This window comes from Cannabis sativa, chromosome 6, assembly GCF_029168945.1.
Source record: "Cannabis sativa cultivar Pink pepper isolate KNU-18-1 chromosome 6, ASM2916894v1, whole genome shotgun sequence".
NCBI classification, from domain to species: Eukaryota; Viridiplantae; Streptophyta; class Magnoliopsida; order Rosales; family Cannabaceae; genus Cannabis; species Cannabis sativa.
Genome location: NC_083606.1, coordinates 61467387 through 61539475, shown reverse-complemented (window position 1 = coordinate 61539475; position 72089 = coordinate 61467387). Strand labels below are relative to the sequence as shown.

General features: G+C 30.6%; 3 protein-coding genes and 7 non-coding genes across 11 annotated transcripts; 9 read left to right on the top strand and 1 right to left on the bottom strand.

Moving 5' to 3' along the window:
* Window positions 1-9965: 9965 nt before the first annotated feature.
* Window positions 9966-14118, top strand: LOC115725471 (uncharacterized). Its single transcript, XM_030655004.2, has 16 exons — window positions 9966-10209; window positions 10308-10531; window positions 10656-10735; window positions 10831-10929; window positions 11023-11146; window positions 11435-11493; window positions 11594-11665; window positions 11811-11881; window positions 11977-12073; window positions 12320-12394; window positions 12544-12642; window positions 12813-12956; window positions 13048-13077; window positions 13183-13245; window positions 13321-13398; window positions 13485-14118. Exons 1-16 carry the CDS (start codon window positions 10091-10093, stop codon window positions 13563-13565), a joined length of 1515 nt encoding a protein of 504 aa, XP_030510864.1. The 5' UTR covers window positions 9966-10090; the 3' UTR covers window positions 13566-14118.
* Window positions 14119-18091: 3973 nt separating this feature from the next.
* Window positions 18092-19426, bottom strand: LOC115695364 (uncharacterized). Its single transcript, XM_030622434.2, has one exon. It carries the CDS (start codon window positions 19424-19426, stop codon window positions 18092-18094), a length of 1335 nt encoding a protein of 444 aa, XP_030478294.1.
* Window positions 19427-37451: 18025 nt separating this feature from the next.
* Window positions 37452-46855, top strand: LOC115695847 (sterol 3-beta-glucosyltransferase UGT80B1). 2 transcript variants are annotated; one of them, XM_030622936.2, is made up of 15 exons: window positions 37452-37737; window positions 38513-38584; window positions 39635-39728; window positions 39831-39964; window positions 40312-40382; window positions 42034-42115; window positions 42327-42425; window positions 42601-42656; window positions 43052-43086; window positions 43331-43547; window positions 44200-44415; window positions 44885-44944; window positions 45034-45073; window positions 45548-45769; window positions 46625-46855. In XM_030622936.2, the coding sequence occupies exons 1-15, from the start codon at window positions 37660-37662 to the stop codon at window positions 46676-46678; spliced, it is 1530 nt and encodes a 509-aa protein (XP_030478796.1). In that variant the 5' UTR covers window positions 37452-37659; the 3' UTR covers window positions 46679-46855. The 2 variants fall into 2 exon arrangements, with proteins under 2 accessions (XP_030478796.1, XP_060973328.1); XM_061117345.1 differs by lacking the exons at window positions 45034-45073; window positions 46625-46855 and having other exon boundaries at window positions 45548-45761.
* On the top strand, window positions 41160-41277 carry LOC115696102 (U5 spliceosomal RNA). Its single transcript, XR_004007700.1, has one exon. It is a non-coding gene; the product is annotated as a U5 spliceosomal RNA (small nuclear RNA).
* A 519-nt stretch (window positions 46856-47374) lies between the features above and the next one.
* LOC115696058 (U5 spliceosomal RNA) lies at window positions 47375-47490 on the top strand. Its single transcript, XR_004007656.1, has one exon. It is a non-coding gene; the product is annotated as a U5 spliceosomal RNA (small nuclear RNA).
* Window positions 47491-59645: 12155 nt separating this feature from the next.
* On the top strand, window positions 59646-59762 carry LOC115696046 (U5 spliceosomal RNA). Its single transcript, XR_004007647.1, has one exon. It is a non-coding gene; the product is annotated as a U5 spliceosomal RNA (small nuclear RNA).
* Window positions 59763-60637: 875 nt separating this feature from the next.
* LOC115696091 (U5 spliceosomal RNA) lies at window positions 60638-60754 on the top strand. Its single transcript, XR_004007689.1, has one exon. It is a non-coding gene; the product is annotated as a U5 spliceosomal RNA (small nuclear RNA).
* Window positions 60755-61772: 1018 nt separating this feature from the next.
* On the top strand, window positions 61773-61889 carry LOC115696035 (U5 spliceosomal RNA). The gene has a single exon (XR_004007636.1). It is a non-coding gene; the product is annotated as a U5 spliceosomal RNA (small nuclear RNA).
* A 640-nt stretch (window positions 61890-62529) lies between these two features.
* LOC115696069 (U5 spliceosomal RNA) lies at window positions 62530-62645 on the top strand. The gene has a single exon (XR_004007667.1). It is a non-coding gene; the product is annotated as a U5 spliceosomal RNA (small nuclear RNA).
* Window positions 62646-63708: 1063 nt separating this feature from the next.
* LOC115696080 (U5 spliceosomal RNA) lies at window positions 63709-63826 on the top strand. The gene has a single exon (XR_004007678.1). It is a non-coding gene; the product is annotated as a U5 spliceosomal RNA (small nuclear RNA).
* Window positions 63827-72089: the final 8263 nt, after the last annotated feature.

Here is a 72089-nt window from a genome sequence, read left to right as displayed (position 1 = left end):
CTACCCACTGAACTAAAGTCACTCAAGGCTGCATTAGCCAATCCCCACTGGAACGGTGCAAGGAACACAGAGTTGGGAGCTCTGCATAAAGCAAGAACATGGACACATGTTCCTTATGATTTAAACATGAATGTCATTGGGTATAAGTGGGTCATCTAGTCAAACTAAACAAAGATGGCTCTATAGGCCAATCCCCAATATGTAGGACCCCTATAGGCCCAAGTCATTAAATAACTTGTTAAGGTATACATACAAAAGAAAGAAAGAAAAACAATATATAACACATTTATTAATCTTTTTATATGAAACTATAGCTAGACTATATACAAAAATGATATACCCAATCTTTATATCGAAGCTTTATCACATTTTAAAGTAATTCATCGTTGTTTCATGATCGAAAGTTAACTTTTCTTTCTTTTATTTTTCTCTCTTTCTCTACATGTACTGTTAAGCCATCGATGAGCTGTCATCGCTCTACACTACATGTTAGTAAAAGTTGCACAACTGTAAATTTTGATTGCATTTCGAGCTCTACCCACCCCAAGGTTGAAGACAAGTTTCATGCAACGAGCATCCCAAGAGAAATAAAACTCAACTACACACATTTTGTCAAAACTTATTGTCATTGGCATGTGAGTTTGTGAGTAGTTTAGTTAATTTAGAAGTCAAGTTCCACCAAAGTGACCTATTATAAGAATCTCAAGAGAAAAATAAATAAATAAGACGACTTACGTACATTAAATTAAATCATGTGAGAGCTATTGTGCGGGTTTTGTGCCCAATGTAGAACCTATTTCCAATGAAAAAAATACTAAGGCTATGTTTGGTGGGAAGGAGGGAGAATAGGATGGATGGAGAGGTTAGAGATGATGGAGAGTAAGAGGGATGAAGAGGATTGTTAATATACTTTGTATTGTTTGGTATTAGGTGTGAGGTGGAAAGGATGGAGAAAAAATTGATTAGTAAAATTACAAAATTGTTCTTTTAAAAATAAAATTTTATTATTTTTTTAAGGGTAGTTATTGTATTTTGTAAAATGTATTTTATCTTTTTCTACAATTCTTCCAAACTTGGAGAGATTAAATTTTGAATGTTTGGAGGGAGAATGTCTCCCTCTATCTCTCCTCTCCCTCCTTCCCTCTTGCCAAACAAGTAATTTAAACTCTCCTTCCATCACTCTCCCTCCACCCCTCTCCATCCACCCATCTCCCCCTCCTAACAAACATAGTGTAAGTGGCACCTTGTAAATACTGTTAGTAAAGTTAGTTTAGCTTCTCTAACTGTTTTACCGAACTCTTTCTTTACCTTTCTGTATTAATTGTTAGTTTAGTTTATTCATCTTATCTTATTGTATAAATATTTTTTTTTAATAATAAAAGTGGGCTTTGTTGATTCAATACTCTCTCTCTCTCTCTCTCTCTCTCTCTCTCTCTCTCTCTCTCTCTCTCTCTCTCTCTCTCTCTCTCTCTCTCTCTCTCTCTCTCTCTCTCTCTCTCTCTCTCTCTCTCTCTCTCTCTCTCTCTCTCTCTCTCTCTCTCTCTCTCTCTCTCTCTCTCTTCTTCCTTACTCTTTTTTCATACTCTGAAACATTGACATGGTATTAGTCACCTTTGACTAGTGTCTTCAATGGAGTCTACTTCCATCGGTCCGATCCCTAATCCCAAAGCTCCAACAACTCAATCGGTCCTTCTTAAGGCTACCGCTACTCCCTCGAATTCGATGAACTCCACTTGGAATCCGTTTGCTAGTTCTTTAACCTCTACTCTAACAATCAAATTAGATCGTACTAACTTCTTATCTTGAAAATCTCAGATCATCCCCAATGATTGGACACGATCTTGATGAAACCTTGTTAACTGGTATTCCTCCACCAACTCAATTGATCACCGGCGATCTAAATCCTGCTCACAGTCAATGGAAACAAAAAGATGATCAATTGCTCCTCTCTTGGTTGCGATTGTCTATGACTGAAGGGGTTCTTGCATCTGTGGCTAGTTTCACCACCTCTCACTCTGTTTGGTGTGCCTTAGAATAGAAATTTTCCATTCAATCCAAGGCTCAATTACTACTTTAGCTCAAAAGTCAGTTCTCAACAATTCGAAAAGAAGGCCATTCTGTCTCTGAATATGTCAAAAAATTTCAGTTGATTAGTGACTCATTGACTGTATCAGGCTCTCTTATACCTAATCAAGATGTCATTCTCCAGTTGCTCAACGGTCTTGGGCCTGAGTTCGACTCAGTTGTCTCAGGAATCATTGCATGCAGTGACCTTCTTACGTTTGAAGAGGTTCAAGCTCTCTTACTCTCTCACTCTCTCACGAGAGTTGACTTAAACACCACAATACCATGAAAGATTAGAGCATGAATCTTTAAGCTAATGTGGCTTTCTCTGGATCAAGAACAATCCTTACATACCACCACAAGGTCCCAAGAACGGTGGTCGTGGAGGCTTTCGTGGATCAAACCAGAACAATCAATTTGGTGACACTTTTGAAAACTAAGGTGGCGTTTGGTAACAATCAATTTTCCTATTTAACAAAAGGGTTGAGATACAAATTGACCTTAATTTTGAAAAATAAGGTGGCGTTTAGTAACACTTTTTTAATCAGTTTTCCTGTTTTTAAAATTGGAAAAGTAAAAATATTTTTTAAGAACATGTTCTATAAAACTATTTTTACTTTTTAATTTTTTAATTGAGAATCAAAATTTTAAAAACAAAAAAATCACTTTCAATATTTTTTTAAACAATTTTTTTTCTTTATTATTATTTTAGACTCCGAACAAACCCGGATCTAAATCCCCCCACGGCCCTCGCGTTGAACCCGACCTCTGACCCGAACCCGAATTCGACTCCGGACCTAGACTTTACTTAAATAAAATCAAAAAATAAAAATGAAAATGAACTTTACAGAACACACTTTTGTTTTTTGTTTTTAAAATTGAAAAACAAAAGTGGTTATAGAACGCATTTTTAATTTTCAAAAATAAAATTTTTAAAAACAAAAATTTTACTTTCATTTTGTGATTAAAAAATTAGAAAAGAAAAGTGTTACCGAACGGTACCTAAATTAGTAAATGTCCTCTTTTAAAAAAATTAAGAAAATGACCAAATATAATAAATTAGCTAATAAAAATTATAAAAATACATTTATAACATATTTATTTTTTAAAAAAAATATAATAATTAAACAAAGATATAATTTATTTGGTATTGCATACTATTATATTGTAACAAAAACGAATAAATATATTAGATCATTAAATATATATAACAGTATTTGATATGTCGTAACTAGGGATCGATGCACATTTTTCCCATGGGGATGGGGCCCTGCGGGGACCCACTCCTAATGAGGCGGGGATTTCCCGTCTAAATGGGAAACGGGGCGGGGATGTGAATCAAATTTTATCCCTGAATGTTAAACGGGGCGGGGACGGGGATGACACTCCCCACCTCGAAGGGGACCCGTTTAATTTATTAATTATTTTTTATTAATATTTTATATTTTATATATGTATTTGTATTTTTTTTTAGCATATTGATATTATTTTTACAATTTTTGAAGTTGTATTTTTGTATAATAATTAATATATTGAATAGTAAATAATATATAAAATTTTATTTTTTATGTAATTTAAGAATTTTATACATTTAAATTTTTAAAATAAACTTTATTTTTACAATAGAGGATTCCCCGTCCCATCCTCGCCCCATTTGGGAATTCCCTGTCCCGTCCCCGATGGGGATTAAAATCCTTAACGGGGATAGAGACGCGGGGAGAGCACTCCCGTCCCCGCTAATTCCCCGCCCCGTGTGCATCCCTAGTCGTAACACTGAAAATTAATATACCGTAGGTTTAAAATTATATACCACCAAAAAATTATAACAATACTAAATCAATACTCAAAAAATAAATATATCATGCTAACAAAATTATATATACCACTATTAAAATATGTATACATACCAAAAAATTTATATATAATAAAATAAAAACTAAATATCATCTTAAATAAATGATGTAATATAAACAACAAAAATTATATACCATACAACATAATATATATATCTATTAACAAATAAAATAAAATAATATAGTATTATTAAAATAATTATATATACCATATTAACAAAATTATATACAACCATAAAATAATTATACCATACTTACAAAATTATAAAATAAAAATTAAACATGCATGATCTAAAATAAAATGATATATTATACAATAAAACTTATATACCATATAACAAAATATATACCTTATAATCAACAAATATATATAATAGCAACAAATAAAAATAAAAATATATACCGTATAATAAAAAAAATACATATAATATTCACCAAAATATATATACTAATAATATAAAAAAATATGTATATCTTTATATATTAAAAGTGCCTATCTAACGGCATTTCTTGGTTTAACATAATATACTTAAAAATAAAAGAATATTCTGTTAAATTTAACGATTAGGTTTGATCTCCCGTTAACAAATAAACCCAATAATTAGACCCAAAAAATTAAACAATCTTTTAAATATTAATAATCTTTTTTTAAATTAAAAAAATCATCTTAGCCACATATTTCTCTAACAAACCTATCTTGGGAGAATATTAATAATTTTTTTTTTTTTTAAAAAAAGAAAAATATAGATATTTACCTTATATGTTTGTGATTATTTTTAATTTTACCACCAAGAGGAGAATATTATTGGTGCTTATTAGTAATTTGCAAAGAATGTGAAAGTCTATAAATATATAGTTGTGTAGCTATTATTAGATATGAAATGAGATAATAGAACTTTTTTCAATTAGAAGATTAATGTACATTTTACTATTAATAACATACATTATTATAACATAATTATGTTTTACTTACTAAATATACTGACACATATTTTATTTTTTTAAAACAAATCGTTCAAATAATTATACTATTTTAATTATTAATTAAAATAAAAAACTAAAATATTAAATAAAACTAATATTTACGTGGCATGCCACGTAACGATCACCTAGTATTACTAATATCTATTCTATATAAAGTGTGTCTATATAACTAAAATTCTTGGTTTATGAGAAATTTATGGGTGACTTTTTATTTTTATTTAATAAAATAATAAAATATTATTTATATATAATAAAATAATAATAAAATAAATCCTATTAATATTTGAATTGATATTTAGCATATTTCAACTCTATATATAATCACAACTATAACTCTAGAAATTAAAAATATATATATAAAATAATCGTCCATTTTATTTATATTATTTAGAATAATTCATTGTGGTTCAAGATCACAATGAACAAAAAAAGTGGCAAAAACACAAATGTAGTTCAAAATCATAGTAAACTAAGAAAGAATGAGAAGAGATTATTAAGCATTAAATATTCTCAGTAAACACACTCAAAGAATCGCATTGAGATAGGAAAAAAAAAAGAATACCAATTGTGATATATATAAATAAATAAAAGCGAAGAATATTATATAATTATTTATATTCTATATAAAGTATGCCTATATAACAGAATTCTTAGTTTATGAGAAATTGACTTTTTATTTATATTAAAATTAAAATGATTTATTAATAAAAATAAAATAGTTTATTAATTTTGAAAATACAATTTTAAAAATTAAAAAGTAAAAACAAAACCAAACCAAACAGATTTTTTAAAACTACCAACCAATCAAAAAATTTCATGTGGACTCATCTTTTAAATTTTCAGAAACATAAAACTTTTTTGAATTTTAAACTAATCAAGCCTTTGTATATATGTACAGTTTGATAATAGATATATATGGGGTGGATTTTCAAATAAATTTAATTTTGTAGGTGAAAAAAATGACAAAATTGGCTGTAAATCACAAAGAGATAATTGAGGTTGAAAGGATGTGTAGGGAACCGAATATAAAATAAAATGATTTATTAATAAAAATAAAATGGTTTATGAGAAATTCATGGTTTAAAATATTTAATTTGATATCTTAATTATTAATAAACAATACCATAAATATACATCTACGATCATATAAGAATTTTATTCTAAAATTATACGATCATAGATTAAGTGGTCAAGGTCCAAAGAAAAATAATAATTTCTTATAATCTGAAATCAAGACACGAAAAACAGAAACTAATTGAATAAGACTCTATTCAATTGAGGTGTCGACCATGCATGGTAAGTAAAAAGCTATATATTAAATTTTATGCTATGATACAATTAAAAATTAAATAAGAATTTACTACTATTTATATATTATATATATATTGCTAAAGATGCAAAAGTATTGCATTTATATATCCCACGATGTTTCAAAAATACTTTGAAAAGTTCATCTTGAATTAATTATTAATATGTAATAAAAAATATTAGTTATTATACTATTACTTCAAACAAAGGAAAGTTCTAGCGGTGCTTCTACTTTCTAATCATAAACCTCAATTTTGGCTTCTTTAACCAGCTGTCACACACAACTTACTTACTCTGAATTTATAACCATTTACAATTTTTTAACACTCAAAAAGTTACTGAGTTTGTTTTCTATAGCTCTACTTATTAAGGTAGAAAAATATTTTTAGATTGACTCCATTATGTTTATTAAATTAATTATTTTCAAGTTGACACATTAACTTAAAAATGACACAATAATGACCTACTACAAAGTATACACTTATATTCATTCTATTTATTGAGAATCAAAACTTCAATCTTCTTCACTAGATTAGCCAGAGACACATAATATTTGGACATAAACACAGGACACAATATTATAACTCAAACTCAGAAACACTTAGTCGAAACTTGAATGAATAATGTCACTCTTTTAAGTTTTAAGACTGTATATGATTAGGCAATTTTAGTTATTGTATTATTATTCCTGCTACATAGTTGATCATTTTTAGATTTTTGATGTGAAATTTCGTACTGTGAGCTTTTTAGAGTTTCTTATAGACTTCAATGAGTAATAGATTTATATAATTATACCTGGAATAAATTTTCATAATGTTGTTTGGTGGATTCTTATTTTGTTATTAGGTAACATAATATTATTATTCGTTAGGTCTGTCACAATTATTATTAAGTGAGAATGAATCAATTTAAAAATCTTTTACTATATTGAAAGGTGAGATTGATTTTAATATGAGCTTAGTTATATTTAATTTTATTTTGTATATCTATTGTTTTATTTGAAAACAGGTGAATAAATGACTACACTATATACAACAATTAAGGACATAACTCCAACTACAGAAAGTTGGAAGAATAAAATGAGAGTGTTAGAAAAATTTGAAAAGCGGACAAATAAGAGTTCACCACTCAAATATCAAAAGCTTAATGTTAGCAGACAAAAAAGTATACAATCAATTAATTTACTGTTGAAATTGTCAATACTCTACTAATAAATGCTATATTTTTTGAATTTTGCCTGTACTCGCGTTGCAACAAATTATTATTTCATAAATATTTTTTTTCTTTAAAAATGAACACAGGGTAATGATGTCGAACCTAATAACTAATAATATTTTTTTTAATTTTTAATTGTATCACTTTTTAATAACGTAGAAAAAAACTAGCATAAAATTTAGTATACGTGCCTCGCACGTAACTTTTTACTAGTATATATATATATGTATACACTAACTAAATTATATACCACAATTAAAATATAAATATCATGATAATAAAATTATAGACAACCATTGTATATAAGAAAATAGAAACTAATTAAATATTATTTAAAATAAATATATATCATAATATTAAAATATATAAAAATAATAATTAAATATATGTAGCCTACCAATAAAATTATATACATATATTAAAATATTTATATTATGCTAACAAAATTATATACCACTATTATACATAGCAAAATAAAAAATAAATATCATCTAAGAATAATATATACTATACAACAAAATAAAAATATACTCTATAACAATATTTATATACCAACAACCCAGAACAACTCATAAAAAATTAAAAAAAATCAACATAATTTTCAAATAAAAAAGATTTTAACAAAACTAATATAGATACACCATAATATTTAAGTAATTTGCTTCTAATCTAATTAAAAATATGAAGAAAAAAAATTATTAACTTTTTTTATGTGACAAAAGACAATATAAATAATAAATAATCTAAAAAAAATAGACATTTAGCTACAATTGAAAGGGATAATTATACCACATACTGAAATTTAATTTTTTTTACTTTTATACTGTGGGGTGGAATTTTTTTCAAAAATATTGTATTTTTTTTAAAAAGTACTGTGTAAGTTTTATACTGTGTACTGTGTTAAGTTTTCACTGTTGTTCTACGATTATTTTTAAGTTGTTCCATTGTTATTTTTAGTTGTTTTGCTTTGTGTTCCACTGTTATTTTATAAAAACACAGTATTTTTGTTGACCGAGGTTTTCGGCAACCAATTAGATAATGTATAAGAAGAGCTGTAGAAAGTTTAATGCAAAAGATTTTTACGTGGTTGGGGCATTAATGAGCCTTAGTCCACGAGTCTTTTGTATAAATGAGAGTATTAGAATGTTCTTGGTGGATTTCTCTCCTATTTTCTCTCTTTTATTCCTTAAAACCAGATTGTTCGACCCCTTTTCAGTCTGTTTGTGGGGTATTTATAATGTTTATCTGGGGTGATCCCTAGGAATAGATCACTTGTCTTTCTGTGTTAGCTTCATAGGGGCACATATTCCTAGCAGATACAAAATAGGAAATACATGACCTATACCGTAGGTATCTTAGGAGTTAGGTGTATATAATCTTTTATCCCCTCTTGACTGATAGTAGCCGTCACTAGACTCATCGATTATGGTGTAATAGTCGTAAAAGGGGGGTTTCGCCATCTGTCATGTCATTTATGGAGGTTTCAATACGTTTTCTCCCATGCGGCATTAAATGCGAAGTGACTGTTCAAGAGATCTCTATACCTCCCGGAACTGCCTTAGCACGCATTTGGCCTCCCGGAGGGTAAAGATACTTCTCATGCTTTCCTCCGGGAGGCACCTTCTCTAAGATGTTCCCTTTTTCGTCTAAGACTTAGTTGATTTTCATAAGTGATGGTTCTTACATATCCACGTGTCGTCCTTATCCGCGTCCACGTATTTTGAGAAAAATCAAAGGCAACAATTTTTTTAAAAGAATATATGTGTGACAGTATTTTTGTAAAAATTAACCCAAATTCCAGTATTTTTGTAAGTTTTCCTTTTGAAATGGGAGCATTTACTAGCATAATTTTATGATTTGAGACCATTCAATATAATAATTACATAAGACAATTATTTTTTGTAAAAAAAAATTACATTTTTACGTTTAATGAATATTTTTAAAATTTTTACGGTTTCCCGTAAAAATAACTATATAAAAGTAACATGAAAATAACATCAAAACAACAACAAAAAATAACATGCAGGTAACAAAAAATCAACAACAAATTAACATGAATATAACGTAAAAAGACCATATTTGCTGTAAATAAAATTAAAAAATTTGTAAAAATATTTAAAATTCTATGAAACTGTATTTTTATAATTTTTTTTTTGTTTTTGTGTATTTGTGAAATTATCTCTTTCCCTTAACAAAACACACTACAACTCACTCGAAGAAATTACACTCTAAATTCTTTTTATATTGTTCTCTTTTATTTTTACCATCTTTTTTAAAGTCTATCATTTTTATCTCTTTTTTTAAACATTGTACCAATTTTACCCATGTCACTTCAAGATACTCTTTATGTATTTTGAGTATAATACATATAAAAAGGGGTATATTTCAATTAAATATAAAATTAGTGGTAAATTTGATTAATTGATTAAAAAAAAATGCTATTTTTCAACCTACCCCACAAAACTCCCTTGGTCCTCTTTCGCTCCGGCCCATCAGAAAGGCCCAATTTCCTTACTCGTCCAATAGAAGTCTAAAACCCTACTGTCATCTCCTTCTTCATTGTCTTCGACCTTCTGGTTTAAGGGGTTTGGTGGTGCCTTGCTACAATTCTAGACTCGTTTGTTTTGAACCCGCTGCCACGGACTTCTTCGCTCTCCATTCTAATTATGATAACGGCTATTTCATGGGTTCCCAAAGGAGCACCCAAGCCAATCCCTTCTGTAGCTGACTTGCCTTCCAAAGAAGAAATTGAAGAAATTGTCAAGAGTGGTGCCTTGGAAAGAAGGTAATTTGGTGTTTGTGTTTGTTCTAATTTAACTATTATTCCGAGATGTTTAAACTGAATTTCGTACGTTTTTTGTGATTTTTGCTAATCATGTATAGTGGAGATAGTGATGAGGATATGGATGGTGATCGTAATGATAGTAATCATGGCGGTGATGATGATGATGATGATAATAATAATATTGAGGAAGATGATGAAAGTGAGAAGCTTGATAATAAGTCTATCAAAGCCTCAAAAGACTCTGACACTGAGGCCAAGTTTAATGACATAACCGATGGATTGAAGGAGCTTGACATGGATAATTATGATGATGAAGATGATGGTATTTTGTATATTCACTACTCTTGTTTCTCCATTTTTTTAGCCATATGTAAATTTATCTGAAAAACGAAACATGAAGATTGAAGAGAGCTAAGGATTTTTGTTTTTATGGTTGGTGGACTCAGGGATTGAACTATTTACCAAAGGCCTTGGAGACCTTTACTATCCAAGTAATGAAGTTGATCCATATTTCAAGGATAAAGATGTAAGCTTGACTTTTTCAAAATGTGTCTGCTTACTTATATAGCTTTCTCTAATGGAGGGCTCTTGTTTATTCTTATATTTATATTTTCTCTGAAGGATGATGAGGATTCTGAAGATCTTGAGGATTTGACTATCAAACCAATGGATTCCGTTATAGTTTGTGCACGAAATGGTGATGATGGCAATCAACTAGAGGCATGTAGCTACTAGTTCAGCTCTATATATATTTGTTTTTTGTCCTGATCTTTCTATTGCATTCGCATTGAATTACTTTTTCTGTTTAAATAGGTTTGGGTATGTGAGGAACCTGGTGATGGTGAATTCAACACTTATGTTCACCATGAAATCATGATCTTTGAATTTCCTCTGTGCACAGCATGGATGGATTGTCCGCTTAAAGGTGGAGATAGAGGTGTGTATTATATGCATTTGCTTTGATGTTGTACATGTAGTTTGTCAGAACCAAGGAAAGATTATTTGCTTTCTTATTATAGTTAGGTGGTCATAATATCTTTCTTAAGTTATAATTCTTCTTATTATTAAGAGAAAGCTTATATTATCAATCAGTTTTTAGTTGATTATTGCACCCCCATCTTGTCCTGTGGGAAGTTGATAGTTTATTGTTTTCGTTATTTTTTTAATTAGACTATGGCTTGTCTAGTTGTTTGTTTACCTTTAAATGTTTTCTTTGTGCTGGCAGGGAATTTTCTAGCTGTCGGATCAATGGAACCTTCCATTGAAATATGGGACCTAGACATTGTATGTTCAATATTTTTCTTCGTAGAGCTAAGAGTGCTGGTTGTTAGTACTTGTGGAAATGTTATTTTATTTCCTTAGTAATGTTTGCTATTTTCTTCAGATCGATGAGGTACAACCATGTATGGTATTGGGTGGCATTGCCGAGAAGAAGAAGAAAAAAAAAGGAAAGAAGGTTTGTTATGATATACCTTCAAGCTATTCTCATTGCAGAACATTAGACTTCTCAAAGTGGCCTGCTATGCATGCAATGCTTTAGGGCTGAACAACTTTGGGGTCACTGTATTTTCTTACTTATTATGATTTTTGCTTGGTAACAGATATCAGTAAAATATAAAGAAGGTAGTCACACTGATTCCGTTCTTGGTCTTGCTTGGAACAAGCACTACAGGTTTGCCATTTCTGCTTTTCTGGAGTGATCGGAAATTCTGAATTTAACTGCCCTAAAACCTTTCTCTAATATGTGCTTATGCTCTGTTAATACAGAAATGTACTTGCCAGTGCTAGTGCCGATAAAAAAGTAAAGATTTGGGATGTGGCTGCTGGAAAATGTGATATTACTATGGAGCATCATACAGACAAGGTAACTGCGGAGATGAATTAGAATTTGATGTACTCAAGGATGGCTTTTCATATTTTTGAATTGTATCGTGTGTTGGTGATAATAATGTAATACTTTAGTTTGAGTCTCTCTGAAGTAGCAACTAACAAGCTTCTAGCATTTTTGCGACATGCATAAATAAATGCTGTAGATTAGAGTTTACCAGCTATATCACTTTTTCCGTTTTGAGTTTTAATCTAACATTTTGTCTTTAATAATTTTCAACAGGTTCAAGTTGTTGCATGGAATTATCATGCACCACAAGTTCTCCTCAGTGGATCTTTTGATCATTCTGTGGTTATGGTAAATTCTTTCTTGGGCGCTAAATTACTAGTTAAAACTTATATTGTGCACTTTGTGCTGTAGGTATATATGTAGTGTTTTGTGATGTAAAGATTATAATTTATGAGTTCTTATGGGTCTTCTTTATTTTCAATGGTTACGAATTGCAGAAGGATGGGAGGATACCATCACATTCTGGTTACAAGTGGTTAGTCGATTCTGATGTTGAAAGCTTAGCATGGGATCCGCACACTGAGCACACATTTGTGGTTCGTGCTTCTGCTTCTTTTATTGGTTTATTTTAATAGAACTTTGAATAGATAACACGTGAGCCATGATACTTTTAAGATCTGATTTTACATTCATATTTATATTAAAAAAATGTTTGATAAGAGACTGCAGTCACTAATTATTCTCTGTTATTTGTTGATTTAATTAGGTTAGTCTTGAAGATGGTACTGTGAAGGGTTTTGATATTCGGACTGCGACGTCCACCACATCTCCCGAGTCAAAACCAAGTTTTACTCTTCATGCTCATGACAAAGCTGTTTGCTCAGTCTCATATAATTCAGCGGCTCCTAATGTACATTCTTTTTCTCCTTGCTCGTTGTGTGGGTTGATTTTATTTATTTATAACCTTCAAATTGTAATTTGTTCTTTACGGGGTTTTGCAGCTACTTGCCACAGGATCCACAGATAAAATGGTAAATGAAAGTTTTCCTCTCTCTGTCGCGTTAGCTTATTATTAGAGGCAGATTCTGATTGTTCTTTTTCTTTTCCCCCTTGACTCTGTCTATTATTTCATTCAGGTAAAGCTCTGGGATTTATCCAACAACCAACCCTCTTGCATTGCATCTAAGAATCCTAAAGCAGTAAGTGGTTTGGTAACTGGTCTTTCTGTTTGATTAATACTAGGTTGATGCTTACTCTATTTTAAATGTTACTAGGGAGCTGTGTTTTCTATTGCGTTCTCAGAAGACAGTCCTTTTTTGCTGGCTATAGGAGGCTCTAAGGGTAGAATGGAAGTGAGTTTTCATGTTACCAAATTTTATAAAATTAAAATTGACATTTTTGCTTGCATAATTATTGATATAAAATGGGATATTTGCAGATATGGGACACATTATCAGATGCTGCAGTCTCTAAAAAATTCGGGAATCACAGCAAGGTGAATAGTCAGCCTGTGGCCTAATGCGATCGACCGATAAACGAATAAGGTTTTCAACTACGATGACTAGACCTTGTGTTTTTCTTGGAATGAGCGAGCATTTCTTTGCGTGTAGCTTTTTGAATCGTCGCATGATCTTGGATTGTCTTCCTATAGGAATCCTTGATGCCTTGTATGCTTGTGTAATAAGTACAAGAATTTTCAGGTACAAGGAAATGTCTTTGAGAAGACAGTGGATGGTTTTTAAAGATCACTTATTTCATAGCTTCGGTTCCAAGATCCATCATGCTAGAAGTTTTAAAGATTTGAGCTCTTTTTTTTCTTTTTCTCAAGGGATAAGTAGGACTGTTGGGAAGTATATAAATTTTTCACTGTTATCTATCTTCTTTTGGCTGTAAAATGTTTATCACTACATGTTACAGACTTGGATGTGCTGAAGTAAAGCACTAACAATTTTGTCCTGTTAGATTTTTTTTTTTCTGGGAAAGGCTGTTAGGTCCTGCATGGTATGTTATATTGTATTGTATTGGATTGATTTTATTATTTTTATTCAATATTATGTTTGATTTCAACTGTATTAGGATGTATTAATTATACTATTTTTTGATGAATAACAGAGTTACTATACTGTTTTACTATAAGTGATGTTAGGATCAGGATTGGTGCAAGATAAAGGCTCGGGTGATGATCAAAAGGTTGAGAAAGAGACTGGTAGTGGTGGCTAGGTCAGAATTGGGTTTGAACTTGGATGGGGTTTGGCTTTCTAATATGCTAGGGCAGCTAAGCTAGGTCAAGAATAAGGTTGAGAGTAATTATAAGTGCACCTTCAAATATATGGGTCACTATTCAATGGTTACATTTTTATTGTAACCATAATAGCAGTTTACTAATAGGTAAATATTCTTTTTTTATAATTAATTAATTATAATTAACTATTTTTTTTTAAATAATTAATTAAATATTTAACAAGACCTCTTTTAGCAAGTAATATTTATAAATATTTTTTTCATTTATATTTAGACTAGGGAACTAAGCTGCGCTTCGCGCAGTATTATCCAATTTTTGTAATCTTTTTTTTTTTTTTGAAAAAGGGGAAACTTTATTCAAAAAGACAAACAATACACACAAAGGCAAAAAGCCAACAAAACAAACCAGCTGCTGCCGAAACCAGAAAGAGGCAGCAGCCACCCAACTACCAACTGTTAATTACATTTAAGAAATACATATTTTTCCTGCAATCCTCAAACGGACCCTTGCCTAATAATCTCAGCTGAACAATTTTACGCACATCCAAACTAACTCTTCTAGGGGCAGCACAACAAAGATCAAAAACACAGCAGTTCCTATTTTTCCAGACTGAGTACAAAGTCGCTGCAATGACTGTATTCAGCACCCTCATTTGAGGCTGCTGGTTCAGATTTTTGCACCAGTTCAGCAGCTCCCCGTGAGTTCTAGGCCAAGAGAAGCAGCCCACCCACTCCATGACAGCACCTATGACCTGTTTAGTGAAGATACAATTGAAAAAAAGGTGTTCATGCGTCTCAACTTCTGCTTCACAAACAGGACAATGGACATTTTGAATAGAAAGAATTCGGCCAATGTAATCTCGGGTCAGCAATTGGGAGTTCAGTATTTGCCAAAAAATAAATCTATGTTTCGGCACTATGAGTTTATCCCAGCTAGCTTTTGCATAGTCTGCCTTAGCCACTTCAATAGACAAGTTATAGTACCTTTTGGCGCTGAACTTACCACCTTTGACAGCTTGACTAAGTCTTGCTTCATCCAAGTTGTCTCGTAGGTTCAAAATCTTCTTGAAGTACCAACAATCATCAACCTTCATTGTGTAACTCCATATGTCTTGGTTCCTCAGGTAAATCGAGTTAATCCATTTGACCCAAAGACAATCTTGTTTACTAGCAAGAGCCCACAAATTTTTAGCCAACAAGGCTTTATTCCACTTCTTCCCCTCTCGGAAACCAACTCCACCAAGGTTTTTGGGAAGACACACCTTCTCCCAAGAAGCTCGGTGGAATTTACTTCTAGTTCCCGAAGAACCCCACAAAAAGTCTCGACAACTCTTGTCAATAGCTGCTGTTATCTTAGAGGGAATGATAAAAATTCCCATCCAGTAATTTCTTATCCCAAGCAAGACCGAGTGAATTAATTGAGCACGACCCGCGAAAGAGAGATTTCTACTTGCCCAACAATTAAGGTTCTTGTTGAGCTTATCTATGATAACACCACAGTCTTCAGCCTTCCATTTAGTAGGCCTGAGGTTGACCCCAAGGTACTTGAGGGGAAATCCCCCTTCTTCTATCTTCACACACTCCAAAATCTTGGATTTAGTCTCTGTTTTAACACCTCCAAAGTAAATGTGAGATTTTGAAGTGTTGGCTGACAAACCCGTGGCATTACAAAACTTCTCAAAAGCTTCATAAGTGAGCCTTATCGAATTAAGATTTCCCTTGCAAAAGATAACCAGATCATCTGCAAAGCACAGATTAATCAAGCGAAGAGTCTTACACATAGGGTGAAAGCCAAAACCTTTTTCATGCGAGTAGTGCCGAAGCAGCCTTGTGAGATAGTCCATGATCATTACAAATAATAACGGGGACATCGGATCTCCTTGGCGAAGCCCTTTCTTTCCTTTGAAGCTACCCTGGATTCTGCCGTTTAAAAGGATATGGTAGTTGGTGCCCTTCAGACAAGTCATAATCCAACTGATGAAGCGAGAAGGGAAGCAGAGCATTCTCAGCAATTCATTCACAAAATTCCAATCAACCGTATCATAGGCCTTGCTTAGATCTATTTTCATGATGCACCTAGCAGAGACATTTTTCCTTGAGTACCCTTTCAATAAATCCTGAAAGATCATAATGTTCTGAGCCAACGATCTATCTTTAATAAACGCTCCTTGATTACTGTCCACTAATTTAGGAAGCACTTCTGACAATCTGGAACAAATCATCTTCGAGATGCATTTATACACCGTATTACAACAAGCAATTGGTCTGTAATCCTTAGCAGAGGAAGGATTGATTACCTTAGGGATTAGGGAGATTACAGTCTCATTCAGATCCTTTGGGAGTCTACCACTAGCAAAGAAATCCAGCACCGCCACTGAAACATCGTCACCAATATTACTCCAGAGACTCTTGTAAAAACCCGAACCGAAGCCATCAAGTCCAGGACTTTTAGTTGTGTGAATGCTGAAGAGAGCCTTTTTTACATCATCCTTAGTGAAGGGCCTTATCAACTTAACTTGTTGTTCCACGTTCAGACAATTCCCATGTTGTATACAACTCTCATCTAGCATAATGCTGGCCGAGCTCTTGCTTCCCATAAAAGTTTCAAAATGTTTGACAAAGTGAGTAACCACCTCATCAAAGTCATCCACAACCCTGTTTCCTTTAGTGAAAGTAGTAATTCTGTTCTCCAGTCTTCTTTTCCTCATAACTGCATGGAAGTAGCTCGAGTTCTCGTCATTAAACTTGATCCAGTTGATCTTGCTTTGCTGACTTCGAACTTGAGCTAATCTCTCCTTGGCTGTCATGTAAGCTTGATGTTTCTCTTTGACCGAAAGCTGTAACATAGAATTAGAAGGATTCGAGGCTGCTGATTCCTGAGCAGTGCAATACAACTCTTTGGCCAACTTGTAATCAAGAGCTACATCCCCCACTTCTTGCCTACTAAACACCTTTAAGACATGTTTGACTCGATGCAACTTCTGCATTAAACTAACAAGCCCCTTCCCAGTAACTTTTTTATGCCAACTTTCCATCACTCTCTGTTCAAAACCATTGTAGGTTGGCCAATGATTGCCAAACCTGAAGGGTTTTATCCCTACATTGTTGCACACCTGACACCTGAGTAAGCAATAGCAATGATCAGAAGTAACTTCCCATTTAAAGCAAGCTTCAGAGTTCGGAAAGTCATTCAGCCAGATGTTATTCACAAAAACTCTATCAAGCTTTGAAAATATAGTATCCCCAATTTCATGCTTGTTCGTCCAAGTATAAAAGGAACCAGAACAATTAAACTCCTCAACTTGGCCCAAAGCAAGCCAATCTTGAGCATCCGCAATGTCTCTACTTTGAATAGGCCTACCTCCCCATCTATCTTGATAGCCAAACATAGCATTGAAATCCCCAACAATCATCCAAGGCTCATTCGGACTACCAAGACTCGCAAGGGAATCCCACAGGTTCTTGCGATCCTCAATCTTATTAAAGCCATACACTGCCGTGACAAGAAAAATCTTCTTTTGCCCACAAACTTTAACTTTGCAATGAACCAATTGAGAAGATTCATAGAGAATTTCCACATTCACAAACTTATCCTGCCAAACTAATAATATCCTACCCGAAATCACATTACTAGAGTAAGCATTCCAATTCGGAAAATTATTCAGCATCATCTCTTGAACTTTATCATGTTTCACTTTAGTCTCGAAGAGCGCTCCAAGACAGATTTTATTCAACCTACAAACATCAAGAATAGCATTTTGCTTATCTTTTTTATTCATGCCCCTCACATTCCACCCTAAAATGTTATTTGCTTCCATCAGGAGTTGTCTTAGAAGTGGGAACCATAATCTCTTCACTTTCCTTTGCTAGTAAAACAGCATAACCATTGCTTGAACTGACCTCTTTTGGACCCTCTTTTGACTTCCCTATCTCAACATTCCTCATAGCTTTTTTCTTAGGAGTTAACCATTCATTGCTTCCTTCACCATTATCCTTTTTCCCCTCATTGTTCCCCTTTTGATCTTCTTTTTCCTGCTGGGCAGTTTCTAACTGTTTTCCCATTGTATTTCCTGTGTCCCTATGAGCATTTCCTTGCTCTTTAGAACCAACTGTCTCAGCCACTGATTTCTTCTTCCAAACAACCTTCTTTTCCTTGTTACAATGGGCAACCGTATGCCCCAAACCAGCACAAGCTGCACAAGTAGTTGGAAGCCATTCATACTCTATTGTTTGTTCCACTAGTTGCTGTTTCTCATTGATAAAAGAGATAAATTTCGGAGGTTCATCCGATATCTCAATATCCACAAGAACACGAGCAAACTTCACCATAGACCTTTCTTGAGTCACTTTGTCTATCATGATTGGCTTGCCTATTGTGCTAACTAAAGCACTTAGATTCTTCTTCCCCCAATACTGCAGCCCCAATCCATTCAATCTTATCCACACTGGAACCGAATTCACCATTTTCATTGAATCAATTTCAGTAGACCAAGGCCTAAGCACCACCGGTTTTCTATCAAAGTGAATAACCCCAGCTTCTAAAATGAGGTCACGAGTTGCTTCATCTCGAAAATTGACTAAAGTGCATCCAGAGTGCATCCGAACCACCTTATCAATCCCTAGGTTACCCCAAATCCTCTTTACAAATCCTTCAAACACTCTAAATGGAGGATTGGCCCCTAAGACAAAGCAAACAATAGCATTCTTCCAAAATGATGCCTCAATTTCAATCTCCTCTAGGTCAAGCTTAGCTATAACTTGGTCACCCACTCTCATTGGTTCAGTATACGAAAGTTTAGAAGAAGGAGTTGGTACCTGATTTGAGTTAAATCTGCTCCACAAGTCTCTCGCATCAGATTGGAAGTCTGCTGGTCTCGCATCAGTATGTTCCATTTCATCAGCCCAAGAAGCTGGTCTCGAATCCATCTGAGCAGTCTGCTGCATTTCCCGTGCCATTTGCTCCAACTCGCCTCTCTCTGTTCCATTCTCTGGAACCAATTCTTCGATTGAATCATGAAATTCCTCACTAATCTCCGGCTCGACTCCCTCGATTTGGCTTAAAGGGAGATCCTCGCCTATGATTTTCACCTCCGTAGCTGAGATGGCTGGCTTTCGGCCAACCCTTTTCTTCTTCACCATGGGAGAAAACAGGGCAAGCACGCACGCCTTATATTCTCTTCTTTTTTTTTTTTGTAATCTTTATATATATTAATTTTTTCACTATTAATTAAGCGATGTAATATAAAATATAATATTTTAATATATGTATTATAAATGAAATAACATTTTTGAAATTATAAACAAAATTTATTATTGTCAAAATATGTAGAAAGATTGTAATTTTATGATAAGTATTAAAAATGATAGAATTAACAGAGAAATGACATATGTTTTTATAATAAAATAAATAAAAGATAATAATTTTTAAGTTTAATAAACTCTCTTGTGACTGATGATGCATAGAACTATTTAGACTTTTTTTTCCTTCAACAACAAAGAATGATATTGAACTATCTAAGTATCTTTTATTATGTTGCAATACTATTTTTGTGTAATCAGCTTGATATGTTTAACTCACTAAATAAATGAATCAGAAAAAACAAATATTTAAAAAAAATATTACAGATAAATTATTACTATATAAATATTTAGAATTTTAGATTATAGAATTAATTTTAACAAATTATATAAATATGAAATTTGTATATCAAAGTGTAATACTAAAAAGAGAACTTGTAATCAACCAAACTATTAGGACTATATAGATAAGAAAATTACACAATTTTGTATATAAAATTTGTAAAAGAAAAAAATATTGTATAATTATTTTATATCTGCCTCCCAAAATAAAATAGATATATAGTGAATTGTTATTACAAAATTAATATAAGTATGCATGCTGAGTTTAATTTTTTTGAGACCAAATATATGTGTCACTCTCAAAAATTTAAACTTTTAACTAAATGAATAAAAGATATCAGTTAAACTTATTTGTGATTTAGAAAATATAACCGTCTTTTACTCATTTGTGTAGTATTAGAAAATTATGCATAAAAAATATATATTATTTAATTGATTAATCTTTTAAAAAATAAAATCCATAGAAATTTATATCATTTTCTTCAATATATGAACTACATGTAAAAAAAAAATTGAAAATACATTTATTTTTTCAATATATATTAATAAATTTCATGTATATATATATTAATTATAAGAATAAGAATATCAAGATAGTTTTATATAACAATAAATAAAAAGAGTTAAACATGAGTTATGTGCATATAATTTAATTGTAATAATATGCACGTTTTTTTTTTATCAATTTACTATTATTATATTATTATATTATTATTAATAATAATAATAATAGATGTAGAGTTATATTATATTATTATATTATTATATTATCAATTTACTAGGGAATATAACCGCGCGTTGCGCGGTCTCATAATAATAATAATTGAACTTATATATTAATTTATTTTATGAATATATATTTAATATTATTTATAATGTTAACTTCTAATTAATTAATATTATTATAGTAACTACCAAATAAAAAATAATAGCACAAAATCATATGTTCATTGGATCACATCCAATATTTTTATGCCTACCCAGATCCGATTTAATCATATATTGGATGTTAGATTTTACTATCCGATCCGATCCAATTAATTTCGATCATCCAATAGATCCAACATTCATTGAATGTTGGATTGGATCGGTTTTATCCATTAGATGTATATCATATATATTTATTGGTTTAATTTGAGTTTATCCAATATTTTAGACCTAGTATTTTTTGGATTAGATCGGATCCATCTAATATTTTAGGTCCAGTATGTATTGGATTGGATTGGATTCATCCAATCCAAGAAAAAAAGAGTAAAATTTTAATGTTAATTTTCATATATACATATAGATTTTAGTTCAATTGGATGTTGGATGTATTGGATTTTTAGAAACCTCACCATCTGATCTGATCCAATTGGATATTTAAAAATAACATCCAATTCGATCCGATCACAATTGGATATCCAATGTTTGGTGGTCAATTGTAATTGGATCGGTCGATTCTCATAATATTGGATCTATTTATGCACACCTATAATATATAGAGATTTATAAGTGTATATTTAAACACACATTATGGTAAAATATATGATTCCTTAATATTGCTCAAATAATGTCATTAAGATAACTGATATATTTATAGAGAAAATAGTAAGATAATGCTATCATAATAATATATACGTTACTTATTTTATTTTTTAATTTTATTATAGTAAACATTACATATTTATTAAATATGAAAATATTAAAAGAAATATTGAAATATATAATAAGAATGTACATATAATATTATATATATATAGATATTATTAATAAAAACAACATAATCATTTCATGGTTTATTTTTATTATATATAGATATTATATATAGATATATAATAAGAATGTAAATAACAATTCTATAATAATATTTTTATTCTAACTCTATCTTCATGGTTTATTATAGTTACTAATCATTTCAATATTATTTACAAAATTTACAATAGAAGTCTCCATTAAGTATAATCAAGGGCAATAAAATTATATTTTCTTTTGTAGGGTATCTTTTTATGTGCCTTATTAATTAAAGAACAAAATATTATATATTAAAATATAAAAGTAGTAAAAAAAAATTACTTATCTTCTAACTAATTCTTATATATCTCAAGTATATATAAATATATATATATAAATTAGTGCAAATGAAATAGGACAAGATATTGCTACAGTCAAATCTATTATAGTATAGGTTATAATAATATAATATACACTACACGCATTTAAAGAAAATAACAATTGAGTTTTATATATCATAAATAAAAGAATCTATAATTACACATTTCATCAAAATTGAACTTACTATAATTTTAAATGCTAATATAATAATTAGAATGTGAGTTAAGAGAATGAAAGGACACTTGTCATTTAAATAAAAATATTATTATTAACTCATGATAAATAATAAAAGATTATTAAATTATTAATAATAGATAATGAATAATGAATATATAAAAATTTGAATAATGTATGCATGTTTTTATTACAATTATTATTACTATTTTTGCTATTTTTATTTAATTAATGAGTATAAATTTGGTATTAGACTATTAGTTAGTATATAAAAATTAATATAAAAATACTACAAAATAAAAAAAAAAACACTTCTTTTATATAATGCATATATCTATTCTATATAAAGTGTGTCTATATAACTGAATTCTTGCGTTTATGAGAAATTCATGGATAATTTTTTTAAAAAATAATTTTCTATTCAAAAATAATCTATTTTTTTTATTAAGATGTATTTTAATATTAATTTTTAAATAAATTAATATTACTTTTAAATTTTAATTGGATTTATGAGAAATTTGTGCGTAACTTTTTTTTAAATAATTTTCTATTCAAAAATAATAATTTTTTTTTATGAAGATGTATTTTAATATTAACTTTTTTTAAAAATAATTTTCTATTCAAAAATAATATATTTTTTTTATTAAGATGTATTTTAATATTAATTTTTAAATAAATTAATATTACTTTTAAATTTTAATTGGATTTATGAGAAATTTATGCGTAACTTTTTTTTTAAATAATTTTCTATTCAAAAATAATATATTTTTTTTATTAAGATGTATTTTAATATTAATTTTTAAATAAATTAATATTACTTTTAAATTTTAATTGGATTTATGAGAAATTTATGCGTAATTTTTTTTTTAAATAATTTTCTATTCAAAAATAATAATTTTTTTTATGAAGATGTATTTTAATATTAATTTTTAAATACATTAATATTGCTTTTAAATTTTAATCGTATAAACCTAACCGGAAACACAATCTCTGAAAATTCTCAATAAAATAACTAGCCCCAAAATGATGAGCAACCAATCGTGATTATTTAGGATAATCATTTATAATTTCTTTTTCTAAATCTCAAACCCTCAAACCCTATATTGCTATTGAATTATTGCCTCATCTTCTATGCCGTGATTCATGGCCTCTCTGCTGCGATTCCTCACTTTTTGTTTATTTGGGTGTAATATTCAGTGTTCTATTAGCGAGTTATCCTTTGTTGCTCAAGTAATTATTTATTTGAGTAAGTCTTCTATTCCCTTGCTATATTGCTTTACTTTTAAACAGCTTTGGGATATGCGAAATATAATGTCATCCGTTAGAGAGTTTGTTGGGCACACCAAAAGTAACAAGATATCCTTTTCAATTTATAATCCTTGAATTTTTTATGATGCTCATTTTGAAAGGCTAGGTGTAATTGTAATGTCGGAGTAGCTAGATTTTTCCCAGAAGATAAAACTCACATCAGCACCGCCATTGCTGGCACCCATTCTAACGAATACTATTCTTCTAAGCTCATATCTAACACACAATCCTATGGGAACAACATAAAATTGGGTTGAACCAAGATGAGATAAACATTTTTAAGTGTATTACCTTTTAATATAATAAAAAATACCTAGCATAAAATTTAGTATACGTGCCTCGCACGTAACTTTTTACTAGTATAATATAATGTTGTAATACTTAGAATTAGAAATGTATTTTTTTAGGAAGAAATTTATACTAAAATTGCAATTTGAATCCAATAATACTCTTTTTCTTTTTCTGTTTTTTGACAGTAGTTAAATATCAAATAATAGTAGGAACGGTTATCGGTACCAAAGAAAAAAAACATTTTATAGTTATAAATAAAGATTATCTCTTTCTTGATAAAAAAAAAAAGAGTATGTTTTACAGGTTCTCTTAAAAAAAATATATATTACAGATTCAATATTAATTAGGGAAGATGAAAAAAAGAAAAAAATAATTGAAAAAACTAAAATACATATAGAAAATAATAATAAAAAATATTGAAAAAAACTATTTTTTCCTACCATGTTCTGCTTCGTCCCTCTACTGTCCCACTCCGAATGAGGCCTTCCACACTCCACCCTAACTCCGCGCCAAGCTTTTTGAATTGGGGTTGGTGAGTCATCGACCCAAAAACTCTTCTTCTTCCTCTTCTTTCTTGCTTTTTGGTTTTGTTTTGTTACAAAAATGATCATTTATCTCATTAATGCATTACAAACTAATGTGTGAATCATTTCAAAAAAAAAAAAAAAACTACATGTGAGAATATTATTGAACTTCTTCACGATGCTCAATGCCAACAATAACATGTACATATACACAAATTAAAATATTACTACACACTCCAACAAATACATGTACATATATATAGATGTATGAAAGTGGAGTGATAAGTAAAATATCATAGAAAAACCAAAAGTTGTAACCGATTTTGTATTGTATTAAATAAAACAATATGCACTCATTAGTTTTATAACTTAAAACTGAATAATAATAATAAATTATAATTAATATACAACTTTTTTTTTTTTGGTTAGAAACTCTAAATAAATAAGAAAAATAGAGAAAATAGAAAAAATGAAACAAAGCTCATAGAAGATGCCATGTCACATACCTTAACAACACAATTATATAAATATATAGATAATAATAATAGATGTAGATGTGAGTTATTCCATTAATAACAATAAATTTTTAGCAAAAAAAGGTAATTTTAAAAAATAATTAAATGACAAAAATTAATAAAAAAAAAAATTAAGAGAGAAAACTCATATAGAGATTTCCACCTCAACTCTCTCAATATTTTTCTTTATATATATATATTGATGTATATTAATAATAATAGATTTTTAGCTAAAAAACTAATTTTAAAAAATAAATGAATGAAAAAATTGATAAAATAAAAAATAAGAGAGAAAATTTATAGAGGTTGCCACCTCAACTCCCCTCATATTTTTATTTATACATATTGATGTATATAATTTTGAATGACTTTTAATTTTTGACTACCTTTATTATGAGTACTTTATTAATATAAAAATTTAAATAATTAATAATTACATATATTGCACCAAGATTTTTGCAAATAATTAATAATTAATAAAAAAAATTAATACAAACATTAATGATTAAATAGGGAATGCTATTATTATTTTGAAATTTAGAAAAAAAATATATAAATTAAAGAAAGTAGAAAATTAAAGAAAAAATGCTAACAAAATATATATATTTGAATAATAAGAAAATAAAATAAATAATTAATAAAAATAAAATGAAAAAGAACAAACAATATTAGATTATGAATTATAAAAAATGAAAAGTGGAAGAGAAAGAGTTAAGAATTAATTAATGTATATAGGAATTAACAGAGAAAAAATAATTGAAAGTACATAAATTACCATTAACACAATAGAAAAAATGAAAAATAAGTATTAGAGATAATAAGAAGCTTAAGTATGCCACATTATCTCCTTAAAACATTCTTTTTATATATATATATATATATATATATATATTGATATTGAAAGATAGATAATGATTAAAAAATTAAACTCAAAATTGTATTTATCAAACCTTTCAATAAAAAAATAAATATATCTATTGGTCATTGTAATATTTTGCTAGTTAGAGTATTTTTAACCACAAAATTATCATTGTCAATTTCTACTAACATTCTAAAATATGCTCACATACCATATTTAAGTCAAAACTAAACAATCTTTAAACTCTAATTTTAAAAAACACGATACACTTGTGATTATATTTCACCAGATCTAAATCTTACCTATGTTGATTCATATATTAGAAAATTAAAATAATTTTTCACATTGAATCTAGATCTTACCTATATTGACTCATATATTAGAAAAGTAAAATAATTTTTCATATTGAAATATCAAGAGAAATAAACTCAATTATCATATGAGGAAAGGGATTCATACCATTATTTTTAGAGTTGATTTTTGTTGCGGAACAAATATGCCAACAACATACTTTTGTATGTACAAAACTTATGCTAGAACTCCTTTTTCCTGAAGTGAGCTACCATACCATTTACTTAACCAAACCATCATTCTTGCTTTTTTGTACATGTATATGGATCAACCATTTTGAATGCTATCCTTGCGAGCATAAAATAAATACTTCGGTGTAAAAAATAAAGGGTTAAAATATAAATTCTGCTACAAAACAAAAATGATGTTCATATAATATTGTTGTTATTATAATAAAATCTAAAAAAAAATCTACTACAAAAAAATGCTAGTTGAACAAAGTCAATTACTAATGGCATATATATAGTTTGAATGTAAAATTAAAAGCCTCTCTGGTTATAAATTGTATACACATGCAAAAAAATCATTCATAAATATTGTGACCTTTCATTTTTTTATGGTAAATTTTATTTTTTGTGATATATGTAAGGGTGGTGGTTAGGTAAGGTTATAATTGAAATAAATTTATTATATATCTTTTAACTTTTAATTATTATTACTATAGCATAAATAAAAATAAGAGGAATTTATTAAAGAAAGAAAAATACTTAAAACTGGAACATTAAAGGTGAATAATTAACTATAGGAAGATGGAGAGGTAAAATAAGTTATGAAGTTAATCTTTGAATAAAAAATAATGTAATAAGTGAAAACAAATAATTTTAAAATTTATAAGAGTTTTTACTATATTATTAAATTTAAAAAATAATAATGAATAAAAAATTAGAATATGTGTTGACACTTAGTGTAAATTAATTGAAAAGAAGAAAAAATGTTTGAAGTCTTGGTGAGTATGTGCTTAAGTATTTGTTAGCACTAAATCAAAAATTAATTCCCCCTCTCCAAAAAAAAAAATTAATTTAATTAATTAAAGGTAATGAAAGAAATTAAAAAATAATAATAATTAAATGAAATTTTAAGAAGCAAAAAATTGATAAAAGAACTCATATGAGTTGCCACATAATCTTGTTTATGCTTTCCTTTATATATTGATATATTGATATTGATATATTGATTAAGTTGAGTTGAATATAATAATAAAAAATCAGAAAAATTACAAAAGAGCAAAAAAATATAATGTTGAAAAAATAGTAATTTAGAATTGCTAGAGTTGAGTTAGATGATTTTTTTTTATTCTTCCTTTCTTTTCCTTATTATTTTTTTATTTTATCTTTTTTATGTAGTATACTACATACCCGAAAATCAATTGTTTAATAGAGAGATAATGTAAATAATTCTTTCAATTTATAATAATTACTTTCATATATATCATAAAGTAATAAATTATTTTTATATTAATATGTCATAAATTAGTGATTAAATGTAGTTATAAGTTACATCATTATTAATTAATAATAATAGATGTGAATTTAAGTTATTCTATTGATAATAGTAATAATAATAATTATAATAATAGATTTTTAGTTAAAATTATTATTGAAAAAAATGAATAAATGACAAAAATTAAGAAAACAAAGAATAGGATAGAAAACACATATAGATTGCCACCTCAACTCCCTAATGCTTTCCTTTATATATATATATATATATATATATATATTGATCCTTACTCTAATTATTTTAACAATTAAGCCATCTAATTATAATATTTGCAATAAAATTTATTTTCTTACAAAAATTAAACTTCTTTTTACACAAATTAAAATTCTCTTCTTATAATAAATTTTTAAATAATTAATTATTTTTAAATGATATTTAGTTATTTTGTTACAATTAGATGAACTAAGTATGAGGCCTCAAGCTAGTCAATCGATAACAAGTGTAGCTATTTTTTTCTAAAAAATTCTTCAACTTATTTCATTTTTTACTTTTTAAATATTTAAATAAAAAAAATTAAATAATTAAGTGTAATAATTTAAAATTAAGATTACAAGTATAATAAAAATTAAATTATGAAATTATATGTGTATAATTTTAAATTTTAAATAGTTTTGCTATAAAATTTTAAATAATTTAAGTGTAAAAAAAAAAAAAATTGCTAAAAGATTCTTATATAATAATAAATTGCAAAAAATTAATTAATAATTATAATTAATTTAATTTTAAAAGATAATTAATCTTAATTAAAGTTTTATAAGGAAATAAATTATTAGGTTACTTTCAGGTTACAAGTTATTTATTATTTATTTTTATTTAATTTCTAAATTAATCACAACCATTTAATAGTAATCCAATGACTTAAAAAAATGTAACCATGATGGTTACAATAAAAATATAACCATTGAAACCTCTTCGACATGGGTGATTATTCAATATATAAATATATATTTATATATATGGGTGCTTGTATAATAGTGATCAAAATTAATTATTATTTGTAGTGATTTGTTTATAACTTTTAGATCTTAATCTAATGGTTTTACTGTGAACAAAAACCTTAAATACAATAAATTATTAAATCTTTTCAAAAAATACAAAATAAATGGACAATTTATTGGTAACTTATTGTATAGATACTCATTTTTATTAAAAAAAAAATATATTTGATTTCGATAATTGATTCCTTGCATTCTTTTTAACCTATGAAGTATGAATGATTCTAAAATATAATTATAGAATAGTTTAGTGTATTTTTTTTATAATTTTTGAAAAATTACTATTCGGTTTATTTATTCTAAAAATTATCTATGTGAACATCACATCTTATTTTATACATATGCATAATAATAATAATAATAATAATAATAATAATAATAATAATAATAATAATAATAATCTTCATCATGAATCGCAAACTATTTGCATTATATCCGTTAATTAAAATAAATCGATACTTTTGTCCAAAAAAATTAAATATTAATATAGTTGATTTTAAGTCCACAAATAATATTCTTGACAAAAAAAAAATCCACAAATAATATAAAAAAAAATCCCCAAAAATAATTTATATTAAAAAATATCACAAATAATTCGATATCAATCATACTCTTGGAGAGTCCAAGAAATTAATATAATTGATATAATAGAATCAAATTAAATGGTTTGTGATATCTTTTTATTATAATTGATATAATTAAAATTTTTCGTCATTCTTATTTTAGAAAAGATACAAAATATAGTTATAAAATGATGTAAGATTTTATTTTTTTTTTATATAAAAAATTTGATATTACATGATTTTTTTTAATTTTTTTTAAAAAATATTAGATACATACATGAGTTTTTGTTATCCGTATTTCTGGCAAGAGACACGTGGACACAATACAGATAATTAAAGCCTATTATTTGGCCTTAAATGACAAGGATTGGGCCAAACCCAATATCAGCAGGCCTTCTGGGAGGGCAATCGCATTACTCGCCTAGGTGAGCTTCCACCAAGCATAATCCGTATCCGGAGGACTTCTAGCTCCGCATAGTCGGAAGGGTATACTAGCATGTTCCTGGAAGTCAGCGATAGTTTCCCTTTTACCAATCGGTGCAGAATTAAGAAATTACTTTCCACAAATCTCGGACAGGGAATAATATCAAGCTACAATGAGAAACTACATAATTGAAGATCAAATAATTAATGCATAGTTAATTATACATAATCAAATGGCATGGCATGAATAGCTATCACCGTGATCAACCTGCCAAGTCAGCATTCAGTCACTGCCTCATGGGCTGGGCTTTATACGACCGTGATCAACCTGCCAAGTCAGCATTCAGTAACTGCCTCATGGGATGGGCTTTATACGATAAGCCTGAAGTAGTGTATTATTTGTAAACACCCCATTAGAAGGAAAATGGTAACTAAGTATAAACTTTATTACTCTATAAATACACACTGAATCCTTCATGAAAAAGGTTGAAAATTCTTAATTCACAAAGCTTGAGAAGAGAATAGAGCAATTATACTCATTGTGATTCTTTTAGCTTCTTTTAGCGTAATAGATAATAAAATTTACTCGTGGATTAAGACTCTTTTGATTTGATTCTTTTGATTATTTTTCTTTAGTTCTTATATTAAATAATTTATTTTCTGAAAAATCTCGGTAAACAGTTTTAGATACGTAAGTTTATTTGACAATATTGTTTGTTTCAATGGACGCCAAATTTGACTATATGGTTGAGAGATTAGACTCATTTATAAAAAATCTAGAAAGTCTTTATTTGGGACAACTATTAGATCACTATTTGGAGAGCTTAAAATATTTTAAAAGAATGAACACAAAACAAATATACGTATAAAGATGGAGGATATGAGAAAAGAAAAATAATCAATTGGGATTGTTAGACAAAAAAATAACCAACTTGATTTGAAAGAAATGTTAAAACAGTGGAAAACAAACAATAGAAAAAAAAAATTGGGATGTTGATATAAGAGAATGAGTAAATTGCTAAGTCGGTGATAACTATAAAGAATAATAAAAGATAGTGAATAAAGAAAGAAAGAATAAAAAAAAATCATAAAATCATGTAATTTTTTTTTTTTCATAAAATAGAATTGTAGAAAAATTACTGTGTTCCATAGACTTTAAGTGTCATCTATTAAAGTATTCACTATTGTAACTCTTCAAAGAAGTTTGTCACATTAATTTTCTATTTTTTTAATAGTTAATATGGATAATAGTGAGCTATGAGTGAGTATATGTAAGGACATAAATTTTTTTTTTAAAAAAAATTATTTGACATGTGAACTAACACATTATAAGATAGTATATTGTATATTAGTAATATTTTACAAAATTTAAGTCATTATGAAAATTTTAAACAATTATTTTAATAAACTAATTTTGATTTTTATTCTTATTATTAATTAGTAAAAAAATAACAATTACCTATAATTACAGGCTATCTTAATTTTTAGTTTTATTTTCTAAAAAATAAAATAATAATTCTTTTCTTATATATATATTTTACTTATGGATGAAAATCACTATGGAACAATTTTTTTATATGTATATGAACTCAAACAAATGTGTTATGTTATTTATTTTTTTTGGTAAATAAGTAATTATATTGAATTGAATCTCAGAAACAATACATCAACTGCATAAGTAGGATACTTCAAATTTCTGTAGAGATTCGTACACCATATTCTATCTCTTGCTCCTATTTATCTATTTACAATTAGCTTTTTTTGATCTTCCAACAATAGTTATAGGAGTTTTTACTTCATGCAATCACAATGACCTATTCGTTTCAGTTCAAATCAAATAATTACAAGCATTAAAAACATAATATAGGTATCTCTTCTCATTTTGCTCACTTTGCATCTTCGAATGTAGTTAAAAATACCTTAAAGTTTGAACCAATCCCCACCCAATTCCGCAGCTCCTTGATCACTCTTTGGCAGAACTCGCAGTAAAAAAAAAAGGTGATAATAATTTTTCAGGCTAAATCTCACAATCAAGCAACGAAATTCAACTACAGCCCCATGCATTATCAACTTATCTCTCGTGTTGAGCCTCTTCCAAGCCACTAACCAAGCTATAAAACAATATTAGGAAAAGCTATCCAAACATTAGCAGTGTACCAGATAGCAGGAGAAGGGGGAGAAAATAGAGTTTTACATACCTGGTTTATTAAGTAGTTTAGGTTCTCAAACTGGGATCTCTGACTTGAATCATTATCTTCCAATATCAACTACAATTTGAGGTAGTATTGTACTCCCACCAATCCTCAGTCATTAAATAAATAGGATGGATTCACTTTACCCAAAGATTTTCCGTTTTTCTTGCCAAGATTGACACATGCTTACCAATTATTCCTTTGTTCCATTCTTCAATGTTCTTGAAACCCAAACCTCCTTCCTTTTCTGGTTTGCATGCATCAATGCATTTGATATACCCCGACCCTCTAGCATCAACAACTCCACTCCAAATATCCGCCCTACAAATTTGATCAATTTTCTTCAGCATTATCTTCTAAGAATACTTAAGACCAATATGAATAAATAACTACAAGTACCACATGACCTATATATGAGAGGTGTCTAGAGCTTCAAGTTTCAATAGGGTGCACCATCTTTTCCACAAGAACTTCACAATCAGTATTAGATACTATTTTTGAGTAAATTGGGACTCCTAGATATCGAAAGGGGAGCTAACTTTGTTTGAAACTTGAATCATTTAACACTTGATTAACATCCTGATCACTCTATCCTGAATAGAACATTTTAGCCTTAGAGACATTCGCTTGGAGACCTGAAGTTTTTGAAAATCTCTTGAAGCTTTTAAGAAGAAGCATTATAGAAGGCAGATATCCTTTAAAGAACAAAAGAATCATCTACAAAGCTTAAATAGGTCAATTTAAAGCACGACAGCGATGAAGAAACTTTAAACTGTTTTTTTGAGAGACTTTATTGAGAATTAAAGCTAGATATTCCATATCAAGGACAAAAAGGAGAGGGTGAATTGGATCACTTTGCCTTAACACTCGCTTAGATGAGAAAAACCATATAGCGAACTATTGAACATTATAGAGAATTTTGGAGTAAAATACAAGTCATCACCAACTTAAAAAGCCTCTAAGAAGTTCAAAGCACTCATCATTTCTTTCAAAAATCTCACTCCAAAGTATCATAAGCTTTCTTCATGTCCATCTTGGTCATACAAGATGGAGGTGTTTGTGAATTTTCTGCAAAACAAAAAGCACATCAACAAAGGGTTAGAAGCATGTACCAGTAATTGAATAAAGATAATTTTAAAATATGCAAAGCTAAAAGAAAAACTCAAGTCTAGAGGCAACTCTTGACTTTGTTATATTTTGAGTTTTCCTGTGCAGATAATGTTATGTCCTCTTTGTCTAGAAAACTACCGTGTTCCTCGAAACTTGGACGGTACATAAGAAGAAAAGGATCTACTGTATTGAACAAAATGTTCTAGACTCCTCATAATCTCATCTACCCTATCTAGGTACTCGTACACTGGATACCTATGCAGGTATAATCTTAAGAAGTATTTGTCGAAGCCTCCTTGTTCGAGGTGAGCCATGGAGCATAAAAGAGATGGGAGGGTTTTTTACATCTTTAGACGTGCTGACACCCTGAGTGCCCTTGTTCTTGGCCACAACCGTGAAAAACTCCATGATTTTAGCCTCTTCGCTAAGTGTTTCTGGATGGGATTGTTCCCAACCTGACATCCAGGTCTTGTCTAGTTTGACTGCCTCCTTCATCACTGAGGCAACCAAAGCAAAAATTTCCTTGTAGATGATTAGAGGGTCATGGTCATCGTCTCGATTATTGTAAGTTTCAATACTTTGGCTCCTAGCAATGAGCCTGACATTACGAAGGTTCTCCGTCGTAACCAAATTTTCCACCTTTCAGGCGTCTTTAGGGATCTTCCTATATAGCATTTCCATTAATGCGAAGACTGGGGATAATTTTTGTTCGATGTTGACTGCAAAACCAAGGTCATCTTCGTTAGAAAAACAGAGTCGACAAAGGAGAAATTGAATGAAAAAGACAAAGTTTGGAAATCTTGCTAGAAGTGGAGAAGTCTAGAGACAACGTTGGAACCCTCTTCAGCGGGAATCCAGAGGTAAAAAACTAGTAGTCTCATAAGTCAGGGACATACATGGTGAAACTAGTTGAACATGATGACTGGGAAAAACATTTTTCCAATTTGTAAAACCCAATTTTGGTTTTGTTCTTCCTCATGTGTTGCGATCTGACTGCGTAGAAATAAAGAATTTCTTCTCGCCTTCGAATATCTAGCTTCCGGAACTTGCACAGGATGTACCATTCGGTCAAACGTTTGTATGATTGAGGGATGAGTCGAAAAGGCGCGATCCCTATATGTGCGTAAAAATTGGCAAAGTAACTTCGCAGGGGTAGGTGGGCTTTGCAAATAATATGCACCTAGCTCCACACTCTGAAGCCATCCACAACTTGGTTGCAGACTCACCCACTAGGGAAAGCCTGTTCCAACATAGCCTTGGGACGTTTGTTACACCCTAGAACTTGTCATAATTTTGGAGCATCTTTAAGTTTTGAAACTTGTTCTTGATTTGGTCCATTTCCCAAATAGACAAATTGTAAACCACAGAAGCCATTTTCTTCTTGTTTTTCCTCCTTTAGGGAACTCTCAGAGTTGTTGACTCTCTCCCCGGAGGAGCCTCCAGAGATTCCACCTCTTCTTCAAGAGAAGCTTCCAAAGCTTCAGTTTCTTCTCTTGAAACTATTTCCTACAGTCCACCCTCAGCTTCTCCTTCAATAAGATCTATGGCCTCAGGTCAAAGTCACTGCCTAACATGTTTGCAGATGAAAGAAAGGTGAAGTCCAAGTAGTTAATACCCTAGACTCAAAATTAATAACATTGGTATTGGGAAGGCCTCTCCTATGAACTGCTTGGAGAGGTCCCCACCAGACTGGTTGCCCAAAGGCACAACCTGGTCCTCACGGAAGCTGCATCTCCATATAACCAGTTGGGAACACAGAGAATTGGCAATGTAAACTCAAATACATTGCCTAGGGTCCTGATGACTCTACCAAAGAAAAGACATGCATTTCAAACAGAAAGCATCTGTACCCATTTGGTTCAGAGAAAACACAAATGTCCAAAATCCTACTTATTCATACAATAAAACACCCTATTATCTATGTGTTTACCTTGATTGAACCATTTTGTCCCTACCTGTTGGAAATATATTACCAAGATCTAGATTTACTACCATGTATGTTTCATTAACATCCTAATATGAATTCTAAAACAATAAAATAAACACATATAAAGTTTAGGAAACCTTGGGTGCAGCAGAATATAAAGACTCATTCCTTTGATGCTGATTCTCCTTCTTGTTGGTTGGATTCTTCACAATCTTCCACATTATGATTGAGATACCACTTGATGTGTGTGAGCACTCACTCATTCACTCAAGGTTCAAAAATTTAGAGAAGAAAAGAGAAGGGAAGTGGTTCGGCCTATAGAGAAAATAATAGGAGGCTCAAATTTCATCTGACAAAGTTAAGTGTGAATGTGAGCCATCACTATCTATTTATAGGTAACCACCTAGGTTTAGGTTAGAATTATTTGGCATTAAAATAATGAAAAAATAAATGATAAAAACCATTAAGTGTAGCCGGCCATGGGCTTTGGATATTGGGCCTCACTTATGCAATTTTGCTGTTTTATCATTTCTGCATCTCATTTTCTCAAAAACGCCAATTTTCAAATTCAACCACTTAAATGCCGATTCTAATTATTTAATAACTAAAAATTAACTATTAAATAATATTGTCATTTTATATATTTATTAATTAGACATATAAAGTCTCTTAATTAACAAATAAAACTTAGAATCTCTTTTCTTCACAATTTTGCCCTTGCTTAGTGAAAATTCATAAAGTAGACATAGTCTAACTTTAGAATTATAATTGATTAATTAAAATCAATTAACTGAGTCTTACAAGCAGTATGGTCTCAATTAGTATGGGGACCATGGGCCTATATAACCGAGCTTCCAATAAGCCGAACCGAATTTACCAAGTAAATTCCCTAACTTATTAATTTCTTATTGAATCCACACTTAGAACTTGGAATTGCACTCTCAGTCATACAGAACGCTCTATATGTTCCACGATATAGATACACTATTAATTATCCATCGTTATAATCCTAATTTGATCAATAACCCTCTAATAGATGATCTACATTGAATAAGAACTACATTACCGTTACACCTTCAATGTATTTTATCCTTAAAACACTTAGCTCCGTATAAATGATATTTCAGCGAAGTGAAATGAGATCTCAACCATTTATCTCTGTTTATCCAAACTCGAAGGATATCATCGTTTCGCTTCTAAATTCCTATAGAAGTTATAGACTCCATATTTATGTTAGCGCTCCCACTCAATTATACTATCATGTTCCCAAAATGTACGTATCACCCTGACCCAAAAGTAAGTTTAACTAACAAATCAAAGAACATGTATAATACTCTTGAGATCGAACCTAACCATGTCAGGATTAAGATCATTTGATCTATGATCAACATGTGATATTGAATTGAATAGATATTACGGTAAATTTTAATATATCTTATCAAAATTTAATATCGGTCCCTTTCGATGTATACTCCATACATCCGATACTGGTAAACTTTGCCAATGCCCTGGAAAGGACATACCACTTATCCAAGGTGTAAGAATACCTATCGCTGATTATCATGCCAGTCTAAATCCAGTGAACTGACAAATCATGGAATAAACTTTCGAACATATAATCAAGATTATATTCCACTGTGCTGACAACACTATAATCATTAACAAATAATATGTTCTGGACTTAAATAGAATTTATACATTATATATATAATCATGAAATAAATCATGTGAACCATGCAACATAAAATGTTATTTCTGATCTTTATTAGTAAATCTGATTATATTGAAATGAGTTTTATTTAGGACACAAAAACCCAACACTACCTTCCTATGCAAACAAGTTATCCCCCGAATTCAAAGACAAGACTATACAAAAACATGCAAGCAGAATACATAAAATAAAGGAAACTTGTAATAGGAAGCGGGGTAGATGAATGTTGCGATGACCAGCACGATAGGCGAATAACCAGTCAAGGATTGTGTCAATGTTTTCCTGAATGTCTAAGGGTTTCGGTGACTGGGGGTCAATTAGAATCAGGTTTAATGGAGGTGTGTTAGGGTACTCTCGTGCTCTAATGTGAAGAAGGTGTTGGATTGCAATGTCAAAAAGATCGAACATCCATTGAGAGCAACAATGGAGTTTTCTGGTTTTCTCTTTGGTTTCTCTCGGAAAGCCTGAATTTGAAATGGCGTGAAAATAAAAGTGATGAAAGGGTTTTCCCTTCTTATATTTATATTATGGGCTGGCTGTTTACGTGCTTTTAAATCAAGGGCCCAAATCTTATTTAAAGAAACACAATGGCAATCCGACAGATGGAGAAGTAGAAAGGTTGCATTAAATGTACTCTAAAATATTCGGGGCATTTTCTCATCATTAATATTCCCCTTGATACCTGCACTTTCATCAAATAGTCATCGTAGTGACATCCCACGAATTACATGCTTTCCAAAGTCGCATGAAGTTCTCAAGTCAACTGAATGGCGACTTGTGTGCAATGCAAGATGTAATCTGCAAAATGTTTTCACCTTTTTGTATCCCACTATATGGAAGATGAACATATCATTTTTCCAAATATATCCAGTACTCAGATTGATCCAGATGGAAGACTGCAAGCTTCTGCTAATCTTGAGTCTGAAAGCTTAAAGGGTAAATATTATTCGTGTTTTTGAAAGAAAGACACGTGGCGTAAAGAGGTAATCACCATACTAATTTGTATATATGGAGCATAAAATGCTATATTTCAAAAAGCTTCCTCTTTTAAGTGTATATACGAAAATGAATTTGGGTCCTAATTTGAAGCCCAACTACCCCAACCCAGCCCATCAATTCAAACCAAAACCCATAAGATGTCGTCTCCCAGAACCACGGCCAACTCTCAGTGTCTACAATTTTGGAGTAAACTGTAATGGAGGTAGAGGAGAGGACGAAACCAATCGCCATTTTTATGGCGTTCGGTACCAAAGGAGATGTTTATCCTATTGCTGTAAGTTCCTTTGCTTCCTCCTCATCTAGAATGTGAAAACTCTGTATAAAAGAGAAAAAATGGTTGTCTTGTATATAATTGCTGGGTTCCTCTAACAGAATTTGGAATTTTATTTCATTATATATAATGAAATTGTACATATATATGTATGTGTGTCAGTGTGTGTGTTATATATTAAACAAGTCGAATTATCTTTGACTTAATCTGCAGTGTTCATACACTTATTATTATCAATGTCAAGATATTGGAAATCATTATTAGGAGCTGAATTTTAGACAATGGCCAAAAAGAAAGTAGAAATTTTCTTGAGTTTATCTCAATGAAAATGATCTCCCAAAATATCTTCTTAAACTTTTGTTGATATATTAAGAAGGCCATGTCTAAATATTAGCAGTGGATTGTTGTGGGAATGGAAATCATGTAACTTTTTTCTTTTCTATTTCGTTATGTGTTTACTTATCCATTTTTGATACAAATTTTGAAGAATGTTGTACATAACCAATTATATGGAGAAGAAATGAGTTTTGGTTTCTTCCACCCTCCTCCTCCTCTTAAATCTCTTTCCCTTCAAGATTGTTCCATTTCGGTTTAGTAAACATGCCCAAGAAGCTAAAGTTACTGAGTAGAAAAAGATCAACAGAAAAAAAAGGTTTTTGAAAATAGTCATTGTGAAATTTAGACCTCACTACATATTATTTTCTAGTTGGACTTTGAAAGGATTGATATCTAATTCTTGTTTCCTAATATTATTTTATTTTTAAAATTCTGTTTGCAGGCCATTGCGGCAGGTTTTGCTTTTGATCAAAGACAGTACCATGTGATTCTTATAACACATTCAGCCCATGAGGTTTGCCCTTTTGAATAGATGCCTTTGGAGTAGTGTTGATTGACCCTGTTATTCACAATTTGCATGTAGAGGATAATTATGACAAAAGGGAAGAACTGTTTGTAGAAATAATATAGATAAAACAAGAAGAAAAATACACCACCTCTATAAGCATTTTGTCTTATTGGTTAAAAAAGGGTATTCTTGTTTTTCAATCATCAGTCAAGCATCCCACTGACTAGTGTTTGTAAGATCGAATTTTTGCGTAGCTAGGGGGTTCAACAAAGTAATTTTATATCTGATTTTTTATTCCTAGGTATTGCTACTTACTTATTGTTGTGTTCCGCATAGCTAGTGAAAAGTAATATTTGGAATTTATAAGGAGTTTTTTTTCTCCTCATTTTTAGAAACGTTCAGGAAAACCATGAAGTTGATGTAGGTGCACACAGCCAATCTCAAAGTTATGCGAGCAACGATGTTAGGTCCTGAAATAAGATGAAAGTAGATTCCTCTTTGTTTGGAGAGGGTGTTTGGCACTTATAGATGGGGATGTCATGTCGCATACTTGAATTTAATGCAGTTTTGGGGTAAATTGTGAGGCCAATGGCCAACACATGTAAAATAAACAGTTAGCAACACTAGAAGCAGGTCTTGTCAATTTATATTAAATTTCCTAGGTATTTTAACATTCTATCTATATGAAAAGAATCATTTATTTGCAACACAAGGATCGGTATACATATAGCAAGATAGATGTTGATGCTTAGAAACTAGTTCCTGTTGAACACTTAATTAAAGCTATACTACTATGTTGTAGGCTTGTACAGATTTAACTTGGGTGACCCAATTTACTTTTGTTTTATAAGTTGATCATGTATGGTGAACAAAAATTAACCTCTTATGATATTCTGCTTTCCATGAGTTTCTTATAAAAAAAAGTTGAGCTTTTATCTTAAATGCTTTTGAAACCCATTCATTATCATTATATTTTATTTTATTTATTTTATTTAGAACCTTTTGGGTTGTTGAAAATTTATTTTTAAATATTGCAATGTGTTGCCTGCGATGCAGTCTTTACGATCCCACTTGGCTGAAAGAAATGTTGCTTATTATCCAATTTCCTCACCCCCTTTTATTTCTACCGATCACATTCAAAACACTACAGGTTTGGACAGCTTTGTTTCTTTATACCATATGCTAGCTTTGAAATCTCTTAGTAGTTCTTGCTGTTGCTATTGTGATAGGATCTCTTTGTTTTATAATGCAGAATCGTCAATTTCACAGCAAAAAGAGATGCTTATTAGAGACCATAGAAGAGAATGCTATTCTATTGTTGAAAAGACATTTGGACAGCGCCCAACCATGGAGGATGATTGTATTGTGATAAACTTTTTCGCACTGGTATCTATCTGAAAAATCAAACTCCTTATTTTCCTTTTCAATTGGTTGAATGCCTTCATGAAATATATTTTAGGTTTGGAATTACATTCCAGTAAGACAATTAGAATCATATGATGCAGTTTCTTTAGATGGGTTTCCACTAATTATGAATTATAAGAAGGGAGTAGATTGGCTGCTAGTAAGTAGATGTCTGTGCACTGTATGACTACAAAACATTTGTGGCTTTAGAGTTGTGGGCCTGAACCTTGTAACTACTTTTAAGAACCTGAGTTGATTGGCGTTGCTCTAGAGGTGTCATACAATATTCATGATTATGTGATCCTTGAAAAGATTCCTTGTTGGTCTAGGAAGGATGGAGTCTCGCTGAACTGTTCCGAGTTCGTTGCATAGTTGCTGCTCCATATGTTGTTCCATACAGGTAGCAATGTTTTTATTCTTACACTTATGTGAACCTTTGTTAAGTGACTATTCTTATTCTTATTCTTATTAGGGAATTTCTCTTCCTTAATCGATATTTATTATCCATTTCTGATGCCAATAGATTTTGAAATGACACAAAGGAAGTTTTCACAAGTGTTAGATGTCATCTTTTGCAACATGTATTGATAGTGTCTAAATAACTTTAGATTTCTTATCAGTTCACGCTGTTCACATTAGGAAACTAATTTCTCAAGAATAAGAATACTGATAGAACCTGTTCAAAATCTGTGTGTTTCTCTCTTACCGCCTTCAGTTTATTTGTGTAAAGCATGCTTCTGAGCATGCCTGAATATGGTTTACTTGAGTTTGTGTATGCATTAAATTCCAATTGCTTGTTTCAGCAAGACCGATTGATTGAACACTGATTTTTATTTCTAATAGGAGAACCAGTGTTAGAGGTCTTAACATTTTGTAGATAATATCAAGCCAGTATTAGAGGTCATATAAAATATTTTTGTAGATAATTTTTATAATATAAATAAAATGTGTATATTGTATAGTTTCTATGTGTCATTCATGTGATGAGCAGAAAATCCGGAACTTGGTTCTCTGCCATCATTACATATGACTACTACTATAATCTTCACATGTAAGTGGTCAAGAATCATAGAAATAATAATAGTTTTGTAATATTGTCCCACATTGGAAAGAGCATTAAAATTCCTGTCAAAGAGTAACTATATAGTAGGTGACAATTACACTTCAATACTCACGCAGCCATGTGTTGAGCACAAAGCGAACTATTCTTTCGCCTTTTACTAAAGAATACCGTGTGTTCGTCACTTTCAATGGCATACGCTTATTTTTGAAGGGTTTTCTTCTAATGGAAGACCCTAAAATTTTAGTTCAAACTTAAATCCCTTTATATTTGACATATAGAATACAGATTTTTGCAAGCAAAACAATAGAACTGAGCACTAGAACAAATAACAGTAGCACTAAGAACAAATGCACGCCTTTGAGAGGCCTAGACTCTCCATGATTCAGGGAGAGAAACCTCATTACATGCATAACCCTCTCTATTCCCTTACCTACTTATATTATTCTATTTTCCACTCAAAACTCTCCTCAATATAATTAGTCATTACCTTTCTTATTTTCTCCTCATCCTCACCCTATTAATCCTGGGATCTAACACATTAATGCACGCTAATTACATGCCCCATTTGGCCCCTTTCCCTTGCGTTTACTCTTACTTCAATCTAACAGAAAACACAAATCCCAAGACAGCCAACTTGCCATTACATTCTTCACTAATTACCCACTAACTGCCTAGCCGTGAGAACACACCTATCCTGTTAGAATTGGCGGTTTCTTCCTCCTTGCATGCTTGAACCGTATCGTATGCTTATTATGATGAGACTCACAATCTAAAGGATCTTTGCATCAACACTATATTCACCTCAATGTACTTAAACCAGAAATCTTATGTATTTACTTAAAAAGGAAAAAGAAATCTTATGTATTTATTTAGGAGAATTATCTTTATGGAACTGAAAGTAACATAAGAAAACAAGACATTTATTGAACAAAGAATAACGACGTTTGAGTTAAGTATTAGTTAATTTGTTTCTTGGATTTCTATGCAGTGCACCATCATCATATGAGCGCCACTTCAGAAAAGAACACCCACTGCTGTATAAATATCTACAGGAAGCTCCCAGGCACAAGGTATGTCATGAGTTCTAGTGGAGATATTCCTTTAAATGGTTTGCTACTTGTGATGTGACTTTATTAGTTGATTTAACAGAACTTAATGCAATGAAAAGTGAATTGAGTTTTCCATTTATTTTTTTAATTTTATTTAAATAAACGTGAATTAAATTTTCGAGATGCATACAACATTCTTGTCTTAGTTTTGTATTCAAAATTTCATATGTAGGTTTGTTGGGAAGACATTATTCATTGGATGTGGCCATTGTACACTGAATACTGGGAATCTTGGAGGCGTGATTTGAATCTGAGTTCTTGCCCTTTTACAGTTAATTCAATTCGTTTCAGTACATTACAACAATAAATAAATTTAACCTGAAAATAGTATACATTTCATTGTATCACAACTACTTTTTCAACTATATAGTATTGTCAGAAGTCAGAACATTCATGGTTCATTTTGATGTCCGCGTAGTAAAGGTTGTTTATTTTGCTAAACTCAGGATCCAGTGACGGGTCTACCTGAATGGCATAATAGCTCTTCATCTCCCTTGCTGTTGTAAGTCCTAGTCTTTATGTAATATTCAGGAAAAAATTGGAGCACAAGAAAAATGTGGAGAAGGAAAATGTTATTTCCTGAACTTCTATGTTTGTGGAGATGTTAATGAAAATAGAATTTTGTATTTGCACTTATCATATTAGGCACCCTCACCCTTGAATTTCAATGATTCTAATTCTATTAATTTCTGTGTAAAGTAGGAATTGCATGTCAAATTTAGGGATGGGCTAGTATATTGAACCCCAAATTCTTGAGGCAAAACCACTGAATGATACTACTGAAAATTTGGAAGTATTCTCCTAAGAACAATGTTGCTCTCTATCGATTTTTGAACAATTGTTAAAATTAGTAGTATTTCAATGCAAATAACATCTATACATTATTATTCTTGTCAGGTACGGATTTAGCAAAGAAGTTGTTGAATGCCCCGGTATACTTTACTCCTATATTCTTTAATATTATGTCATTTTGTCCCAGAAAGATAGAGATCCCTTCTTAATCCACAAATATCGTTCAGTGGCTTCCTTGATCCTTGTCTATAATTTTTTTAGTGAAAAATAGTGCATCATTTGCCTTAAATTTTTCATGGTTGATACCTTTTTCTTTTCAACACTTCCGATTTATTAGTTCTGTTTTTCAATTTTTCTTGTCACATGATTACATGTAATCAACAGATTACTGGCCATCAGCTGTTCGGGTTTGTGGCTTCTGGTTTCTGCCTGTGGAATGGCAGTTTTCATGTAAGAAGTGTGGAGAAATTTCAGAGCTAGTTTCTGCAGGGCATGTAAATAAAAAAGATGAACTTTGTTCAGATCATGTTTATTTGCAATCCTTTTTGAAGAACCGTATTGCTGAGCCACTTGTGTTTGTTGGGCTGAGTTCTGCTGGTAGGCAAGTTCTTTAAAATTTAATGGAAAATACTTCAACTTTTTTACCTAAACATTATTTTAGAAAAATGTTGATTTATTATCGATAATTTGAATCGCCCTATTTTGTTCTTTTGGATTGCATAATGTTCAAGAAATGATCACGTATTTCTTGATGTTAGTTTCTGATTAGAACTATGGCTCAGAGTATTCAGAGATGTCAGATTGAATTGGTGTATGGCTTATCACTCTTATCACTGTTTAGAGGTCCTAATTAATAATTATTGTATACAGTGGGCGGTAAGAGGAAAATTTTAACCTGAAAAGTGGCTGTAATGGTTACGTAGTGAGCACTGTGGCTAGAGAGGTATACGCAATTGTTTAAAGTAAGGAAGATAATGTGGAGTTCCTATGGAACAAAATAAAGACTCGGTTGCTGTGTAGTTATATATACAATGTAAAAGAGTTCAAATGGTTATTTTCTGATTTTTGTAGTGAATAGCAGCATCCAATGTCACTGTTTTTTCTTTGTTTTGTCAGAGTTTTTTCCACTCTTTTGCCTTGTATTTTTTTTTCCCTTGTTAATACATTTTCTGAGATTTTGTTTGAAAAAATAATAATATGATGATGTTATCATCTTTCCTGTACTTCAACTGAGTTTTACTGTATTTTTGCAGCATGGGATTCTTAAAAGATCCTCTAGCATTTCTTCATGTTCTTCGAGGTGTTCTAGATATCACAAGTTACAGGATTATACTTTTCACAGCTGACTACAAACCTTTAGAAGCGGCAATACAAGTAGCCAATGCAGAAGCATCGTTGGAGATGAATCATGTACAATTAAGTGAAGATTGTTTCTCGCTCTATAATAGCCGACTCTTCTGTTTTTCAGGGTAAGCATCTCTTATTTTTAAAAAATTCAGTCAAATATCCTCTTTTAGACTTTGATACAACAACAATATTTGTATTAATAAAAGATGATTGGATATCATACAGTAAATGTAAATATCCACTAAACTATCAGATTTGTATGAGATTTTGAATTCTATTTTTGTATGGTGCAAAAACACATGACAATTATGACTCTAGAAATTTGAAAGAAATTAAAGTAGCAAAAACTGTTTGCTGAGTATACTAATGCATAAAGTATATGTCTTAATTAAGGTTTAAATAATTATTCTACTTGAAAAAGACAAAGTCGTTCAAGAATAAGAACAAAATAAAATCTTTATCAGCATAGTTTTTAGTTATATAAATATATTTCAATATCCATTGTTATGTGCTGGCCACCATTAACTTGGTGATGGGTCTTAAATTCATTTTCTCTAAGGAAATTAACATGTCTTCACATCTGTCAATCAGTACGATACCATATAACTGGCTCTTTACTCACTGTGCGGCCGCTGTTCATCACGGGGGAAGGTGAGAGAACTACTCTGTTTTTCATTTTGTGAATAAGATATCTGGATGTTCACTAACATATAGTTTCATATTTGGAATATTGGAAATAGTGGAAGTACTGCAGCTGCGCTTCAGGCTGGAATTCCACAGGCGAGTTGTGTTACTCGTTTTGTCCTAAAACCAAATCCTATATTTAGTGATTTTACTTTGCTTTTAGACTAATTGGGAATATAAGAAGAAAAGATAGGTAGCAACTCAAGGGGCTGTTTAAATACTGAAAATAAGTACACATTCGTATTGCTATTAATTAAGGGTGGAGGTCTCATTCAAACAGTTGGGACCTGTTGACATTAGTATCTATTAGAATTTTCTTTTCATGATATCAAAGTTCTTTTTTATGAAGTCACTGCCATGCTTTTCCTGTGCTTGAGTGCGAGTCTTTGCGAAAAGATCTGTTCTGTGCATGTGTTGAAATTCATGGATACAAGTGATTCACTTAATAACTACTTGAAAATCTTATACATAGCATTTTTGGACATTTTTCCATTTTAGTTTATTTCTATTACTGTATTAATTTTGGTTCAATGAAATTATATTTCTCAATTATTTAATGTTGGAGGGCAGGTATTATGTCCATTTATGCACGATCAATTCTATTGGGCTGAGAGAATGTATTGGCTTGGAGTTGCACCAGAACCATTGAAAAGGAACCACTTATTCCCTGAAACTAATGATGAGGCAAGCGTCCAAGCAGCTGCAAATGTGCTATCAAGGGCCATAAATGATGCATTATCTCCTGATGTCAGAGCACGCGCCACAGAAATTTCTCGAAAAATTTCTCTTGAGGTAATTATTTCTTGATAGTGTACATTGTATTATTTGATTGCATTTTTAAGGGCCAAATATATCTTGATATTAATTATTGCATCCACAATCTGCATATTGTCATGAATTCCATGCTTACATTATCTGCATTGTTTATTGCATCACTATTTATTTCACTTATGAATGATGACAAGATAAACAACTGAGAGAGAATACTAGGACACAGCAAAAATAAAATAAAATCTGACACTTTTTTGGTTAAGTTCAAAATCAAACTTTTGTTGGTTAAGATTTCAAATCTCAAGGTAGTAAGTAAAAACTAAAGCTATTGATCACTAGCACCTCAATTAGTGGGCTGCATTTTCAATTCATTTTGGAAGTGGAGATCACTGTATACACCTCGATGATCATTTGTTTTGTACACATTTTATGGTACATGGTGTACTTTTATTAATTGGAATGAAAATCACATGTTATTAAGTGTGCACATTTATTGAACTTGATTGGTTATTGTTAGATTTCAGTAACTCATATCATATCCCTTCCAATTATAGTGGATTCACAGAATTTGTATGCAATCCAAATAAGATTGGATATCCATTCCTTTTTTGGATTGGATTGAATCTGTCACTAGATACCTGTATTTATCTCTTTTGCAACATCATTCTCTAATCGATTGCAAATTTATATAATTATATATTTTGTGTAGACTTAAACTTCAATACTGTCTTCATATCATTATTCAAAGACCATTTGATACTGGTTGATGCTCCATTCCTCGAATTTGTAAATATAAAAAAGAAATGTTTCATGAATAATATGTAGAGCTTATGATCAATAATCCTGCAAATCTTATTCAGACTAAATTTTTTTCAGGATGGGGTCTTGGAGGCTGTCAAGTGCATAAAGAACGAGCTACAGAGCCCATAAAGATTGAACTAACGGTTTTATAACAATCTTGTTCTAATATTGTTGGAAATGTATTATAATTTTGGATATTTGCAGTGATCTTTCTCATAACTCTAATGAAAATTTCTTCTATGTACAATGTACGTGTGGATAAATTATAATTGCAAGTATGCCTTATGACTAACTTCTTCAAATCAATATCATGAACATTGAACAGTCTCTTCAAATTCCTATTTTGATGTGCCTTTTTGGATATTTTTTAGTTTGTATCAAATCAATCTGGCTATAGTTTTAGATACATATTCAAGCTTTTCTGAGCAAGTACGAATGATAAATTATATCTGAGGAAAAATTTAAACTAACACTTATTTTAACAGAGATTAAGATTTTTCTTTTTCATTAATTAACCCTTAGTTATTTATTCAAAATTAAATAAATAAACTCGTAGTTATCATACTCTTGTCTGGAACAAATTCTATTTTGTGAGAACTCATCATTATTCATTACAGTTTATAGAACTAAAATTTCCAATTTCATAATAAAATTCTAATTATTTAACTTAATGTTAGGCAATGTATGCATGCAGTCCAATTGTACTTACTAATCTTATCTTTGTAGAAAGAGTGTACTTAATATTGTCCCACATTGGAAAGAGCATAACATTCCTCCCAAAGAGTAACTATATAGTTGGTGGCAGTGAACCATTAAAATTCAAGCAGCCATGTGTTGAGCACAAAGCGAACTATTCTTTCGCCTTTTACTAAAGAATACCGTGTGCTCGTCACTTCTAATGGCATACTCTAATTTTTGAAGGGTTCTTTCTAATGGAAGGCCCTAAAATTTAGTTTAAAATTGATGTATTTGTGGGTTTTTTTTTTTTTTTTTTTTTTACAACAAAAATAATATAATAAGGACATTATATTCACACCCTTAAAATTGATGTTTACACCCTATTTGTATATAAAAAATGTAATTACATATTTATCCTTTTATATAATGACCAAAATACATGTTTACAACTTCAAATTCAATTTTTAGTAACTGCACTCAATTTTCTTGTTTTTTTTCCCTTAATCGAAACTTACCTAGCAATCACTAACAAAATTTCATCAATGGTTCTTTTCTTAAAAAAACATTAACAGGAAAATCACTCACACAAAAATAAATTTTCTATCCCAGAAATTATAATAATAATAATAATAAATTTTCTTTTAGATAGGAGTCTTCCCTTATCTTTTTTGTAAAAGAAAGAAAAAAACATTCATTCACGATCATAATTCTTTTAATTTGCTGGATATTTATTCTTAATTCAATTTTTGAATGTATATATTACTAATGAAAGAGAAACCTTTACTAAATCACATGCACAAGACTGTTAATATTTGATAACGTTGCTTTAAAGCTCTCACTCTAGATATAGTTTACTTCTAATGTGATCATGGAGGACTCGTTCAAGAAAAAGAAAATGAAAAGATAACTTCTTCAAGTTTTAGGTTAGATTTTTTATGGGGTGTACAATATATCTAAGAAAAAATTGTAGATTGTTTAAGACCTATATTTAGAATTGAATGGGGTTAGTAAAAAAATATGGGGTGCATTTAGTTTGGGGTGTGGTGATCAATTATGGGGGTGCAAATATACTTTCTCTAACAAAAATTGTAAGAAAAAATGTTAGTTTATTTATTATTATAATTACTGTTTGTAATGTTATTTTGCAATATATTATATTTATTAAATCAATGTTTCAACATGTTTATTAAGTCGCACATTTTTGTAAAATTTATTTAATAAGTAATAAATAGTTAAATTAAATATTTTTTTATTAAAGAGCAAATACTATTTTTTTATAATTTAAAATTAAAAAATATGAAAAAAATTCAAATGTATTTATTTATTTATTTTGAAAATAAATGTGTGTTATTATATTATTATAACTAATATTTGTAGTAATATTAATTTTTTTAGACTATTTATAATATAACATGTTTATAAAAAATTTAATTAAAGGTTAGAATAAATTTTTACAAAAATACATATTAAATATTTTTTATTATAAAATAAATATTCATTATCAGTTTTATTATAATTAATTATAAATTAAATAAAATAATAAATATAAAAATAAAAATTATAAAAAATAATATATATAAAATTTATATGTAACTTCATTCAAAATAATTTATGAAATTTTTATTATTATTAACACTTATATTATAATTATATTTTAGTGAAAAGATTAAATAATATGAAGTTGAATTTGGGATAACATAAAAGTTAGATATGATAAAATTATAATTAAATTAGTAATTAGTAATAATAATAATAATAACAAAATTAAATTAACAATAATATTAATTATATGCAAATTTATTATGTATTATTATATATATTTTGTATGTAAACATGAGAATATGCTTTTAATGGTTAACAAAATGTATATAATAAATTGTAAATAATGTTTTTTCATATATATTGTAATTAGTTAATATAATGTACAAATGATTCTTTTGTTCAAATTTGCTCTGGAAAGGAAGGGTCTTTCGTTGTCTCCTTTGAATGATGGGGGGTGGAACTGTGAGCGTTGAATTGCACCTTTGTTAAACAAAATTAAAGTTAATGTTGATGGGGCTTTATTTGAACAAGAGGGCCAGTTTGGAATGGGCTGTGTAGCTCGAGATCATCATGGAACCATGGTAGAAGCTTTCAAGAAGGGAAACGTTGGGTATGTCCAACCCGAAATTGTTGAGATCGTAGGCATCAAAGAAGCGTTGAGTTGGATTGCGACTCATCCCTGGGACAATGTAGTGTTAGAAACAGATAGTTTGGTGTGTGTCCAAGCAGTCCAAAGTAAAGTTTTTATGTCCTCGCAGTTTGGTTTTATTGTTCAAAATGTTAGGAATTTACTTTTGACTTTATCTTTTGTTGAGTTATGTTTTGTTAAACGATCTGCAAACAAGTTGGCTCATTGCTTGGCAAGAGACTCTTGTTTCTCTACATGTTATGTGCTTCAGTTGGAGGATTGTTCCTCTAAAGTGCGTTCTATTGTTTTGAATGAGTTTAATTAATAAATCTCCTGATTAATTTAAAAAAAAAAAAAAACCCTTAACATATACTGAACAGTTACTAGGAATGTTCATAAAAATATCCAATCCAATCAAATTCACACAATTCGATTTGATCTAACCTAATCCGCAAATTGCAGATATTCGTACTTTGTGCGGATTGGATTGGATTAGAAAATTTAAAATTCCCACTTGTACGGAGTAGATGTTGATTGACATATAAAAAATAACTGATCCAATTAAATCCATACATGTTTATATATATATTTAAAAAAGTATTATATAAACAATTAATATTTCAATGTGAAAAATAATAATTTAAAAATCTAATACATATGATACAAATATATATATTTATATATTTCAAAATATAGTAGATCAAATATATATTTTATTATGATTTACAAAGAAAATATAATTTAAAATAAAATTCAATATTTTTTTTATATATATAATTTTTTTTTCTTGCTTTAATTTTTTAATTTTTTGTTTTATTTATTTCAAATTCTTGTTGGAGATATTAAACAAAAATAATTTATTTTATTTTGTTGTTAGTTATATATATAAAAAATATACTTTTTAATAAATATTAAATAATTTAACATTAAATAGGAACTAGTCTGAAATAACCGATCCAATCCACACTTTTGCGGATTAGATTGGATTGGATCCAAAATATGAAATCCGCACTTAGGCGGCATTTGGTTAGAGGTAATGAAATTGAATGGAATGGAAAGGAAACAATTTTCATTCTATTATTTTATTTGGTTGCATTTTAAAGTATTGGAATGACATTCCAATGGAATGTTCTTTTCACTATTTTGGTGGAATGACTATTTCATTTTAAAAAGGAAGGAAAGACCATTCTAATGTAACAGGAGAAAAAAATAATGATTTTTTTTTTTTATCAATTTTTTATGTATTTTAAATTTTATTTCATTCTATTCCTATTCCTATTCCCATTCTCATTTCTATTCCTATATATATTTTCATTCCTTCCTACTAAATGTCACCTAGTGCAGATCGGATGCATTATAAACAAAATAATGTGAATTGAATCGAATGAACACTCCTAATAGTTACCATGTAAAGAAAAAAAATAATACTCATAGAGGCTCTAACTTGACCTCTACTCAAACAAAATCCTAAGCCTTAGGTAAAATAAAATCTGAATTCCATGTACAAATATTTTTCTAATAAATTAATATTAAACATAGTAGTTTGATGTAGTGGTAAAAGTTTTAAGAGATTAAAAGTGCACAAAAAAAAAAAAAATTAAAATATCATTTTATTTGGTTTAAGTCTATAATCAAAATTTTGAAGTACTAAATTTCAGTAGCCAAGATACGGTCTCGTCTGCCTTAGTCTAAAACTGACTCTACTTAATACAAGCTTGTTGGGTGTTAGGTTCGTTTCTATTTGTTTTACTCTATTCTAAGTTTCATTTAGCTCAAGACTCTCCACAATGAAAATTTACTTTTCATATAAGATATAGAATATATAAGAGGAATGTGTTAGACATTTATATGTATAAACTGAAATATATGTATGTGTACATAACATGCGGAATAAAAGAACATATACACTATATGAATATAGGATCGAAATACCTCTAGCCATTGAATCTTTGAGCTTTAGTCCCACATAAGCTTGTTCTGCAAAAGGAACCGATTGATGTGGGTAATCGGGCTTCCTCGCTCTCTCAACTCTCTTTAGATGGATTTTGCTGTTATGAACAGAATGAGTGAGGAGCTCGGGGACCGAGACCCTATATTTATAGGTGAGATACTCCATTATCTGTGCCACATTAATTGTCAGAATATTTTGACAATTAATTCACGAAATCAAATGGGGTAATGAATATAGAAATCTGACCATATATAGAATATTACATAATTGATTTTGTTCAGATTCAATGAATATAAAATATTCATTTATCAGAAAATCAATTATTTATTTTATTTTCTTAAATAGAAATTTATTTCCTTAAATAGAAATATATTTCTTAAAATAAAAAATATTCTTATAGAATGGGCTACTCCTCTCATTGCTAGTTGGTTTTAAGATGGAACCCTATGATTCTCAACATGGTGTCAGAGCCATATCTCTCGCGGGCAAGTGATCATATCCGATCCGCACCGATACAGATAGTGACCATGTCCACTCTGATACGGTTCAAGATTGGCGAGCAAAAAAATAGCCACCATCTTGAGGGAGAATATTGTGGACATTGTCCCACATGGAATAAATGGTAGAGAAGTGAGCCATATATAAGAACATGGGCTACTCTACTCATTGCCAATTGGTTTTGAGATGGAACCCATGATTCTTAACATGGTATCAGAGCAAAAACAAACAACAAAAAAAAATCTCTAGCGACTATCCAACCCCCAAAAAACAAGCCGATCGAAGTAGAGCCGAAAAAAAAGAGCTACCAAAAATAAAAATAAAAATTGATCCAATAGCCAAAGTAAAAAAAAAGTCACTTGTGATTCGGGGATAGTGAGCCAAAAATAAAAAAGAGCTACCAAAAATCCAAAAATGCCGATCCGAAAAGTAGAGCAAAAAGAGCCACCTGTGATCAGGCAAAAAGAACCACTTGTGATTAGGGATAGTGAGCCAAAAAAGAGCCGCTTATGATCGAGTTGTTTAAGATGGTGAGCAAATAAAATAGCTACCATCTTGAGGGGGGATGTTAGAGAGTCCCACATTGCTAATGTGTGAAAAGATTATAGAATATATAAGAGGAATGAGCTACTCCTCCCACTGCCAATTGATTTTGGGATGGAACCTCATTCATCTTGTCCTCAAATTCTAACACTTATACACTACAAGCTAAAAGTACACATGTGAGTTGTGTTAGGTTTTTCATCCTAATAGTGTTGCCTTGCTTGCAATTAACTTTTAAAATTTATTTTTTGACGGTAAAATTTTTAAATTTAAATTCTGTTAGTACTTAGAGACTTTTATCTATTTTTTTGCAGTTAACTGCCATGTAGGCATGTCCACGTGTACACAATTTATATGGACACAATGTACACACGATACAATTTTATTGGCCAACCTAATTAAATATTTAAAAATAAATTAATTAAAAATAAAAAAAAATTGAAAAACAACTTTTTTTTTTCCTTTCTTTTACTTTTTTGCCTTTTTTTTTTTTTCTGACTTCAAAAAACAAATAATTTTGAGAAAAAAACCCTAATTCCTTTTTGTCTTCTCTAATACCTGATTTGCGCAACCCCTTACTCCTCCCTAATGCCTCACCTACACAATCTCATGCTCAGCCCCGTCTGGTCACCTCCGACCACCAACAGTCCAAACAGACCTAGGACTAACATCCCCTGACCTCAAAACCCAAAACCTGACCTCCCTACTCTCCCCAATCTTTCTCTCTCTCTCTCTCTCTCTCTCTCTCTCTCTCTCTCTCTCTCTCTCTCTCTCTCTCTCTCTCTCTCTCTCTCGTTTTCTCTCCAACTCTTCAACGTCACTAGCTATGTAGCTTAGCATGCCAAGGGAATCAGGGACAAACATTAGAGGTCGAAGCCCTACCTTGTCGCATGCACGAGAGGTTTATTACCTTCTCTCTATTGGGACACATTCTCTCTCTAGCTATTTTTTTCGATGGTCATGGCGCACCACCGAGGATCTTCTCGAACATGGAGAATAAGAGCCATGAAACCAGAACACTATCTTGAATGTCATACTCAATGAATTCTTCAGAGATTTGATTTGTAAGTTCATCTTCAGTGGTGAGGAATTCGGGTGGAATCGATTTTGGATCAAGAAATTTGATTGAATAATGGCCTTTGATGGCAGCAAAGAATTGATGTCGCCATGGTAGGAAGTTTTTTATCGAATTCAACAGATAACGAGTGATTGAAGGTGAGAGTGTTTGTTTTGGGTAACGAAGTAGAGAGACTTCTGGAATATGAGCTAGAATCGGCCATGGAGGAACGACGAGGACCATTTAGGCATTTGATACTATGTTGAGAATAAGAATAAAGAAAAGTTAAAAACCAGAAATAAATAAACCAGTGTGATTGTATTGATGAAGATGAACTGAGCTACACTGATTATACATGATAGTTTTTATATACAAAGCTAGGAGAAGAAAAGTTAGTTACAGTAGGAATTTAGTTACAACAAGATTCAAACAACTCACAATAACAGAAAAATAACTAAAGTAATTAACTAAACTATCATCTAATATTTTCTTGTTTTACATCTTGTGCATTGGAGCACAATTATAAATAGTAAGCCAAATATAATACAAATTTATTTTTTGTACTAAATTTAACACAAATTTTAGATCTTCCATTAGAAAAGATCTAAGCTATTCAAATTACTATGAAACATCTCCATGCTTTAATGATTAATGCTCTCTACCTACATAATGGTGACAATACTTAAATCAAAAAAATTTCGTCCTTAAAAATTAAACTAATAATTACATTATTTAGATAATGAAAAGTCTAATTGGGTAAATAAATAAATAATATATTTATATAAAATGAATAATATGGAATATATTTTTTTTATCTCGGGCTTCTCTATAATTGTATAGAAAACATTAATCAATGGAGAGGGATGAAAAATAGGGTAAATATTATTTTGGATTCTGTGTTTAGTAAAAGTTACTGATTGAACTTTCTGTTTTGTTAAATGATAAAATGGACCCTATATTTTTCAAAATGGTAAAAATAGGACACTGAACTTAATTTTTGACAACTTTTTTTTTTTTTAATATAACCAACTTGAAGACAATTCCTAACACGAATAGATACAGAAAATGTAAACAGTTATGTCATAACACCTCTAGATCAGTTATTATTAAATTTTATTTTGATAAAAAATCAGTTCAGGGTCCTATTTGTACCATTTTAGAAAATACAGGGTCTATTTTATCATTTAACAAAATTGATGGTCCAATTGGTAATTTTTGCAAAACACAGGATCCAAAATGGTATTTACCTTAAAAAATATGGTATGAGAATAAAAAGAAAAAAAATTACACTAAAATTAGAATATATATTTTACATACATATTCATGCATATATATATTTGTGTGTTCAATGTTTTGGCTTAGTGCTAAGACAAAAAAAATATATGAGGGCTTGTTTGGTAATTCGTATAATGATTGTATTGCATTAAATAATAAATAACACTATGTTTGGATATAACGATTTATTGTATTAATTATTACGACAATTTTTTAATACAATGTAAGTTGTATTATTTAATACATAACAAAGGGTTAGTATTATCTTGTATTATAATATTTACAAAGGATCTAGGGTCAACTCCAATCTCTTCGATCTGGGACCCAAACCAGACTAGAACCTGGCTGCGGACTTGAATGCGGACCTAGACCCAAACGTAGATGCAAGCTTGGGACAGAGACCCGACCCAAACTTTGATCCAGACCCAAACCCGACTTGAAGTCGGTGTTGGGGTCTAGTTTATTAAAAATATATTATAATTTTACAGAATTTATTAATACAAGTCAATATCAAGCATATTATTGTGTTAAATAATACTAATACAATACAAAATAATACAATACAATCTAACATAGTACAGTATATCAAATGAGGCTTGAGAGAAAAGAAAATGCCAATAAGAAAAAAATAACGATATACTAGAATTGGATTAGAGCCTTTAAATAAGCATTAGTTAGAATTATTAAAATAAATAAAATAAGAAAATAATCAAAATGGTTTTGATATTTTTAGTTCAGAGATATCTTTTAAAATAAATTGATGTAGGGTTAGATATTTAGTTTATATACTAGGTGATTGTTACGTGCCAAGCCACGTAGTGTTAGTTTTATTTAATATTTTAGTTTTTTATTTTAATTAATAATTAAAATAGTATAATTATTTAAACGATTTGTTTTATAAAAATAAAATATGTATCAGTATATTTAGTAAGTAAAACATAGTTGTGTTATAATAATGTATGTTATTAATAGTAAAATGTACATTAATCTTCTAATTGAAAAAAGTTCTATTATCTCATTTCATATCTAATAATAGTTACACAACTATATATTTATAGGCTTTCACATTCTTTGCAAATTACTAATAAGCACCAATAATATTTTCATATTCTAATATTTTTCAACCTTCTCCTCTTGATGGTAAAATTAAAAATAAAACTAAAAATAAGCACAAACATATAAGGTAAATACTAATTACAGCCCATTTCATCTTCTTTTTATTTTTTTAAGCCTAAGCCCAAAAATCCCTAAGCCAACACAATCAATCTTCTTCTTCCCCGATTGCAATGAGTTGCCCCTTCTGTAATTATTTATATTATTTTTTTTTGAATTAAATTCTCTTACATATACAGTCTCACATATATATATATTTATCTATACATTTTATCTTTTCTAGGTAATTACAGAAGGGGCAACTCATATACAGTCTCACATTTATATTATCTTTTCTAGACATTTTATCTATATTTTTCTTTTTTAAAAAATAAATAAAAAAATTATTAATATTCTCCCAAGATAGGTTTGTTAGTGAGAGATGTGGGTAAGATGATTTTTTTAATTTAAAAAGAGATTATTAATATTTAAAAGATTATTTAATTTTTTGGGTTTAATTATTTGGTTTATTTGGTAACGGGAGATCAAACGTAATCGTTAAATTTAACAGAATATTCTTTTATTTTTAAGTATATTCTGTTAAACCAAAAAATGCCGTTAGATAGGCACTTTTAATATATAAAGAAATGGTTGAGATTTTGAATTGGATATGAATATTTTTTTCATTAAATTAATCAATTTATATATTTTTTAAATTGAATGAAAACTAAGAAAATAAGAGAATTAAAAAGAGAACAAATAAATAGAAAATTACTGTGTATACGTTTTATTTTTTAAATTTTCCTTTTAACTTTAATTATTTTATTTTTTTCCATTTTTATACTTTCTCTTTTATAGTTTTATATTTATTTATGAGTTCATTTTTAAGATATTATCTTTTTTGCTCATTTTTTGTAGTTCTTTCTTTTACTTCCTTCCTGTTATTTTCGGCCATGGAAACTGAAACTTGGCTTTTTCCAAAATCAAAATTGAACTTACAATACATGTCACAACTCTACACCATGATCAAAACCATATTGCAATCTCATCTCCTTTCTTCTTCATCATATAAATTATTTCATCCTTTGTGGTTGTTTGAGATCGTCCACCACGTGAAGCTTCCCTATTTAATTTCTAAATTAAGTTGTAGTCGATCGTAACCTAAATCGCAACCCTAAATCACCATCAAACCATATGACAATCTCAATCATGTCTCGCCACTTGAATCGCGATACCACCATGTGAAGCTTCTACTAATCTCTATAACGAAATTGAAGTCGCAATAGCAACTTAAATCACTATCAAACTATATTGCAATCTCTCAGCTATGCCCAGTCACAATCTAAAATGCAACCCTCAATTACCATCAAACCATATTGCAATTTCAGCTATACTGGAGTTTCAGTGCAAATCACAACGTTTCTTCTTCTTCCTCTAATCACTCTTTGATTGATCACCGTAATTTTGTAAAAAAAGAGTCTTATATACAGTATAATTGATTTAGTTAAGTATATCTTACTTGAAAAAAGCCCTAAGTAGAGACATTTGAAGCGATTTTAGAATTATTTAATTTAATTAATTGATATATTTTTTGAATTGAATAAAAAATTAAGAAAATAAGAGAACTAAGGAGAGAATAAATAGGCACATTTGAATAAATTTTAAAATATCACGTCACCATTTCGTGTCTCAGCTTTATATATAGAATCAATTTATATATTTTTTAATTTAAATAAAAAATTAAGAAGATGAGAAAATCAATAAGAGAATAAATAAAGATAATTTAAGCAATTTTAGAATACTACATGACCACCTCATGTCTTATCTTTATATATATATATATAAATATATACTAGGTGAATGTACGTGCCGAGCCACGTATTGCTAGTTTCATTTAAGATTTTGATCTTTTTAAGATTTTGAATGTATTTTATTTTTAAAGATTGTAAATTTTTTATTTGAAAAAATTAAATATTTATATTTGAAATATTATTTAATAATGTATTAAAAATAATATTAGTGTAATTATAAAATTGTAAATAAATTTATTATTAGAGTAGTAGATTATTCTATTTAGTTCTTTTTTTAACATAGCATTGTAATGTAAGTTTATATCTATAAATATTCTGTAAAGTGTTAATATTATATGAACATCTTCATTTATAAAACTAAAAAGTGGGTCAATGACAGAAGTGGTATATCTGCAATCACACAAAGATAGAAGTGGCATTTCTACTTCCTATACTTATCCAGAGAAAACATTAGATAACGTGAGGTTAACTTTAATATATAAAGATTTTTCTTTTTTAAAAAAAAAATAAAAAAAATTATTAATATTCTCCCAAGATAGGTTTGTTAGAGAGATATGTGGCTAAGATAATTTTTTTTAATTTAAAAAGAGATTATTAATATTTAAAAGATTGTTTAAATTTTTTGGGTTTAATTATATTGGGTTTATTTATTAACGGGAGATCAAACCTAATAGTTAAATTTAACAGAATATTCTTTTATTTTTAAGTATATTTTGTTAAACCAAAAAATGCCGTTAGATAGACACTTTTAATATATAAATATATAGATATAAATAGATTTAGTGTAAGTATAAATTATAAAAATATATTATTTTTAGCAAAATATAAAACAATGTTGCTTTAATAACTTTAACTAACAAAAATTATGAGTGCTGATTCCAGCTATTTTTTTTTATTTTTTATTTTTGTTTCATATCTACTTTTACTAATTCAAAAGAAAATCAAATGTTATTGAATTTGATTTAATTGTTTAAATTTTGGATTTTTTTTTTCATTTTGACACTTTAATTTATTTTTTTTTTTATTTTACATTTTTACATAATTCCACCTAAAAATAAATCCCTATAATAATTAAAAGAGCAACCTAAATCGCAACCAAAATTCGTATAACAATCCATATAAAAATCACTGAGAAATCCAAACTCTAAATTTAAAAATAAAAATAAAAAATAGTATAGGTAGATAATTTCCTTAGAATTTTTAGTAAGTGGACATCCATTAATCCTTTTGGACTGGATTGTTACTGTCAGTTATTAGGTTATTTAAACCCTTTAATTGCTGGACTAGATTTTTTAATATTGGAATTGGATAGCTATATTTATTTATTTCTTTTGTACCATTATTCTTCAATCGATTGCACAGTAAAAGTAGGGGAGGATTATTATTAGCAATATATTTACATATTTATTCAGGTGAGCTTCCAATACTTGATAAATTGATGAAAACAAAATCAGCTACAGAAAACTATTATCTTAGATTTTAATTTCTTTCTTTCTTTTGTTCCTGTGAAAATAAAACGTTCATTTATTCATCAACATCAAAAATCTCATAGAACTATATATATATATATATATATATATATATATATAAATCATTGTTCAAAAATCATATATTCCTTGGATTTGGAGTACAACAGAAAAAAGTGTTTCATGAATAATTGTGAACTCATCTCTGGGAGAAAATACAATTCTAAAAAATGTTAAATTAGAGCTTATGATCAATAATCCTGCAAATCTTATTTGGACTGAAATTTTTTCAGTATGGGGGTTGTTGGAGGCTGTCCTATTGTTCATGTCCAATACTTGAGGAGCCTAAAAGCTTGAAACCACAGTTAACAAACTACACTACTGAAGTTCTAATAAGGTTATATCTCCATTCCGTATGTGATGAAACTTGTTAGAAAGAATCATAAAAGTAGTAGTAGTAGTTTTGTATTATTGTCCCACACTGGAAAGAACATAAAACATTCCTCTAAAACAGCAACTATATAGTAGTTGGCAACTATTCATAAAATTTACCGCAGCCATGTGTTAAGCACAAAGCGAACTATTCTTTCGCCTTTTACTAAAGAATACCGTGTGCTTGTCACTTTCAATGGCATACGCTTATTTTTGAAGAGTTTTTCTTATAGAAAACTCTAAAATCCAGTTTAAACATGGAACGCATTTGTCCAATTAATGTCGTTTAAATTGTTTAACTTTGTTTGTTCTATGTATTGTACATGATGTGCCCTTTACTATTTATTTTAAAAGAAAACCACATGTTATAGTGTTCACATATATTGAATTTGATTGGTTATTATTATAGATTCAAGTTACTCATATTCAAATAAGATTGGATTCAATCTTCTGTTATCTAATCAAAATCATTTTCATGAATGTAGATAAAAGAACTGATCAAAACCTTCTTAGTTAAGCAGATAATGGACCAATTAACTTTCTTTTCCACCGGAACATAAGATACAAATAAAATTATGATTTCAAATTATGTTTATTTAATATGTATGATGAATTATAATAACAATATATATTAATAAATTCTTCTATTCTATCAAATAAAGAGTTGTTTCTTCGAAATCCTATGTATGCCCTTTTGAAAAAATACTTCATCTCTTTTCATATCATATCTGGCTCTAGTTCCTGAGACAAATTGAAACTTATTTTGAGGATGTATGGCATTTGTATCTGAGGAAAAATTGCATAACCAATCAACTAATCATATTCATTTTTGGAAAAGAAATCTATATTTTGAATTCATTCTAAAACCTAACAAATAGATGGAAGAACTAATCATCACAATCTATAGAAGTAAGAACTCCAATTGAAGCTTGAAATAGTTAATCCAATGAATAATTCACTATTCACCAACACCAAGTGACTCAACTAATCTGAATGTCCTAATTAAACGTTAGAAATTGTACGTTTGTTATACTATCCCACACTGGAAAGTGCATAAGCATTCCTGTGAAAGAGTAACTATATAGTAAGTGGCAATTAATGTTTAAAAATCACGCAGCCATGTGTTGAGCACAAAGCGAACTATTCTTTCGCCTTTTACTAAAGAATACCGTGTGCTCGTCACTTACAATGGCATACGCTTATTTTTGAAGGGTTTTCTTTAAATAGAAGACCCTAAAAGTTAAGTTCAAAGTTAATTTTTTATACGTAAATAATAATTTTAATTTTCTTTTCGTAATATTTTTTTATTTAATTAAGCTTTTCTATGCAATAGAGGTTTATGTGAAGGAGCTACTGTAACAGCGGTTAAAGTTGGCTGCGTAACAAATTTCTAGCCTCTTTTCGAAAAGAGGTCTCGTATGTCGAAAAGAGGCCTGGTGGGCTAATCTCAGTGAAGTAATGGGTGATGTATCATTGAATTGAGTGCAGGTTCTCTTGCTTGTCTGATTAGTGCTTTTTTTTTTTTTTTTTTTTTTTTTTTTCTGCGTTCAGGGCATCCTGCTGGTACTTTGGATACCTGTCCCTTGGGGCATGAACCATCCACTATAATACCCAAAAAAGTAGTTTTATTTTTTTTAAAATTTTGGGTACTTTACCATTTTTTTATAATTTGTAGAACATTTTATAAACTAAATACTAAAATATACCTCAAGTAATCTACTAATCAAAATTTAGGCTCGACCCTATCTCTGTTATTCTGTATATGATTTCTCACATGAATTTCGAGGAGCTCCCAATACTCCCAAGCTTTCCCACTAAAGTTTTCTAGAACGACTGATCCACTTAGAAAGTTACTTTTTCGATAATTATGGGTAGCTTACAAGATTATATAGTAACTAGTACTACTACGTACAAATGTTCATCTTTGGTTAAGAAAAATTGGATTGATAAAGTAATGAAAAGAAAAGTGAACAGTAAATATGATAAAAAACAAATAAAACAAAAATGGGATCTTGCCTGATTATTGTAATTTCTTAATATGTGACCAAAAATATTTAGAGCAATCTATTTTACTGTTAAAAGTTAGAGTGAATCACGAGAAGTATTATACTAGTTTTGGGCAGCCAAATTGTGAATGTAATGATATATGTACCAATTCTCAGTCAATTTGTCCCACATTGAAGAAAGCTTAAGAACTTTTCCAAGAGATTTTCTATAATACAACTAATGATAAATCATTTAAGATCACGCAGCCATGTGTTAAGCACAAAGCGAACTATTCTTTCGCCTTTTACTAAAGAATACCGTGTGCTTGTCACTTTCAATGGCATACGCTTATTTTTGAAGAGTTTTTCTTATAGAAAACTCTAAAATTAAGTTTAAAATTTAACTATATTTTTCGCTTCCAAAATTAATATTAGAATGATTCTATTTTTTTGGATTTTAGTATTGGGAGAATATTGCCTAACACTTAAGTGCTATTTGAGTATGCTAATAGTATAGCACTGGCTATTTTATATATTGGAGCGTAGGAATATTAACTTAGTTGATTATTATGGGGCCTTCAAGAAAATAAGTATTCTTTTTTGCTGTGAAGAGCATTAGACCTATAACCAGTACTAGCTCATGCATTCCTTGCCATAAATATATATATTTACTTAGAATATATTTGCAATTTTGTAATGCATGCACATTGCACCTACTGCTGTTCAAGTAAATAAGGCTGATCGATCATGCACTAACTTGCATCACAGAGCAGCTTTGTCTGAAGCAAATTCTACTGACTAGTTAGTTATAAACTAAAAGGGAACTTAACTATGTATGAAACTAATTAATGAACTAATAATGTAAGGCAATGAACGTAGTCCAATATTACTTACTAATCTTATCTTTGTAGAAAGAATGTACTTGCAGTTTTGTAATATTGTCCCACACTGGAAAGAGCATAACATTCCTGTCAAAGAGTAACACTATATAGTTGGTGGCAATTAGTCTTTAAAATTCACGCAGCCATGTGTTGAGCACAAAGCGAACTATTCTTTCGCCTTTTACTAAAGAATACCGTGTGCTCGTCACTTTTAATGGCATACACTTATTTTTGAAGGGCTCTTTCTAATGGAAGACCCTAAAAACTTAGTTAAATATTTATTTTGTTAAAGCTTACGACATTTGTCCTAGCTCGATAAACTTAAAGACTTTATAGGCAGTGCTATATGAAGTTGAGTTTCATATCATTTGGCTTATAAAAGCTTTTAATATCAACAAAATCGGCGACAGAAAACTATTATCTTTGATTTTCATATCTTTCTTTTGCTCTGTGAAAAATAAAACGTTGAGTGGTTCGTTTTTATTTTTAATCTCAACATAAAAAATCTCATAGAATTATATATATCATTGTTCAAAGCTCATTTGATACTCTGGTTGATACTCCATTCCTCGGATTTGTACAGCAGAAAAAAGTGTTTCATGAATAATTAATTGTCAACTCATCTCTGGGAGATAAGTTTTACAATTCTAAAAAATGTTACATTAGAGCTTATAACAATAATCCTGAAAAATTTCAAATCGTATTTGGACTGAAATTTTTTCAGGATGGGGTGTTGGAGGCTGTCCAGTAAGAACGAGGTATAGTGCTCAGAAAGAACGAACTACTCTTTTACAAGACTCTTGTTTACCATTATGGTTGGAATTGTATTAAAATTTTGGATGTTGGCAGATGATCTTTCACCTCATAATCATAAATATAAATAAAATTCAAATTACCCTCTAAAAAATATCAAATCAATCTGGCTACAAATATATTCATGCATGCTATCATATTCTTATTTGGAATGGAACAAACTCTAACTTTTAATCTCATTTCTAAAACCTAATAAAAGATGGAAGAATTCACCATTACAAAAACATCCCCCATATACCCTCCTATTCTTCTTGTCCACTACTTGAGGAGCCTAAAGCTTGCATTTACCATATAGTTAACAAACTATGCATTTTTTTACGCTAATTATTAACCAGTAACCACTACTACTGAAGTACTAAGGTTATCTGTATGTGATGAAAGTTGTTAGAAAGAATCATAAAAATAGTAGTAGTTTTGTAATATTGTCCCACAGTGGAAAGAGCATAAAACATTCCTCTAAACACAGCAACTATATAGTTGGTGGCAACTAATCTGAAAAATTCAAGCAGCCATGTGTTAAGCACAAAGCGAACTATTCTTTCGCCTTTTACTAAAGAATACCGTGTGCTTGTCACTCACAATGGCATACGCTTATTTTTGAAGGGTTTTTCTTTTCTGAAAGACCCTAAAATTTTAAGTTCAAAGCTTTTCTTTATTTTCTATCTTGTAGAGAGATTTTAGTTTTAACCTAGTGCTCTAGAATATCTTGTATGTAAGTGAGGTCCGTCAATAGGCTGGACTAGATAATCGGTGCCTCTTGCTCATTGGCATGAATTTATAATATTAGTTAAAATGTTTTATAGGGAAACTTACAAAAATATTGGAATTTGGATTAATTTTTATAAAAATATTGTCACACGGAAATTTTTTCAAAAATACTGTGTTTTTATAAAATACCAATAAAACACAAAGCATAACAACTCAAAACAATAGTAGAACAACAAAAAACACCAGTAGAACACTAGTGAAAACTTAACACAGTATACTGCAGTATGAAATTTATAAAAAATACAGTAAAAAAGTAAAAAATACCGTCTGACAGTATTTTTGTAAAAAAATAGCAAAAGTTAGTATACCATGTAAATTTTCCTAATAATATTACAAAAAATGTGTAATGGGCACTTGAGGTACATTTCAAATTTTGATTTAATAAATAATAAGAGAATTACTTTAAATACTATTTTTTTTTTTTTTCAAATTTACGATTTGGGTTACTCCGTTAGTTTTTCATTATGTGAGTTGCTATGTAAATTTTGATTGCGATTCATGTTGTTTTGTTTGTTGCTATGCAAGTTTCTATGTGGATTTCAATAAAAATGCAAAAATGCAAAAAAGAAAAAAAAAATTGTTTTAAAGTGTAAAAAAAAATCCCTTATATTAAGGTACATAGTGCATTTCGATATAAAGTCTTACACATTTTGATTTTGATTTAAAAGATAAGATGAGAAACCACTAACTAATTATAAAGTAACACCTTAGTATGATATTAACCATTTTAAAGTGCTAATTAGCAATACTCTAATATTTAAGAGTTAACGAACTGTTAGCACAATATTCCCGATTATAGTTTAAATTTTATATATTAAATTATTATAGGGTGAGAATTTGCATGGAATGTAAACTATTATTCAAAATTTTGCAGTTGTGTATGTCACTTTCATCTTCGACAAATATTCACTTACTGAAACTAAAACCTTACCAATAAGCCCCTTATGTAATTTTGTAGACTTGATCGCTCACTCAAATTAAGTTATTTCTTTTATCACGTACCAAAAACAGATAAAAACTTATAAATTTACATCCCTATACAAGAATCAACTTATATTCTTAGTAATTGTATATTTTTTAGATTTGATTGAAGTAATTAGTTATCACCGCATCATTGAATATTTATTTTTTCTTCTTCAAATTTGGCTATATATATATATATTTTTTTTTTAGTGAAAATACTTGTTATTATAAATTAACAAAGAGTTCATCTACAATAACAGAGTAAATAGGCTGAGGAATATCCTCAAACCAATAACATGTCTCATCCACCCCTAACGCAAACTTTGCCAAACCATGTGCCGCCTTATTGGCAGTATGTTTGACATGCGATACAGTTACATTAGGGAAAAAGGACAAAAGACAAGAGATGTCTACAAGTAAATCATTAAAAGATGACTTTGAATTGAATGGAGCTTGTAAAGCCGAAGCAACCATTAAGGCATCAGTTTCAATTTGGGACAATGTCAACTGTTGTTGAAAGGCCCAATTTAAGCTATGGAAAATAGCCAATGCTTCCATTTCATGGGATTTGAAATTGCCCACTAGTTGCTTGGAGAGGGCAGCTATCACTTTGCCACAAGAATCCCGAAGGATAGCCCCTACACCAATAACATTCCTTGAGCCATCAACAGCAGCGTCGACATTCAATTTGAAAGCACCAGCAAGAGGAGGCTTCCACGGGGGAGCAACAGGTGCACGAGTATGAGGCAGTGGCTGGTTTAGTGGCTGCTAGTGTGGAGTTTCTGGTGCAGCAGCAGAGTGGTATTTATGTTGGGCAGATTTGAAGTTTTTCAAGTAAGCTATGGCATAGGCCGCTGTGTCCTTTGCTGCTTTTGCTTGTTTTCCATGAACCACCCGATTCCGTTCAGTCCATATTGCCGAAAGAGTGCACATGATCTGTTCCATTTCGGCCTTAGAATGAATTGTAGAAAGATGGAATAAATAGTCACCTTTATGCAATGAAGAGGATAGACGCTAATCAAAGGTCATTTTAGAGTGCCTCCAAACTGCACGGGCATATTTGCAACTGAAGAGTGCATGTCCAACCGATTCCCACACTTGTTTACAAACAGAGCAAGTTGCATCTGTTATAATTTTCCTTTTAACTAAAGCTGTAGAAATAGGAAGTGCATCATGTATTGCTTTCCAAGCAAAAATTTTTACTTTAGGAGGTAGTTGCATGGACCTGAAAAAGTCCACCAAGATGAAGCATTTTTTGAGGTCGAACTTTGATCCATTTCTTCAAGGGCTGCTGCGAAGTGATAGCCAGAGCTGGCTGTGTAGTTCCCTGAGTGGTGATGGTGCCAAATTAATGTATCCTTGCTTGAGAAGAAACTTAGAGGGATAGTCAAAATTCTTTCCACATCCAAAGGAGTAAAATACTGTTGTAAATCAGGGACATTCCATTGCCTCTCATCTGTAATAAAGTTAGCAACAACACCATTAGATGTCCGGAGTAGTGGAGAGGAAAAAAAGAATTATGTCCCGATATCCATGGATCAAAACCACATTTTATTGTTCTGCCATCGCCAATTTTCCAGTGAAGGCCCTTTAAAAGAAGCTCTCTACCCCAATGTATTCCTTGCCATGTGTATGATGGTGAATGACCCAAGGTTGCATCAAGAAAACCATTGTGAGGAAAATATCTACTTTTAAGTACCTTACCAAGTAGAGAGTCGAGTAGCTCAAGGATTCTCCAAGCTTGTTTGGCCAAAAAAGCTTGATTAAAATGGACAAAAGACCGAAAACCCATGCCACCATCCAATTTGGACTTACAAAGAAAGTTCCAAGAGCGCCAATATATTTTTGATCCATTTTCATTCGAACCCCACCAAAAATTGGCCATCATGGACTCAATCTGATTGCAAAAATAGACCGGAAGACGGAAACAACTCATGGCATATGTAGGGATTGATTGGACTACAGCTTTGAGAAGGATCTCCCGACCTCCAGCTGAAATTTTTTTCTCATTCCAAGTATTCATTAGTCTCCAAATCTTCTATTTGATATTGCTGAATAATTCTTTTTTATTCCTTCCAGAGTATGAGGGCAGACCAAGGTACTTTTCATGACATTCACAAATAGGCATGGAGAGTTGTCGATGAAAAAACACCTGAGCAGCTAAAGTTGTGTTGGGAGAGAAGGACATCACAGATTTGTCCAAATTTAAAGATTGACCAAAGGCTTTATGGTAGATATCCAGAACTCTTTTAATGGCAAGACAAGAACTTTCATCAGCTTGGCAAAACAATAGGATATCATCAGCAAAAAACAAATGAGAGATTGGCAGAGCACTTCGAGTTAACTTGAAGCCTTTCAAATGGCCTGAGTGTTGTTCATGTTGAAGCAATCTTGAGAGGCCTTCAGAGCAAATAAAAAATAAATATGGAGATAATGGACAACCTTGTTGGAGCCCCCGAGTAGGGGTTAGAGCCCCTGTAACTTCTCCATTTATGAGAAAAGAGAAATTATTAGTTGTAAGGCAGCCCATAATTAAAGCTATCCATCTTTTAGCAAAACCCATTTTCCTCATGACTTCCTCAATAAATCTCCATTCCACCCTATCAAACGCTTTACTCATATCAAGTTTGAAAGTAGCAATACCATTCCGACCACTCGTTTTATGTTTAATGGCATGTACCAATTCAAAATCCACAAGTATATTGTCAGTGATAAGGCGATTAGGCAAGAAAGCACTTTGTGCTTCAGAAATAACCAAAGGAAGGACTGGTTTGAACCGTGAGACAAGCACCTTAGTGACAAGCTTGGAGATAACGTTGCATAGACTAATTGGCCTGTAATCCTTCATGCGTTGAGGCTTCTTGATCTTAGGAATCAGAGTTATGATTGTTCTATTGAAAGCTGTGGAGTCGGCCCCCTCATTAAGAACACTTAAGACAGCTTTTGTGACGAGATCACCAATAATATCCCAATCTTTTTGATAGAACATGGCACACATATCATCAATTCCAGGACTTTTGTCCGGTCCCATAGCTTGGAGAGCAGCATAAACTTCCTCACTTGTGAAAGGTTTCACTAAGGATTCATTAAGATCAGCACCAACCATGGTGGGGATGCACGCAAGAGTTGAGGCAAGAGCTTCACTTTCAATGTTGGAAGCTGAAAAAATTTCAGCAAAATATTCATGCACAACAGCAGCAATATCAGGTGGCGAATGCACTTTCTGACCCAGAGCATTGTAGAGAAACTTAATTTTATTGTTGGACTTCCTAGAGGACGCTTTGGCATGGAAAAATTTCGTATTGCGATCACCGGAAGCAAGACAATTGACTCTAGATCGTTGTTGCCAGTACACTTCTTCCTGCTCCAAAAGATCCTCTAAAATTGCTTCAGCATTTTGTAAATCGTCTAGCTGTTTGCTGGAACGAATTGTAGCATTGTTCAGATCAGCCACTTGAGATTACAAATTTTTGATGTTTTTCTTCATTTTCCCGTACTTGTTAATATGCCAAGTTTGCAGATTTTAAGCACACAAATCAAGGTTGTGAACCACAGAAGCAATCAGATTAGTAGGAAGAGAGTTTAACCAACTCTTGGAGATGATATCGCTGCTCTCAGGATCAGCAAGCCATAGCTTCTCAAACCGGAATCTGCTTTTACTTTTAACAGGATGATCAGCACTTGTGAAAGAGGAAAAAGATGTAATAATTGCACAGTGGTCCGAGTGGTAAAAATCTAGATGTTCGACCGTTGGCATGTGAAAATGAGACTCCCAATGATTATTGATGAAGCACCAGTCCAACCACTCTTTAATTGTATCCAAGGCCGTGCGGTTCTTAATCCAAGTAAAATGATCACCAATATAGGGAACCTCATGCAAAGAACATTTGTCTAAAATGGCTCTGAAGGCTTCCATTTGAGATTCTCGTCTAAGACCACCACCCAACTTGTCATTGTTAGACAAAATTTCATTGAAGTCTCCAATAGCAAGCCAAGGTTGAAGTGGAGCAACATCACCAAATCTTTTAAGAAGTGTCCAAGCGGCAGAACGATTGGTAGTGTCCGGGGCCCCGTAAAAACCAGTGAAATGGAAACTTGGACTGCCCTTGAACATCATATAGCAATCGAAAAAAGTAGTACCAAAATTTAGCAAGTTAACATCAACATCATCAGTCCACAAGAGCATGAGACCACCACTAAGACCCACCCGAGGAGATTTTATGCCATTAGGATAATGCAGAGATTGACGGAGACGCGTGATTGGGTTGATACCGAGTTTCGTTTCCATAAAAAACAAAACATGGGGAGATTGTTGTTGAACAAGCAATCGTAGATGTCTGAACGCACTCGGGTTCCCCAAACCCCGTGCATTCCAACTCAAGATTTTCATGATGAATTGCGATTAATATTTAAAACTAGTAAAATTAATATTTCTATTACTATTATAATTCAATTTACATGATAGTTATTTGATGTGGTAGCCATTTATCAACAAATTATTAAAAAAAAATTACTTTGTTATTGGTAACCAATTACCAACACATTAATTAGTGAAAACTAAAAAAATTATTTCTGTAGCGATAACCCATTATTGATGTAGTGGTAATTAGTTATTAATATCAAAATGTTAGCATCTCCTTCATTTACAACTTTAGAACATGTATCTACTAGGGGTGTACATCAAACCGCTTAAACTGCCCGCACCGTAAAAAAGAATGCGGTTTGAAATTCTTCGCAGTGCGGTTGCGGTTTGAATTTATCCCAAACCGCGCAGTGCGGTGCGGTTTGCGGTTTTGAATTATTAAACCGCGATTCAAACTGCACCGAACCGCATGTTTTAAAATTTCACTTTTTATATTTATTTAATTAAGCCCATACATATGAGCCCAACCCAAGCCCATTAATCTTAGGACAAAATCCATAACTCTTCACAAACCCTCTCTTTTTAGCAACAAACCCAAGCCCATACATGTGTATTGAAATTTAGAGTTGGAAGTTTGTGTTTGTTTTATTTTTAATCTATTGCTGAAAGTATTTTAGTTGTACATTTATATTGTTGTTGGAATTTAATTAGTTTCAAGTTTGTTATTTTGATTTAGGTGTGTTGTTGAAATTTTAAAAATATTATTGACTTATTGTTGTTGTTATAAATTTTATTAGTCTCAAGTTTGTTGTATTTCTTAAGTGTTTTGGAATAATTATATTAATGGTAGTTTAATTATTTTATGATGATTTAAAAAAAATGTGATAGTTTAAACCGCATAAACTACAGAAACTGCACCGCACCGCATCATTTTTTGCGGTACAGTTTTTGCAGTTTTTTAGTATCGCGGTGCGGGTGTGGTTTGGAAAATTAGAAAAATCGCATGTGCAGGTTAGTTTGAAAAAATGGTTAAAAATCGTACCACCCGCACCGCGAACACCCCTAGTATCTACTAAATAACTAGTGCAATTAGTTATCCATTTTTTTATTAAGTTCTCAATTATAACCAAAATTAGTACTCGTATATCAAATCTAAAAGGTAAATGAGTAAGAGATTAAAAATATTTTAATATTGTTGAGCTAATTAGTTACTACTATCAAAATATTTATTGTGGAAAGGAAATCTCTGAGAGAGAATGAAAAAGTATATTAAATTGAAAATTACTTAATGAAAGTAAATAGTGTACATAATATATATACACCCGAAGGAGAGAAGATAAGAGGCTAAGAAACTAAGGGTAAGAAAGGAAAAGAAAAGAACTAACTATTCAAGATACATAATTTTGTTAGAATTCTGTTACCTCCCTCAAGGTGAACTATATGTATCATATATATAGACATCTTGACAGTATGGGATGAAAGAGTAGTGGAAGGAAAAACTTGGTGAACGCATAAACAAGTTGGAGAGAACTAGCTACTAGAATGAGGCGTAGGGTGGATTGTTTAATCTTGTCTCATATGAAGTGAATATAGAGGTCAATGTGTCTGGTGCGTTCAAAGAAGGTGGGGTTGTTGGCAATGTGAATGGCAGATTGATTGTCGCAGTAGATGAAAGCTGGTGTGTCATGTGGAATTTGAAAATCTTTTGAGTAAAACTTGGAGCCATGTGATCTCACTGGTAGTTGCAGCCAATGCACGGTATTCTACTTCAGTGGAGCTTTTAGAGATGGTAGGTTGTTTCTTCCTACGCCAGGAGATGAGTTAGTCGCCTAAAAATATGCAAAAGGTTGTGGTCGAACGGTTAGTCACAGGACAATAGGCCCAATTCGAATCTAAGAAGCCACGAAGATGCAATGATGATTTTATTGAGTAGAGGAGTCCCTGCCATGGACTTCCTTTCAAATAGCAAAGTAGCTGATGTAAGACTTGGATATGAGGGGTTTGAGTATGCACCATAAACTGGCTGAGAATGTTGACAACATAGGCGATGTTTGGTCTCGATAGAGTGAGATGCAGTAATCATCCTATGAGTTGACGATACGAGGAAGGCTATTTAAGGGGTGTGCCTTGTTGGTCATCTAGCTAGATACAAGGGTCCATTGGCATTTTCGTTGGTTTGCTACCCGCGTAGCCTGTGTCTTCTGGAAGCTGAGTAATGTATTTTCATTGTAAGAGACAGAGACCCTCTGGTGCACGAGCAATTTCAAAACCCAAAAAGCACTTCAGTGGCTCGAGAGTCTTGAGTTTGAAATGTTTTTGTAAGAAACTTTGCAATTTTTGAAGAAGAATGAGGTTAGGGCCTGTGATGATGATGTCATCCACATACATTAATAAAGCAAGGAATGTGTTGTTGGAGCCTTTGATGAATAAGTTGTGTAGTCGGCTTGAGATTGTGTGAATCTTTGTACCACTATCTCGATGACTATTTGAGTCCATAGATTGATTTATGTAATTTGCACACCATGGTGTTGCCTACACAATCAGAAGGGGGAAGAATGAGTCCTTGAGGAATAGTCATGTAAACTTCCTCATGGAGGTCTCTACTCGGGAAAACATTATTAATGTCGAGTTGCCGAGTGGACCATTATTTAATGGCAAAGATGGCAAGTAGAAGCTTGAATGTGACCATCTTGGAAATTGGAGAGAAGGTGTCAAAGAAGTCTAAGACCTATTGTTGTGTATATCCTTGAGCAACAAGGTGCGATTCGTATCTTTCAATGGATTCATCACTATT

Excerpts from the sequence above, each read along its gene's own strand:
- LOC115725471 (XM_030655004.2), top strand. The coding sequence starts at position 10,091 with ATGATAACGGCTATTTCATGGGTTCCCAAAGGAGCACCCAAGCCAATC. Across the intron at positions 11,494-11,593 it reads AAATATGGGACCTAGACATT|ATCGATGAGGTACAACCATG; the intron begins GTATGTTCAATA and ends TATTTTCTTCAG. Across the intron at positions 11,882-11,976 it reads GCTTGGAACAAGCACTACAG|AAATGTACTTGCCAGTGCTA; the intron begins GTTTGCCATTTC and ends CTGTTAATACAG.
- LOC115695847 (XM_030622936.2), top strand. The coding sequence starts at position 37,660 with ATGGAGGTAGAGGAGAGGACGAAACCAATCGCCATTTTTATGGCGTTC. Across the intron at positions 43,087-43,330 it reads AGAAGTTGTTGAATGCCCCG|ATTACTGGCCATCAGCTGTT; the intron begins GTATACTTTACT and ends TGTAATCAACAG. Across the intron at positions 45,770-46,624 it reads CTCGAAAAATTTCTCTTGAG|GATGGGGTCTTGGAGGCTGT; the intron begins GTAATTATTTCT and ends AATTTTTTTCAG.
- LOC115695364 (XM_030622434.2), bottom strand. The coding sequence starts at position 19,426 with ATGGTGAAGAAGAAAAGGGTTGGCCGAAAGCCAGCCATCTCAGCTACG.